Source organism: Trachinotus anak, unplaced genomic scaffold (assembly GCF_046630095.1).
Source record: "Trachinotus anak isolate AG129_WGS33_773 ecotype Australia unplaced genomic scaffold, CSIRO_AGI_Tana_v1 ptg000008l, whole genome shotgun sequence".
Taxonomy (NCBI): domain Eukaryota; kingdom Metazoa; phylum Chordata; class Actinopteri; order Carangiformes; family Carangidae; genus Trachinotus; species Trachinotus anak.
The window spans coordinates 13,994,531-14,065,820 of record NW_027273859.1 but is presented as its reverse complement, the minus strand read 5'-3'; the positions used below and the strand labels follow the sequence as shown (position 1 = coordinate 14,065,820).

Here is a 71,290-nt window from a genome sequence, read left to right as displayed (position 1 = left end):
TCAAAATATCGTGTCAGTGGAAAAAAAGAGAGTTAGAACTAGAACTGGGGGGTATCTTTATGTAAATTATGATCAGCCACTGAATTAGAAATGTAGAAATGAAACAGGAAATTTCAATAAAATAGTCTCAGCAGCACAAAGGTTATACTTGAAGTTTTGCTGAGGTGATAAATAGTGATGGACATAAAATATATTGATAATGATGTTGCATAAAGGTATGGTTTTGTTCATGTATCTGATTTGTATTTTATTTTTATTAATTATGGATCAGACAGAGTAGGATCCGAGACTTTTTGTAATATAAATGAGAAATAAAACAGTATGATTCAGTAGTGTCTGGAGTGTGGGTCCCACTCTTGTGATGTTGTTCTGTTATCATGTTGAAAAACTGTGCTTAAAATTTTCTCCACAACTGGATGAAAGCACAACTTAAGAGAGAGGCAGGGAGGATAATGTGACACTAAATGTGAATGAGACAGAGACAAAGAGACAGAGTGGAGGAGACACCTGTGATTCTACCTCCCCTGCTTCGTTATACTGTTTAGCCCTCTGGTGATTTGACGTGTGTGTGAGTGTGAATATGAGTTAATAAAATGAGGGGAGAGCACACACACACACACACACACACACACACACACACACACACACACACACACACACACAAACACACACACACACACACACACACACACTGCAGCTCCACAGACACCCTCATAAACACGTGCAGACACAATGGTGTCTGAATATTTCTCAACACTCGGGGCCTTGAGGAAAGCAGGATAAATCATGTGTGCAAATATTTGGTTCACAGCCCGAGGTTCCATCTGAATAAGTCATCAGTGGGATTTGTGTGTGATGTGTGAACATGTGTGTGTCTTTCTTTGATTTGTGCGGACATATGAACTGCAGACCTAAGACTGTAGTTTTCCATGAGCTTGTCATAAAACATAAAAAACATCCACCTAAAATCTGGAAGAGACCTGAGGGAGATGAAATGAGGGAGTGTGCAGTGTTAGTTAGCTTGTGTCACTTTTGGAATAAATGATAATGTGAACTGTGAAAAATTATTCAAAAAATATACATATTTTATCTTAAAAAGAAAAAAAAATTAAATAACACTTCCTTTAGCTTCTTTGCTAAGCCCAGCTGTTAAACTCTCATTTGGCCCATATTTCACATCTTGCTATAACATGCATTACAAATCTGTCTCAATTAATTAGACCTACTTATTATCATATTGCTCCAATGCTTCATGCTGATAAATGGTCAGTCATCAATGCTAATTTCGGTGGTCTTTTTTTAAAGAGAGTTAAATGAGAAAATTAGACGTGAAAATTATCCCTGATGGATGATGTCTTTTGAACTTTGATCATGGAGCCATGTGTTACATCCATTCATCTGTGCTGCTTTCATCTCTTGTGCTTGTCCTGTTTTTTTTCCATATTCTTCTACTAAAAATAGTTTTTACTGTATTGCAATTATTTTTTTATTATCATAGAAATGTTGATTTTAATAATTTTGATTTCTTTTTTTTTTTTATCTCAAGAGACAACACTGACCTAAATTATACAGCTAACCACATTTTCACAGTTTTCTCTTTCCAAGATGGTTCTCGCTCCAACAGCCACACTGTTGTTAAATGAGCTCTGGACATTGCACTCCACCCATCACCCGGCCTGGGTGGGCCTGTCTGCAGGGTGCCAAGCAGGGTGTCTGTGGCCAGTGATGTGAATTGACATGCTGTTTAAAAATGGATCTGTCTAAATTATTCAGTCTGTTATTTTAGTGTCAGCATTCGGTGATGATGCCTGGTTGTCACGGAAACATAGTCCTGTGATCCCACTCGGTCCACAGCTGAGTCCCCTTCGGAGAAGGAGGAGAGAAAGAGATGCACTGTACCAGTGTGATCATTTCAACAGAAAATGAGGTGAAAATAAATACTGCCACTCCATGTTAAAATGTGCCTGAGAAAAAATGTCTTTCCTTACAGGGAGAGAGACTTTTTATGTGACCACTAGCAGTAAGACATTATGCAGGATGACAAAAATGACAAAAAGTGTGATGTAGTGTATACTGCTAATAGGGTGTAGAAGAAATACAACACCTCTGTGGAACTGATGAATATCCTCTATACGGGCGGTTCTCTGGTTCTGTCTCTTTCTGCCTAACTAGTTCAAGCACACACACTAACGCAGGATGAGTCCCAGGCGTGATGGTAAGGCTTTATGGATCTCCAGTGAGACATGAACACATGGAACAGTCATCTAGCTTCCAACTGCTGGTGTGGAGTTTCTCTCCATCTCCCAGTGAGCTCCGTTTCTGTGAGGAGAACCTACAACTGGGAGCTGATACTTCACTCACTGGACACTTGTCTGCAAATAAAAAGTCCTATCCATTGTCAGTAAGCTCTCCTTGAGTATTTGTCTGCATGTCTGTGTGTGTGTGTGTCTGTGTGTGTGTGTGTGTGTGTGTGTGTGTGTGTGTAACTCTGTTTGTGTACAGTAAACACTTCTCTGTGAGCGATCAGAAATGGCTCTGAGAACAGCTGGGGAATCAGACAGCGATTCTGTCTTCCACCTAAACACTGGGATTTACACGCTGCCCGAAGCCCAGACACACAGCGCTCCTCTGCCAAGACGAACATGCATATGCATGCAATCATGCGCGCATACACACACACACAAAGGACTCTTGCACTTTCACAGCTTGCATCATACATTTCATGTCATTTCATCATCTGTTAGTCATTTTTCATCCGACGCTTTTCACCTTAAACAAACAACCATAATACACTCATTGATTTAATCAGAGAGAGACAGAGAGAGGAGGAGAAAGAGAGTCTCTTGTGAACAAATTGGTTCCTGTTCAAGCAGCTTACTTGTGATATAACGTGCTACCTACTGTTTCAGTTCATTACGCACTCACTCAGCAGCATTTAAAGCCCTATTTAACCAGACAAATTGACGGAGTCAGCACTGATTCTCTCTGTTGCAGGCAGGAATACAGATACTGTCTCCATTTAAACTAGGAGCTGTCCAGTAAAACCATTGTTCAGCATGCTGAGAATGCCTGTAAGAGCACAAATACATGATGTGTCACCTTAGTTTCTTCAAACTCTCACAGGAAGGATGGTTAGAAAGTATTAGAAAGCCAGGCTTCTGTGTTAACACTCCCTCAAAACCCCCCTGAAAAGTTAAAGTTGAATCGAACAGAGTTCTTTCAGTCACATTTACACAAATAATAATAATATTTCACTCATCACTTGAGATGCTGTGTGCCACAAAGCACAGGACTTAATGCCAGTCAGGATATGTTAATTCCCGCAGCAGCCATTTGGGGACATGCAGCCCGCTGTCTTCACAGTGTGACTCCAAATCCCACCATCCCTATCGCGCTTTCATCCCCACCTGTCAGCAGATGAGAGCTCTATACACCTGCGGCAACCTGTGCTGGTGTGTGTACATTTGTGTACGTTTGTGTGTGCCCACGGAGGAGCTTGCTGTGCAAGCATATTCACAGCCAGAATTTCTGACAAGCCTAATGAATCTCCAGAGAACCGCTACCTGCCAGCTCTCTCTTGTTCTGTCTTGTCTTCATTGTTCTCTCACTCTGTTTTCTGCCGTCTTGTTTTCTCCCCCCCCCCTTGCTGTTTGTCTGCCTAAACCAATGCTGCCTTTCTCACTGTGGTGGGTTCAGCTAACAAGCTTCCTTTATCTGCTCTGGGTACACATCTTACCTGTCCCCATTAAATCCCAAGGAGGTAAATGGTCCGAGGGAGACCTTGATGTTATTCGTGATAGGGATTAGAGAAACTTCTCTCACAGCGATACCGATTGATGCATTGTTACTCAAACTTCTTCTGTGTGTGAGAGGAACCTCCTTCAAGACAGGGGGCTTTAATTATACTTACCCTTGCTGTATTAGTCATGCCTCAGCTCAGCTTGTCTATCCAAAATCCATTACCTATGCCTGAGGAGGCCTTGTTAGTTCACAACTGAGTGCTAATTACACAACATTATGATACATAGACCTCATCTTGCTGTAATCACAGTAATTAGGGAAATAAAGTCACATGAGCAGGGAGGCAGAAGAACCATGAATGTGGAGAACAAAAGATTCAAATCCAGGCTGTCTAGCATCCACCTTAAATGTCCTTCAAAATACACACACACACACACACACACACACACACACATAGATATACTCACATGTCAGTTAGAAAGTTGTGACTGCATCACTGATCTGTTGCCTTGCATGAACTGACGGGGAGCGTGCACACACAGAGCATGAGTAATGAAACGCTTCACACTCATTTGGCTTTTGCACTTCAAATGAGATTGGCACGGCGCAGCGTCTAAAACACAACCATTAGATCTATAATGACTCCACAGCCAACTCCCTGTGGACTGACTACACACACGCACACACACACACACACACACACACACACACACACTGCACCCTCCCAGCCCCCCCAAATAGTCTATGTATTATGCATTCCACCCATCTGCCACTCTGTGAGCACTCTATCCCAGGGGGAAGAGAGGGGAGGAGAGGGGGAGGAGAGGAGAGGGAGGCACTCACAGCTGGATGTTGGAACGAGAGAGGGGTTGGTGAGCTTTTACCCTCTCTCTCTATGTCTCTCACTCTCTTTTCTCTCTCTCTCCATCTGTATATCTGTCAGGTTGCGGGCTGCTGGAATGTGAGGGGCTCACCTGTGTTTGGGCTTCTTCCTCACAGACAGGTATGAGCATATGGCTCTGATGTATGAGTGATTTATAGATGCCCATACCTTCTGTGTGTGTGTGTGTGTGTGTGTGTGTGTGTGTGTGTGTGTGTGTGTGTGCATGTGCTAAGGGGTTTTGTGTTTACCACTGGAGGATGTGGATGGCCCAGCAGGAGACGGAAGCTGACCATCTGTACCACAAGACTCAAAATATCTGTGAAGCTTCAGTGTGTGTGCATGTGTAGAATCCAGCACATCAACAAAGCAACCTGCCTGTGTGTGAGGGACACAGGGAGAAAGAGAAAGATTGATGTTTGTGTGTAACGTGATCAAAGAAGATGCACAGAATGCAGTGGCAAACTTGGTGAACAATGATCACCAGTGCTGCGTTCAAGATCAGAGGTAACAGGCTTGGAAGTCTCCCAGCTCTTGGAAGCAGTGATACACGCAAAATGAACAAGGCTTCTGCTTATTTAACTCCCTGTTCACTGGCAAACTGACTGACAAAACAAGTTTCACTGCAGAGCGAGCTGGAGGCGAGAGTGGATCGGGTTTAATAGTGCGTCTTTGTCTCACAGCTGCCAAACATTCACCCTGACTCAAACCAAACTGCAACCCCATGATCCTCATCTGCCCTATTACATCCTTCAGCTGTTCCCCCCGCACTGCTCTGTGTGGATGTGTGTCCAAGAGTGTCTGTGTGTGTGTCTGTGTTTGCCCGGAGAAAACAGAGGCTTCGTTGTCACTGACTGTGCTGTCTGATGCAGCTGTGTGCGCTTGAGATGTTTTTACACAAAGGATGAAATGATAGATGAGGGAAATGTAGAGGCTAAAAACAAAGAGGATGAATGTTTATTTCAGATTCATTCCGGCTCGGTTTGCTGCACATTTGTGGCAAATAGTTCACTTTGTAATTACCGGCACGTTTGTTTTTTTCATGGAATGACACACTGTCAAGCTAAAACAGGACCAGTGACACCTGAGATGTAACTTTCTGTGGTTATTCTATATATTGTCTGTCAGCTTTTGATTTAAAACTAGCAAGTGCAGCTAAAAAATCTTTTCATGAAAAGAAAATCAAGCTATCTTGGTTTGTATGTTGATGAACACACTATATATGGAAACTTATTCTGTGCAATTAAATACGTTAGTGGAAGAAGTCATGAGATCCTTTACTTAAATTAAAGTAAAACCAACAAAAAATACTTAAATAAAAGCACTGGGGCATTACCAGTAAAATATACTTGAAGTATTAAAACTTAATGGATAATTTTTTACAACACATTAACATGTAAGTAGCATTTTTATGCTGTAGCTGATTAATATGAAACTGTTTTATATAATGTATTGTTTCAGGGTTTAACCGATAACAATGCTTCATGTTTTATAAGCTGATCATAGGTTTTGTGAGTAAAGTCTTCATGTATTACGTAACAAGTCATTATGGCTGTCAAATAAATAGAGAGGAGTAAGAATATTGAGGCATTTGCCTCTGAAATATGGCAGAATGGAAGTATAAAAAAATCTTGAGTACTTAAATACAGCATTTGAGTAAATGTACTGAGATACTTTACACTAATGTATACATAGAGAAACAACAGTGGTAACAAGGGGATGAGGAGGAGCACGATAAGAGAGAGGAAAGAGAAGTAAAATGGTAGAAATGTGTTTGGAGACCCAGAACAGAAAGCACTATCATGATTATTTGCTCTATTTACTTTCCTCCATTTCTATTTTAAACTCTAGAGTCATGATAATATTTTGGTTTTGCGTCAGCACCAGTCAATCAATGCACATCAACGGGCTGGTCAGGGAAAAAGAGACGGGGGCTGAGAGTGTAAGAAGAGAAGGATCAATGTGATAATCTCCCTCTCTGGCCTGCGTTAAAGGAATCCTCTCCCACTGATCTGAGTGCTCTGATGACGCTACATTTCTCCTCAGCGTTTTAAAAGATAAACTCACCCCAAGATAAGTGCTCTCGCTTTTCCCACTCTGACACATTTTGCATGGAGGCACCTGAAACCAGCCTCGGTCTCTTTCCTTCTCTTTGTAACAATGGAGTGAACAGGCAGACAAAGGACGGTCTGATAAGGCCAACTCAGGTAAAACACAACATGAGTTTGTCCTGGCAGAGAAACAGCTAGAAAACAGGCTATTATAGGATTGGGTTTCCTCTTGCATTACGAGAGGCTGTGATACCTGGTTTTTATCTTTTATGTTATCGTCTCAAATCAGGAACATAAACACACACACACCTGCAGCCCCCCCTTTACCTTTACCACCCATCTGAGACAGAAATTGGATGTGTGTGTGCTGTGGTGACTGGCACTGAGTCAGAATAGAGGATGACTGAATATAGTATACAGTGTAGAGAGAAGTAGTGGAACATAAAAAAAGTACACTTACATGTTTAGGTACAACTTTTAGGTACTTACTTTTATATCTCTGCTCACTACATTTCAAAACAAAACATTGTACTTTTTACTTTGCAACATTTATTTAAGAGCATTAGTTACTTATGTTACTAATTAAGATTTTAAATACAAAACATATGATCCCCTTTTCAATTATAATGTATTATCATGCATCATTTGAGTTTATAATTGGCTCTTAACCTACAGTCTATGCTCTTAACTCCTTATTTTATCATATTGTGAAAAAAAAAATATTCCAGCCTATTAAATTGTTATGGTTTGAAATATTATCTGAAATTAAGTTAGATTTTTCATAATTCTGTAGCTGCAGTGTACCTTTAACAAGTTTGTTTGAGTATAAATCCTCTTACTACGCTAACAGATTTTTTGAATCCAGAATTGGCTTTAAAAGACCCCAACCAACTGCAACAGTTATATACTACTTATAAATAAATACATCAGTAATAATGATGCAAAAATATAATCAATAAATAAACTATAAAATTTGCTGAAAGTGAGACAGATAGTAAGAGACTTCTTGCAACATCTCCTTTCTCCTAAAGCCTTTGACATGTTTGCAACAATGCAAACCCTCAACATTTTCACACTCCAGCACACACACATTCATACATGCACACACAGGTGTACTATGGAGTTGCAAGAGCCATTTGTTGAATGACGGCCTGTTTGGAGTTGGGTTGGGGTGGGGGGGAGGTGTGGAGAGAAGTGGCGAAGGGAGGCAGAGGTGTGGAGGTGAAGACAAGCTGGACATTCAGAAACAGACTGTCTTTGTGCCCGAGGCGCTGTGTATGAATGCATGTGTAACTAGGCAGAGCAGCTTGTAGAGACGAGTGTGTGTGTGTGTGTGTGTGTGTGTGTGTGCGCGGAGGGGGATTAGTTAGTTTCAAGGCCCTCCGCTTCCAGGGCTCAGCTGTGCTGTAATTGATTAAATGAATTAGTATGAAATATAGAATTAAACTGCATGAATAGGGTCATATGTTATCAAGGTTTCTGTGTGTGTGTGTGTCTATGCAGATGGATGTGTGATGAGAATGAAATATGAAATTAGCCATGATAAATAGCACCATATGCATACATGTAATTGAATTAACCACCCTGTGCTCAGAGTGTTAGTATAAATGAAATGTTCAGTTAGTGGGTTTCATCCTGCAGAGAGGTGCATGGCAGGTTGACAGCTTGGGCAGAGAGGCTGTCAAACGCTGCTCGTTTTAATTCCGGTCCCATTAGTTGGTGTCCAGGATGTAGGGCTGGGTGGCAAAATTAAAGTTAAACAGCAATAAGTGTCTCAGCAGGGTGTTGGACCAGTGGGACTGCTTCAACTGCTTCAAGTGAACTCTGCTAAGGGGGTGAACACTATTCTTCTGAAAGATATTCCCTCATTCTTTGTGTTTTGATGATGGTGGTGGAGAGCGCTGTCAAACATGCTGGACCCAAAGTCTCCCAGAGGTTTTTAACTGGATTAAGGTCAAGGCAAGAAGTGAATATTCTTAAAGAATTTGGGGGAATTTTGTGCCTTTTACTAGATAGTCACCACTATAGAAAAGGAAATGAATTGGTTGCAACAAAGGACTCCATTGGCAAATATGAACACTGTGGTTCATAGTAAATGCCCTTAAGAGACCAAAAAAGAACATTCTCTACTGAAGTAAAAATATACAACAATGTGAAAATACACATACATGATAAAAGAATACTCATATATTACATTGTCAGCAAACATCTTAGAGTATGGAGAGCAAAAGTCCTTATTTTAAAGAATGGTTCTTTTGAATGTTGTTATAGTATTGATACCATTATTACAGTAACGTGTATGCAACATGTAGTCGGTCAAGGTGGAGTTAATTTCAACCACTTTTTATACTGTTGGTTAGATAAATCAAAAACTATCCATCCTAGTTTATGAACTCATCATTTGTTTTGTAAAAAATGTAACAAGTAACTAATTCTGTCAAATAAATGAAAGGGAAGTAAAAAGTGCAACTACTGTCTCTAAAATGTAGCACAGTAGACACGTCAACTGGAAATACTCAAGTAAAATGTAAGTACCTTAAAAACTGTGCTTATGTACAGTACTTAAGTAAATTAGTTACTTTTAACCGCTGCTAATCAAACATCCAGTAGCCTCATTCCCTGTACAGAAACATGTTTCACCACCACCTGTCTGTGTGTTTACCTCTTCCAGGGCTGAAGGCAGGTGCTGTATATGCCTACACATGTATTTACTACAATAAAACATTTGGCAAGGTTTCCTCACTCACAGACACACATGCATCTGGATGTCCTCACTGGTGAGATCAGAGGCTTCTGCCACAAACAGGAAGCCAATATAATCTAATATCAGATCCTGTCTGAGTTGCACACATCATCTCCGCTGGCCACACTTACTGTCAAATCCTCATGAGCTGTATAGTGACTGAATGTGTTTATTTTACTGACACAATCAAGAAGGAACGAGTGGCCATGACCTAACTTATGGCCGGCAGTGATGTGAGTGAGCGTGCATGCTGCAGTTGACTCATATTAGTAGTGAAACTACCCGGCTATGACACAGACAGCACATAAAATATCAGCCACAGAGAAGCTCTGTTTGCCGCACCGGAGACACACTCACATATATACACACACATGTGCGCATACGCCGGCAAACAAGTTAAGACAGGGTGGCACAATCTGGCAGAATGTAGTAGCAGCAACCACCTTCGACACACTCACTCTCCTGGCAGAATACAAAGTATTAAAAGAACAAGCACTGCAGATAGGCACACTAAGTAAAAGATTATCTGGAAGTGTAGACGCCTCAATGCTTGCTTTGAAACCTGTCCAACTCCATAACCTTTACTTGAAAAAGGGGAGTTTGGATCAGGTTCAACTTCTTTGCAAGAGAAAGTTTGAAACTGTATTTTGACAGCCTCCAGAAAGTGGGTGTTAAGTTATTCATTTATGAATTGTAGCTAGCTGTAGGTGGGGTGAACGATAGTGACAGCAAGGTCGAGGCTGTTTTGCATATACAGCTGTGTGTTCAGCGTTCACTGTCTGTCATTATTGCTGGGAGGTGTTTACACTGTCTGCTCACCTTGTGCCTTCTGCTGTTTTGTTCTTTTGACTGTGCATATTTACGACTGTTACAGTCAGAGCCGTTTGGTGTGTCTGTGTGTTGTTATGTCTGCACGGTTTTGTGTCACAGAGGCGCTCCCTTCACACCGTGTTCTGCTCTGTTCTTGTCCTCGGCAGAGATGCAAACTTATCTTGGGCACAGAGGAAGGTTGGTGCACCTCTTCCAACTGCAACATAATTATTTAAAATGTAATATGTCATCCCCAGAGGGTTTCATCACAAACCATAAAACAAGAAATCATACAGAGTTAGGCACTTGATCGTGAATGCCCACTAATTAATAACCTGTCTCTCACAACATATCACAGCACTTATGTTCAGCGGGTCAAATACATCAAAGGCTTGATGCAGCACATTAATGTCATCAGCAGTGAGGAATCACAATTATGTTGCAAGGCAAGATAAATTCTTTCAGATTTTTGTAATCATTTGGTTTTATGTATTTATATTTTATTTTTTGTTGTTGTAATACAAAGCTCTGAATGTGCATTAATGGCATGCCCAAAAAAATTATACAAAGAGGACTTTGTTTCTTCTTTCTGCAGAAAACACATTAAAAAGTAAAGATTGAAAAAAACTATAAAATACCTTTTTAGAATTACATGTAAACCTAAAACCCCAGCTTGCCTTTTGTCAAATATAAATTGTTGTTGTTGCTACCGCAGGAAAACAAACAGGAGAAAAAAAACAGACACTCAAAAGAAATACAGTGATTTCCTATAAGCTCTCTCGACCAGCTTTCACCCTGCCGTATAAAATACCCTGGCAGCACTGCATCGGAAACCCATTATTCTCTTCTTTGTACACTTATTTAATGGCATCTTACCAACGTTTTACAACTTTATCTCAGGCTCTTCATTATTCTGCAGACTGTTCTCTCTCTCTCTCTCTCTCTCTCTCTCTCTCTCTCTCTCTCTGTGAGTCTTTGTAGGCGGGTTTTCCGCCAGCAGGGTTTGGTTGATTCTCTATTGATTTGCCGGTGGGGCAGAGGAGGAGGAGAAGAAAGTGAAAGGGGAGGAGTGGAGGAGAAACCCCGGCCTGGTGAGACAGGGAGAGAGAGAGAGAGAGAGAGAGAGAGAGAGAGAGAGATGTGATTGTGCTTGTTTGGGACGAGAGCACAGACTGATCACAATCAAGGCAAAAGTCCGACCGCGGAGGGAGCGGACTTAAATCACGTGGGGTGTGGATTTGTACAGGGGAAAAAGTAAAAGTGTCGTCGGAGCGACTTCTGGTTGTACTTTGTTCTCCTCCTCTCTTTGCCTTTCCACCCCCCTCCGCCCTGCATTCCGCGGAGCAGCTGTGTTTTAATGCCCCTGCGCACCCGAGGAGGAGAGGAAGGAGAGAAGAGTGAGGAAGAAGAGGCAGAAGAAGAAGAAGAAGAAGAAGAAGAAGAAGAAGAAGTGGTGAGAAGGCCTGGACACCACCCCTCCTCGCCCTTTGGAGGTCTGTCCACTCTCCCCTCCTGGCCCTGCATGGACGGGGATGGGGAGAGCCGGATGCTGTTGCCGCGGGGCTGAGCGCCTCGCCTCCCCGTCTCTGGTGCGCCGCTTCCGGCCAGTGCTGCTGCTGATCATCGCTCTCTGCTGCGGTGCTCACATAGGTAACAACCTACACTTCAACACTGCAACCTCCACACGTCTCTCGGTTATAGTCGCAACTCATCTGTGATTGTACGCACTTTGTTGTCCAGTTTCGCTCTAATTGATGTACGCTGCGGCAACTACAACCTCAGTAACTATATTTTATTTTCAGTCGGCGGCGTTTGACAGTCATCAGAGATACTTTATTAGTTATTAAGCGTTTGTAATCATTGTGTTGCTGATCCTGGTGTTAGGCCCAGCGCTGCCTGACAATGGCTCTCTTTCCAGCGGCAGTGCAGCAGTCTGAGCACGGATCGAGTTTCTCCTCCTCTCTCCTGGGCCGTCATTCTCCTGTCTGCCCCTTAATGGCTCATGGAGGAGGGGAAGAGAGGGTGACCACCTCTCCTCATATCCATACATAACAGATTACAGCTTTACTCAGAGCAATATCCAGAATCCATCTGATCAGAAAAAGTTTAGATAGAGGCTGTAATGTGTTGTAAATCTTACTAAATCTGTTGTGGAGCACAGTTTATGGTTAGTTGCATGATGCAAATAAATAAAATGCATCATAAGAAACAGTATCAAAGTGATTAAAGTCACACAAGATAGACTCTTAAAAAGAAAAAAGCATAGAGTAAATGCATTTCTGAACAGCAGTTTATTTGTATCGGTGGTTGTTTGTCCTCTGATCATCACCAAAAGCGGAAACTCACACATTCCAGTCTGAGTCAAATGCTGGAAAACAAGAAAACAAAGAATTAAACAAAAGAAGAATCTGTTCGCTGAAAGTCAAAGGTTAATAAGGTGTTTGTAAAAATTACTGACACTAAAACATAATTTGACTCCTTCTCTGTTCCTATACTGAAGTCATGATTTACTGACTCCTGACTACTATATTTACCACAGTGCTCGTTGGTGATGCTTATTGAAGACAAAGATGCATTTCTCATTTTGTGCAAAAAGTGGTCAAATGTCTTGCTTTTTTTTTTTTTTTTTTTTTTGGCCAGGTGTGTAGTGTTGCTGTGTGTGCAGGGGGGTTGGCTGTTGTGGCGGCTGTCTGTTGAGCAGTCACACCTCCAGTAATTAGTTTAACACGGCTCAGGCAGCAGGACAAACCACCCCTGCACGCAGCCTGGTGGGAACAGAAAGACCCACTTCCACATTAAAGACCCTCTTGGCACTTTCTGTTACATGTGCGTCACCTGGAAAGAATGTGTATTATTTAGTCTGTTTAGCCAAACAGAATGTTTTGTTTGTTAAAACTTGTACATTTCACGGTATTTATACACATTTCACTGTCACTCCAGCTATCAGCCCCATGAGTCTGTTTAGACTGGAAGGCAGGAATGTATGAATTGTTGACTATTGTTCGCAGTGTCTTGTCGAGAGAGAGAAAGAGTGCAGGCTGTAGTGAGCTCCTGTAAAGCTTTGTATCTCTAAGCTTGGAGGGCTGTTTGTGTGATTTGAGCTCAGTGTGTGAGAGAGTGCACACAACAAGGTGATCAATAAGCACTTCACAAGCCATTCCCTTGGTTGAGAGATGATCCCAGTAGATCCCTTTCTTGATCTCTGGAGATCAGAGAGGTTGGAGGCGGCAGGATAGGGAGACAAAGAATCCCTAAACCTGGGAGATTCAGCTGGTGGAGCTTTTGACCTCTGTCTGATGGTGGAGAAGGTGCCTAAGGATGCAGAGAAGAGAGGCTGAGGGATGACCAGGGGGTGAGGAGACTGGCCAGGGAATCGGGCGGAGAGGGGGCTGACGGCTGAAAGCAGAGTAGTGCTGATGGAGGCAAATGATTCAAGCTGGAGGAAAAAAAAATCTGATCTGAACAGATGAGGCTTGAGAGAAAAGACGAGACCTGTGAGATGATGAAGTCAGCTGGGAAAGGGGGATGGAGTGAAAAAGAGAGGTTGATATTATGGTAGGACATGGTGTGGGCATTGCAGGCAGTTTTATTGTGTCTATATTAGATTCTTGCCCTGGGGGATGAAACAAACCAGGATCTGGGTGTGTTGAACAGCCCTCACATGAGGAGTTATTTATTCTCTTCTTCACACTATTTTCAAGTCAATTCAGTATTCATCACCTCGGCTCGCTTTACCACAAATTTCTCATGTATATGCATAGATGAGATTTTGTTTTGAAAGTACAGCTGTGCATACTTATAGAGAGCACTTAAAGAGGACGGCTTCACAAAAGGGGAATCATGGGAAGCCTTCAAGAACAAAAAAAAAAAAAAAAAAAAATTGTGCTTTTATATTGATCCAGAACATCATATGAAAATCCTCTGTTTGCTTGATGCATTCACAGGAAGAAAAGAGTGCAGGGTGGGCTATGGAGCAGCACAATGGGAGCTGGTGTGAAACTTCATCAGATGCTTGTCATCAGAGAAGTTTTAACCTTTGTATAAGCCAGCGGTTTGAACCCGAGTCTTTCAGTTACAGGGTCAACTTCATTTTCGCTACGTCACCCTGCCAGGGACGATGTCGGTGAATGAGCGCTTTTGTGCATTTTCAGAGCAGCTCATGATTCCGATACCCTCTGACAGAGAATAAACCCAGTCTGATTAGATTGGAAGCAGTATTTAGGTACCGCAGGGCAGATAGGAGGGAAAGAAGGAGGCTGTTGGAGCGCCAGTCAAAGACACAATGTGTCCTCAGTGCTCAGACCGTCTGTACAGTGGTGGTTGGCATGGAAGGCAGCCTGTATGTGTGTGTGTGTGTGTGTGTCTGTGGGTTGTGGTGTCAGTATTTAACAGGCTGGAGAGAGATTCTGAAGCATGGTGTGAGTGGGGGTCCGTACCAGCACCCTGCTTTGTAAAACTCAGAACACTACTGCCCCCAAATGGTGGCGTCCAACTCCATCATGTCCCCGAAATCAAATAAACGTACAAAGAAGAAACTGGAATGTGTTGTTTGTTTGTGCGTGTTTGTGTGTTAGTGGTAACTTATCGTTGTTAAGCGATGGTGTGACATTACAGGAATCTGTTGATTTCACTAAAAAACCATGTACTTTCTGCATTAGCTTTGCCATCAGGAGATCATACCACCATCTGATGATCTTGGACTGTGTGCGTTTAACAAGAGCACATCCAGCATTCTTTCTAAGATAGCTATTTGTGTGTGTGTGTGTGTGTGTGTGTGTGTGTGGCTGCCCATACACTGCAGAGCCTCTCTCTGGCCTAATCTAATAGGAGCACGCTGTGACTGATGCATTAGGTATGGTCTCTAATCTCTCTCTCTCTCTCTCTCGCTCTCTCCCTCTCTCTCTCTCTCTCTGATGATCTATGATATAAAAGGCTGGCTTGACCCTTGTAATGTTCAGAACATTCAGAGGACAGAATAATCAGTCTTTTGGATGCATTTCTGTACTTCAGCCTGCTCCGGTGATCATGATTATAGCTGTAAACAAACATTAATCTTAAAGTCATATATGATAACTGTGCATTATTTTCCATGTTGTCGTTATGCAGGATGCAGAAACACAACTATCTCAAAAATAACTACAGAGTTTAATTAACAAAAAAGTATCAACAAAAATAAGCTTTACAAAGTCACAGGAGTATGTATGCATGCAAAGCACACCATGTATTGTCTGGTTATCTCTGTCTACCATACCTTATGTATTAAGGATTTGTCTGTCTTTTCCCCTGCTCCTTGGCTTGTGGGAAAATGTGCTTTATCTTTCTCTCGGGCTGCTCTTTGGTTTATTACACTTGAGGTTTATTACACTGGCAGAGCGACACTGCTGATTGATCAAGACTTTGAACCAGCGACTGGTTCTTTTTCCAATTTTATTAGGCTGGATTGTAACAGGCAGGTAGCATTGTGTGTTTAAGATCAAAGCCTTCTTCACACAGTAAGTGTAGTTGTCTTCTGTGTGCACATCAACTTTCCATTTCCATTGAGAGCCAGCTCTCAATCTATTCATGCCTGAATTGTCAGACCTGCATGTTTCCTTCGAGCTGTTTTCAGCCACAGTCACTCATCTTTATTACTTTAATAATATTACTCTCTTGCAGTATTTCTGACTATCTGTGTGTCCTCCCCAGGTCAGTGTCAAGTGGCCACCCCTCAGTGTCGTATCCAGAAGTGCACCACCGACTTCGTCTCCCTGACCTCCCATTTGACGCCGGCCGTGGATGGCTTTCACACTGAATTTTGCAAGGCTTTACGTGCATACTCGGCCTGCACCCAGAGGACAGCCAAGTCCTGCCGGGGGAACCTGGTCTTCCACTCGGCTGTGCTGGGCATCTCAGACCTCATGAGCCAGAGGAATTGCTCCAGAGATGGGCCCACTTCGTCCACGCACCCTGAGGTCCACCTAGAACCCTGCAGCTACCACAGCCGCACCCAGCACGCCCACACACACTCCCACGTGCACGCACACACACACTCCCATGCTCACGGCCATGGCCACGGCCACAGCCACTATCAGCCTGGGTACCTTTTCTGCGGGCTGTTTGGGGACCCACACCTGAGGACATTTAAGGACAGCTTCCAGACCTGCAAGGTGGAGGGGGCGTGGCCTCTAATTGATAATGACTATCTGTCGGTGCAGGTCACTAATGTTCCTGTGGTACCTGGCTCCAGTGCCACAGCAACCAATAAGGTGAGAAGAGAGCTGTTGCAATGAGGGGAGCAGAGAAAAGTGGGTTTTCTGGGGGTTAATTTGCTGTCATTAAGGCTAAAAGAGTTTCCTAAGTGAGAGCAGCTGGTGTAATTTAGTTTATTTCTGCGTGTGTGTGTGCGTGTCAGAGAGAAACATTTTCTGTAATGACCTCTAAGTTGCTTTTCTGTGTCTCAGAGAAAGAAATCTTATCAGTGTGAGCCTGGAAAACACCCTCACTCTCCTTGCTCTACTTTCCTCTCTCTTCCTGTCCTGCTCTCTGTGTCTTTCACTCACAGATATGAGGCAAGCAGCCCGATCTTGTGACTGTCTCTTTTGACTGGAGCAGTGTTGGAAACCTAACTTGGTTAATGGCTGCTTATAGCATGACCTCTAATAACATGGAATGAGATGTGTGAAAGGACCTACTGTTAACTTATGTGTGTTTTCGCAAGTGTTTGTGTGTGTGCGTGTGTGTCTTGTAAGTGGCAATCCTTACACAAAGCTTAAAGCACTATGTGTGTTAAAGGTCCTTATCCCTGTAAGACAAAAATGACACACTTGCACCTACAACACACACACACACACACAACCAAATGGATGACGAGCCAAACAAGGTGATCTTTGTGGTGTTAAAGAAGCGATGTTTATGTTTCCCCTGATGATCAACCCTCTCTAGTTTAGTCGATAGCTTTAATTATTAAAGCACATACACACCCATACATACACTTAGTCATACGCTCATTTGCAGAAACACACACACACACACACACACACACACACACACACACACACACACACACACACACACACACACACACACACACACACACACACACACATATTAAGCAAATAGCAGGGTTGCTACACTAAGGTCTAACCTTGTGTCAGAGGTGGGGCAAGTTATTAGTCATGATTATTAGGGACACACACACTCTCTTACACACACACACACACATTAACAGCCCTCCAGGCTTAATGGCCTGCCAGGCCTCATTCCTCACAGCTGTCATGTGAACAAAGCAGCCATTCACCGGAACTATGATGCTAGTGCTAACCGTAATGCTCACACCACACCCTGTATCCACGACTGCTTCCATTCACCACTGGGGCCCTGTGTGTTTTTATGTGTGTGTGTGTGTGTGTGTGTGTGTGTGTGTGTGTGTGTGTGTGTGTGTGTGTGTGTGTGTGCATGTGTCAGCATGTTTGCATAGCTGTGTCAAATTACAACTTGTTAAAAAGTCATTTAGTAATTTCTCAAATGTTGTGTGATGAGAGTCAATAACCTGTGGAGGTGAAGGTTAATATTTGTGTGTGTGTGTGTGTGTGTGTGTGTGTGTGTGTGTGTGTGTGTGTGTGTGTGTGTGTGTGTGTGTGAGAGACCTCTCACCTAGGGCTGTAACCACTGATAATTATCATTATCAATTCATCTGGTGATCTTTTTCTCGATTAACTGATTAATGATAAAATGCTTTACGAAAAAAAAAAAATTTCACCTCAGAATGATTTTTTGCTTATGAAATTGTTTAAATCTAAATGAGTTGCCATTAAATGAAGCATCCACATTACACAATTAATTAAAAAGACCATCACAATTTCCCAGTGCCCCAAATAAAGTCTCCACAGTACATGCTTGTCTGAGCAGCAGGCAGAATCCCAAACATGTAACACTTGAGAAACTGAAACCAGCAAAAATTTGGCATTTTTGCTTAAAAAAAATTACTGAAATTATTAATTAATTATGAAAAAGTGTTGCAGCACTGCAATTAATCAACTAGCTCCACTCATCTCTTTGATGAAAGCTGTGTTTGTCTTGTATCTGCTGAACTGACTTTGTAACGGTGATCTGTTTCTTGCACTTTTAAACTGTCTTTCACTGAACACACTTTAAACTTAAAATGTCTCTACAACTTATCTGGTGCTCCCTCTCTCCTGCTCTGTAGATCACCATCATCTTCAAGCCGTATGAGGGTTGCACAGACCAGAGGGTCTACCAGGCCGTCACAGACAACCTCCCTGCTGCTTTTGATGATGGCACCGTGAGCAGTGGAGACCCCATCCACACTTTTGCTGGTGCAGACGGGGCAGCTGGGAAGGTCCGGGCTCTGTGGATCTCTGAGCGCACCCCGGGGCACCACGTGGAGCTACATGCTGGCTACATTGGTGTGACTGTGATTGTTCGCCAGCTGGGCCGCTACCTGACCCTGGCAGTGCGGATCCCAGAGGAGCTGGCTCAGGCCTACGATGCCACCCAGGACCTGCAGCTCTGTCTGAACGGCTGCCCCAGTGGAGAACGCATTGACCAGGCAGGGCATCTTCCCCTGCCCCTCTCCCCTCCTGCGCTTGGCCTACAGCTTCAGCAACTGCGTCGGCCCAGCTACGCCTCACAGACACAAGTGTACCCCTACGGTACCCCACAGGTTTTCGGCGTGGAGGGGGCAAAGGAACGCTGCAGGGAGAAGCTGGAGGTGCAGGACATTTACTTCCACTCCTGCGTGTTTGATCTCTTGACCACCGGGGATGCTAATTTCACAGTGGCGGCATACAGTGCCCAGAAGGACATGGAGAGTCTCCACCCACACCGGGATAGATGGAGGATCTACCCCCGTGGCTCTGCCACCTCCACCTTAAACTGTGATTGTCAGCCCATTAAACAGCTCACTCTGCTCCTGCTGTGTGCTCTAACTGTGGCGTTGATGTATTAGCAGGGGTAGGAGTCTTTGTGTGTGCCTGCTTGTGTGTGGGCTTATGTATGTGTGTGCACTAGAAAGAGCTTTTGCTGAGCACTGATACTGAGCACTGTTTCCTCTCACCGTGCAGAGAGGGAACAGCAGCCTGGACAGTTACTGGGAAGTAGACATTTTTGTAGAAGAGGTGGCAGATCTCCCAGTGGGCACAGGGGATACTGGTGACACTAACTGCTTCTTTCCTGGCAGAATCAGGCCTCTGGAGGTAGAAAACACAGGGGATGTGATGATGGGTTACGCAGTCTGTCTTCATCTTTGGATAGGACAACATTGACAAATACATAAACATTCCTGTGTGGGTGAATATGTGAGTACGTGGATATACACTCCAGACTGTAAATAGTTCATTTTGTCTTCAGTGCACAGTGTAATGGCGTAGAGTTTGATGTGATTTTTCTTTGATACCTCAGACAGAGGATGTTTGTTTTAACAGAAGCACTTTATTTTGATTTTTTTCTTTTTTTTTTTTTTTTTTTTTTAACAAATCCACATCAGTGTTTCTTCCTCCCCGTTACTCTCCTCCACCAAAATCTCCAGTGGCTCAAGTTTTGGAGACTATATAATTTGGCTTTTGATCCTTTCAAAGTAAAAGTCAGTTGATTACAAGGAAGTGCAATTTTTGTTTAAAATGCATCTTTCTTCCAGTTGCTGATTTGACTCAGCGCCTCATTTTAAGTCAATGTGAGTTGTTCTGTTGAATGTATTATGAATATTGTCACAGCAAATGCCATCAGTGCTATTTTCTTGCTGTATGAATTTGTTGTTTTTCCTCAGTCCTGATTTCAAATATGTGCGTGCGTGTGAGTGCATGCGTCAGTGTTTTTTTTTGTTGTTTTTTTTTTTTTACCAGTTTTGGTGACATGCTTGAATGTGTTTTTATTTCAATCGGAAATTATGGTATTCCACCTTTTTTTTCCAAAAGGCTGTGACGATACTGGCTTATGTTTGTTACTCAGCGTAAAGTTTGTTGTTTTAATTTGAGCCAAAGATTTTTATATATAAAGGAAATCATAACTCACCACCAAACCAGCACCCTTCTCCTCCTCTTCCTCACAGTCCCCCCCCTCCCCGTGTTTTTAAACTTGCTACTGTAGACTATTTTTCTCCTACTGCCAGAATTGACAAGCTGCTCCCTGATGAGATAAGTGTAAGATACTGGAGTGTGGACAAAACACTGCAAATCACTGAGAAAACATCACCACAGAATCTGCTGCGATACATACTTCAGCATTGTGTTGTGGGAAATGAATGCCATTTGATACCTGGTAGAAATGTCAATCCCTACAACTATGAGCTTTTTTAACATGTAACATTCTGTATTATTGTGCCCCTCTTGTTTGGCTGTATAAGCTTAATCTCAATTTTTTTGGCATTGTGATCTCTGACATCATGTGTGAGTGTCAGTTTGGTGAAGAGTGACTGGTCAGTGTTGAAATACTTAACTTATTTATGAACGTAGTGTCCTGTAGAGGAAGTTAAGCTCCATATTCTTGCTGTTGGATAATAATTTAAAAAAATGTCAGATGTGATTGTACTGCCACCTAGTGGTGCTCTGTTGCTATGTCAGTGTGTTACACAAGGCGCTCAAAAAGAAAAAAAAGAAAAAAAAAAGAAAAAGAAAAAAATTGAGGAAACAAACTGTGTGCAAGTGTTTTATTTAAAAAACAATAAAGTCAAAATGATCAAGCTTACTTCCTGTTTATTGATTTTACATTTACAAGAATATAAAAAGTAAAACATGGATACCAAAAATGAAAACTTATATTTATTTGTAAACTTCCAAAAACTTTTGAGTTTTCCATACAAATGTTTTAGTAATTGAAGAAATTCAGAATTAAAGATTAGACTCTACACACAGACACACACATATATATACAGCACGTGCACTAACCCATCTGTCTGAGGTTAGATTTTGAACAGATACCAAGTTTGGCTTCACAAACACAATCTGTTTTCAACTGCCACAGTCAACAACACCTGGGAAGTCAGTGTAGAAGGGCTGAAAATGGCGCGACAAAAGACTTTGAGAGCTGCTTCTCCTGTGATCCTGACAGTGGATACTTTCCCATTCAATGAGACTTTCCAAAAAGCTCAGAAGAAGACCAATGGGAACGTACTTATTATCTTCTAGTGCAGAAATCCTCACCGTGCAGATTTCAGACAAGAAAAAGTTCCCCTCTCCGGGTTAGTTTTTTTTCAAGGTCACACAGTAGATGATTTCCATTTATCTGAAAAGTTAAATACCTCGTTACTGTCATATGAAAAAAGAAAATATGTATAGTAAATAAAACAAGTTCACACACTTTTAAACAATGCCATAATAGTGTATGTTCTTGTATACGGGTGAATGGCACCACAGGTACCTGCATATGAGTTTGCATGTGCTGTATGTTTCTGTGGGTGGATCACATTTTAGTATGATTAAAGCAAACAGACTCTTACCACTTAATAACAGCATGAGTGGTCATCAGAGTGTTAAAGACGACAATCTTCATGAGAAGCAGCCTCATAACCAGTACAATCACCGTGTTTGTCCACACATCAACATCTGGAGACCACACAGACCAACATGAGGAGCAACACCTGTGCAGTCTTAAGAAAAAAATTATTATTATTTTTTAACTGGAAGCTGAAAACAATTCAAATATACCTTCTGTCTCTTCATCTTCATAGCAAATCTTGTCTCGATCGTCTGAAAATGATAAAAATGTGTTAAAAGCTTAGTAAAAATAACCATGAGAGTGATGTGTTCACATCTGATCCGCTTTAGTCCAACCTGATGAGGTGGTGTGGGGTCTCCTGGTGACTTTTGGGTGTCGTCTGTGACTCACAGAGCACCTATATGAAGGCCAGTCGTTGGTCACCACTGTAATTATCGCCACGGCGCTGTGGCTGCGATGCTTCCTGCTTAAAGTAATGCTGTTTGGTGCAGTGGATATGTGGCCCTCTGATGGTGAACTCCAGCTGACCTCTAAGTGCCCCCTCCTGAAGTCACTAACCACACAAATCAGCAGGGTCCAGCCAAGCCTTTCCCCTGACAGGTGGACTGGAGGGGCCAGAGATGCCAGGACATCACCTTCTACCCCACCTGATCCAGGTGGAGGAAAGAGATCACATAAAGAGGAACACAACATTAGGATAAAAATAATAAAATGATAATCATATTCAAGATAGATTTAGCATTATTACTTGACAGCTATAAACACAAACTGTGAAATTCCCACTGAAAAGGTAAGCAATATTTTAGATGTATAAGGCTTTTACTGGACAGTGCTGCAGCACTTTCTTGCTCACTGATCCAAACAGACATCAGGATCATGTATTAGAGATTAAAAAAACTCTTACCTGTCCATAAATAGATGATTGGAAGATAAAATAGACCCCTGGATGGCTCAGTCATGTCTGCTTTAGTCAGAGTGGCTTCTATGATAGTGTGTGAGTGTGAGTGTGAGTGTGTGTGTTTGTGCACCTACCTATGTGTGTGAAATGGGGGCATGCCGTTTGGATTTGCCAGGAGCATTGCATTATGGGGGATCGACATGTCTCATTGTTATGACCTTATACTAACAATGCTATTCCCCCCTCTAGGCCCCCATTCACCCCAACACACAAACTGAAACACACACTCTGAGAGGGAGAGAGAGGGACAGTGTGTGTGAGACAGTGTGAGCCCCCACACATGTGAAGGGCTATCTGTATTTTTAAAGCCAGGAGAAAACTGAGCACAGGACATTAATGTGGACACTTGAAAGTCAGTAAGGAACCATTTTCAACAACTGGAGACACACCTGCCCACGGCTGTTAGATCTGAGGTGAGAAACTGATCATATCAACACACCCAGAGCAGTAGACAACACTGTTGTAGGGTACACCTGCACACACACACACACACACACACACACACACACACACACACTGAGGAGAAAAACTGTTATGAGTACAGCTGTTTTTTCAGTGTGTGATATTCTGTGTTTGATATTAACCACCTGACCATCTCAACCATCCAAGTTACACATTTTACTAACATCAGCTGTGTCCTCTAACATTAGCTACATAAGACAGTATTTAACAAAAATAACATGTGAAGCTAGAGCTCACACACACACACACACACACACACACACACACACACACACACACACACACACATACACACATACACACACAAACACACACACACACATACAGAGGCAGAGACAGTGGGAGGGAACTTAAAAGAGAAAGTGAAACTCGCCAGCAGGGACATGAAGGAAGGATAATGAGGCTGAAATAACTGAGGTAAAGCTTTCCGACATTTCTCTTAAACAATCACAATACAACCAATGCAATCACATGATAAACATTATTTTACTAACTGTAACCTTTTAACACTCCTCCACAGTTAGTTAAATTTCTGAACTCATAGGTTGTTGTAACTAATAACTTCCTCTTTAGTATGATAGAGCAGGAGCTGCTTCATGTGCGGCCTGATTTGAACTGCAGTTATGCTCCTGCAGCTGTTGTCACCTCACAGTTATAGCTGTGTCCTCACCTTGTTCTATCCACATGGAAAATCATGTGGTTCGTCTCTGGCATGCTTGAGTCTCCTTTAGCATGAGGCGTGCTGTGGCATGACACTTTAACAAAGCTCATTTTGCCCGAATAAACGGAGCATGTTGTCCAGAACAGTCCACTTCCTCTAAGCATCAAAGGATCCATTGAAACACGAAACAGTTAGCTATGCTGTATGACCAAAGGCCAGTAAATGAGAGATTGATTTGGGGAAATTAGTGAATAGTCATTTGAGATAGAAATAAACAGTAAGTGTCATATTCATCCATTAAGTTTTGCTGTAGTTCTAAAGTGAAGTTTGTGACCATGAGACAAACCTGGCTGGATAAAGCAAAGCATTATCATATCTCTACTAGATCGAAGAAAGAGTAACGGTGTTGTCTGAATGAATACTTCGACTTTTAAGAGACTGTGTGTCCTTGATTCTCCACTAATCTCTTACAGGTTAAAGAAGAAGTCCTGAGAACTTGACCAACGTTTCTCCTCCAGCCATATCAGTGTCCAGTGCTCACATCAGGTGGTGCTTAGTTGCTCCCTGTGTTTGGGATGTGACTGAGTGATATAGCTTCCATACTAACTGTAAACCTGTCACACCGTTTGGCCTTTTTTTAAATCTGTGGTTGACGGACATTTCCACCACAATGGTCTTCTTGGTAAGGCTGTTAGCGCTGTCTCTATTTCATGTGTGTCTGGTTGGGTGTCAGTCCAACAGTTCACAACAGGCCTCAAGCCCTCCAGGAGAACAATCTCCTTTGGGTGCTGATAATCTGTCCTTCCCCTGGAGTCGTCTTCGCCTGCCAAGGTAAACTTCACGCTACAGGAAATTGATGACAAAAATTGGAGGTCCTCTGTCTTTGAGTCACTGCATAAAAAAGCAACACACATTTCTTTATTGTAGGTACATCGTTCCCCTTCACTACCGCCTCCTCCTGCACCCCAACCTCACAACTCTCAGTTTCACTGGCTCAGTGCAGATTCAGATTGATGTCCAGAACAACACAAACTGGGTTGTGTTACACAGCAAGGGTCTACAGATCTCCAAAGCCACCATATTGAACCAGAACCTCGCTCATCTGTCTGACCAGGTAGCTGTAAATGCAGAGCCACTGGTTATTTATTCTTTATACTGAGATTGCACCCAACTTCTTTCCATTTCTTATTCATTTAGCAATTAATGACAAGAAAACAGAATGAGAAATTTCTGATTTTCTCTTCATAGGTTCTTCCAGTTCTTCATCACCCTTCGCATGAGCAGATTGGCATTTTCTCTCCCAGGGTGCTCAGCAGTGGGCAAAAGTACTTTCTGTATATTGAGTTTGGTGCAGAATTAGCAGAAGGCTTCTACGGCTTCTATAAGAGCACCTACAAAACCAGCACAGGGGAGACCAGGTAAGACCTGATAGATTCTTACACATACACATACAGATGTGTTACAATCACAATAAAATACAAAAGAAATATCTGCTGCTGTCTCCTTTCAGAACCTTAGCTTCAACTCACTTTGAGCCCACAAGCGCTCGCATGGCTTTCCCTTGTTTTGATGAGCCAATCTTCAAAGCCAACTTCTCTCTACGGATCAGGAGGAGCCCAGAGTACATTTCTCTCTCCAACATGCCAGTAGTGAGTGTTGCATATGTGCTATTTTCTATATCAACTATCACACCAATTCAAATGTGTGTGTGAAAAATGGCTCCAATTAAATATTTGTGTAATTCAGGTCAAGACAGTCAAAGTAAACGATGACCTGCTCGAGGACTGGTTTCCTGCGAGTGTGAAGATGAGCACATATCTTGTAGCATTTATCATCTGTGACTTCAAATCAGTCACGGCAACAACATCCTCTGGAGTGCAGGTATGGCCTCTAAGGCAATGTCTGATTTTCTTAATTCTTTGTTTAATATATTACCTTCTTGGTTATATTATTTTAGTTTTTTAATGTATTGTTATGCATCTATAGGTGTCCATCTATGCTGCTCCTGAGAAGTGGTCTCAGACCCACTATGCCCTGGAGGTTGCTGTCAAGATGCTGGACTTTTACGAGGAGTACTTCAACATCCGCTATCCTCTACCCAAACAAGGCAAACCTTTTTTTTAGTTTTAGTAACTACAGCTAAACCAAAGAGGACTTCTTTGTCTCCTCATCTCTGTCATTACTTATGTCACTTTCAGTTTCCTAACCTGTATTTTCCCTCCCTCAGATCTGATTGCCATCCCAGACTTCCAGTCCGGGGCGATGGAGAACTGGGGTCTGACCACCTACCGAGAGACCAGCCTTCTCTATGACCCCCTTACATCCTCTGTTTCTGATAAACTCTGGGTTACTATGGTGATCGGCCATGAGCTCGCCCATCAGGTGGGAGTCTGACAGTGTATCCGTACATAATGACAAATCACTTCATTGCATAACACAAAGCAATAAGATTGTAAATCTTGTCTGCAGTGGTTTGGTAACTTGGTGACCATGGAGTGGTGGAATGATATCTGGCTGAATGAAGGATTTGCCAGATACATGGAGTACATTTCAGTGGAGGCGACCTACCCTGACCTCAAAGTGGTGTGTGTTTTAATCTGAGACCTCACTGATTAATAGATTAATATTAAGACTAGGGGTCAGAATTGATAATGATGTTCTGTGCACAATCTTGCAGGAGGAATATCTACTGCACACCTGCTTTGCAGCAGCTGGTCATGATTCATTGAACTCCTCTCGCCCAATATCCAGTCCAGCAGAGAACCCCACTCAGATCAAGGAGATGTTTGACACAGTCTCCTATGACAAAGTATGCTTTCAGTCTCACAAGTGTGTTGTGCTTTCAGGTCACAAAGAGGGCTACGCAACTGATAATGATGTATCAATAGGAATATATTATTTCAAAATCAGTAACAAATAAAACAAACATATTTCTGATACTCATTTCTGATTGGCCAGGTCATATTTTGAAACAGTACACAGTAAACACATGGTTGTGACTGTACTGAACTATTGTTTGATCTCTATATAAATATAACAGAAAATCTTATCTTTTTCACAAATGGCTTCGAAACCAACATATAGTGTAAGCTGTTGTGGCCTATTGATGAAGCTGACCCTTTCTCTCTCTCCCACCAGGGAGCATGTGTTCTGCACATGCTGCGACACTTTCTGACAGATGAGGTGTTTCAGAGTGGGATAGTGCGATATCTCCGCAAATACAGCTACAAAAATGCGCACAACCAGGACCTGTGGGACAGTCTGGCCAATGTATGAACACTAATTACATTCAGTTTGTAACACACTGTGTGGTCCTTTGTCTTCTTCATGTAGAGGAAAGGTGAAGGAGCAGAACTGTATTTGAAGTCAAAAACAGATGCAGCAAAGTTTCTTTATGGGGATATGTCTGTTTTGTACTCAAAAGGAGAGATGAGATGTTGAAATATGTTTTTCTGTTTTTACAAATTATCCCCCTGCCTTTTTACAACTGTGGCATAAGACAAATAATGGAAATCATACATTTAATAATTTTTTGTCCTGCTGTTCTTTAATTTTTTTTTTTGTTGTTTTAGCCCATATATTACAAGTCAGGTATATTTCATGTTTCTGCTAACCATGTTTTGATTCGTGCTGCAGTGTTTTAGATTTTTGATTTGTGTTTTCCCTCCTCCCAGACAGCTGCTGTTTTTCATTTATTTCATTATGGTGCAAAAATCAATTTGCTGGGACTGTAAAGTATGTAATTAATCAAAGTGAAGATTATGTCTGTTTTCACTGCAGTTAAAGTTATGTTGTCTGTGCCTGGTAAAGCAGCTGTGAGTGCAGATTGATTTACAGTAAAAGGAACACACTGCCTTGCCAGCCATTGATAACAAAACACTGTTGAAAATCAAAGCAGATATGGTGTTCACTATGATGGATTACAAATATTAAACTTACTGTACTGAACCAAATTGGAATGGAATCCATGAAGGTAGAAAGATGACATTCAAAATCAAAAACACTACAGTGCACTAGTCTATAGCAATAAGGTACACGTAATTTCGATTTAGTGGACAGAACCATGCAAAGAATATCATGCATTTTAACTGAATTTGATGTTGAAAATGTTCAGTTTTATTTTGGTTTGCAGACATGCTCAGAAGAGGACTTCATCTCAGGAAAACACTGTTACAGCAGTGGCCAGGCCGCCAAAAATGCAGTGCGTAAACATTTAAACATACTCTCTGACCCCTCTTTATGAGTTGCCTCTTATAAATGTCACACTATTTACAAGATTACAGCCACATGTGTTGATCTCCTGCTGTCTCCTGCAGTACCTGTTTGCAGGGGAACATCTGGATCTGACAGCCATGATGAACACTTGGACTCTGCAGAAAGGTATTCCTCTGGTAACTGTAACGAGGAAGGGGCCTCGTCTGCTGCTTAGACAGGACAGGTTCCTGAGGACAGTCCTGCCTTCTGACCCTCTGTGGTCCACATTGCAGAAAGGGTGAGCATGCACATGCACATGCACACACAGCTGCATAACCATCACGAGCAAGACTTTGATTTCAAGCACCTCTCAAGTTTTCAATTTTAGGTTGTTCCTTTAAAAGTACTGTCTGCTCTTGTGTAGTTTCCTTTGGCATATCCCTCTGACATACAAGACAGATACCTCCAGCACCGTTCACAGACACCTGATGACAACACACACTGGTAGGAGGGAAAAGAGAGTATGTGAAATACAACTCATATGTATCTTAATTTTTCTTTGCCATTAAATTCTTTTCTTTCGCTATTTATGCCATTTAGACAGTATACACATAGGAGAAGAGGTCAGCTGGGTGAAGGTAAACCCTGACATGACTGGCTATTATGTGGTGCATTACGAGGATGGTGGTTGGGATGAGATGACCAAACTGCTGAGGGAAAACCACACTGCTCTGAGCTACAAAGACAGGACTCACTTGATACACAACGCTTTTCAATTGGTCACGTAAGCATATAAGTGTAAATGTGCTCATGGGCGTGTGTCGTTATGTTGCATGTAAACAAAACAGTTTTTCTTATCTCACCAGAAATAGCACCCCACCTTTTAAATATTCTTGTATTTCTCTAAAGGGCAGGCCACCTGCCAATCAATAAAGCCTTAGAGCTGATTGGTTATCTGCCATTTGAGACACACACAGTGCCTCTCCTCGAAGGACTGGGCTATCTGGAGTACTTTTACCGGTTGATTGAGAAGAGGAATGAGCCTGAGCTAATGCACAACCTGGGGGTAAGAAGACAAGAGTACACAGACTGTATGATATTTATGTCAATGTCAGCATGATACTGAGTTCATGTGAGACGCTGTTTCCCTGTGTGCTTTGGTGCAGATGTACATCCTGCGATTCTTCCGTGCTGTCATTGACCAGCAGACATGGAGTGACAGTGGCTCTGTTTCAGAGCGAAGACTGAGGTCAGAGGTCCTCTCTCTGGCTTGTCACCTGGATGACCCTCCCTGTCTGGAGCGGGCACGTCAGAGCTTCAAAGACTGGCTTCAGTCCAATGGAACACTCAAGTCTGTCTAAATAACATTTGAACAAACAACATTGTTAACAGCTGTTTATATACAAAACATAAACAACAGCATTTCCCTGTACTACACTGGACCATATAATTTGATATTTTATCTGTTTGTGTTCACTCTAGCTTACCCACTGATGTGGCAGAGACAGTGTATTCAGTTGGAGCACAGGATGACCACGGCTGGACCTCACTCTTACACACATACAACATCTCCCTCTCTGCAGCACAAAAGGACAAAATCCTGTTTGCCTTGACCTGCAGCAGAGACACCAGCAAACTGGAGAGGTATATTGTTTTCCTACCCTTTTTTTCTACACAGTTAATGTTGCCATCTTGTGGCAGACATGGGGTATGGTATTACAGTGCTGCTGCTAACATATTCTACTTATTTGGTCAGTATAGCAGCTATACTAAACAACAAAGTAAAAGCTATTCAAGTGATAAATAATGTGTCATGAATGCAGCATTTTAGTCCTTTAGTCAGCAGCATGTGTTTGTGTTGCAGACTGCTGGAGCTGGGTCTGGAGGGGACGGTGATTCGATCACAGGACCTGTCTAGTCTCATCCTGATGGTGGCTAGGAACCCACGGGGACATCACCTTGCCTGGAGCTTTGTCAAAAAGAACTGGGACACACTGGTTAAAAAGTTAGTAGAACATCATGGGGTCACTGTGAATTAAATTGTATTGTACCAGTCAAACCACGTTATGCTATGAACATGCAGAATTCCATTGTATTACTATACCTATTAGCCACAACATTAAAACCAGTGATTATCGTCAATTATCTTATCACAATGGCACCTGTGAAAGGGTGGTATATATATTATATAGCAGGTGCAAGAACAGTTCTTGAAGTCGGCGTGTTGGAGGCAGGAAAAATGGGCGTGGAAGAGACAGGGGCCAAATTGTGATTACTAGATGACTCGGTCAGAGAATCTCCATTCCATCCAATCTTGTGGGCTGTTTTCGGTATGCAGTGATCACTACAAAGTTAGCCACAGACCAGTCAGAGTGCTCGTGCTGACCCTGCCAAACGCTGAAAGTGCCCACAATGGGAACGTGAGTGCCACAACTGGACCATGGAGCAATAGAAGAAGGTGTCTGGTGGATGAATCACCTTTTCTTTTAGATCATGTGAACAGCCAAGCGCTGCGTTTACCTGGGGAAAGATTTTTACCAGGATGCACTATGAGAAGAGGGCAAGCTGGTGGAGGCAGAGTGATGCTCTGTGCAATGCTCTGCTGCTCTGTTGCTGAGCTGTGTGTATACTTGGTACAGTTTTTTATTCCACAAGCTGGTCTGTGAGTTGGATACAAATACTGTCTGTAAACCAGGAACCATGCCTTTTTAGTGGCTTCTGTGCAGTCCAATAACAAGTTGAACAGGTTTGATGAGAACATGAGTAAAACAATGGGTGGTTGATGCCACAACTACAAATTCCCCAAATAATGAGATGTATTTGTTTGTGACTGTCCTCTCTGTTGTCTTTCTGCTGCAGGTTCCAGTTGGGCTCATTTTGTATTAGAAACATCCTCATCGGCACCACAGGCCAGTTTTCTTCTCCAGAGGAACTCACTGAAGTAAATATACTTTTACATTTTAAACTACAAGGTGACTTAGATATCTACCAGTATTGGCATTATCAGACATATCTTTTGTATTCACAGTATTTTCCAAACATTGATTGGTATGATTTGATCTAATAAACTACTAAATTACTAAATTAGTGCTAAAATCAAAATACTGTAGTCTGAAATAATTACTTTAAAACTGCATTGTTTGCACCTCCATTTGTTCTTAGACACAGAGGGGACTAATTATAATTGTTTTCAGTCGTAAAAAATATTTTAGTACTGACCTAAAAAGATATATCCAAAAACCCTAAGCAAGTCATTTTTCAGTTTTGTCCTTGTTTGCATTTGTGTAAATGCATGTATATTTGACTCCCAGGTGCAGTTGTTCTTTGAGTCCATCAAAGAACAGTCATCTCAGCTAAGAGCTACTCAGGTTGCCCTAGACAACCTAGTGAAGAATGTTCGCTGGATTCAGAGGAACCTAGAGACTCTGAGAAACTGGGTGAATGAGCAAATGAAGTGAAAAAGAGGTAGTGGCTGACACATGCCACAGAAGGGACATTTGGAGAAGTTTTAGAATTTGTATGTGTGTGTTTATTTGGAAATTGTAACATGCTTGACATCACTGGATAATTGACAGATTTGTGTATAAATAATCATTTTGTAAATTTTGAGGGGACTAATTTGTTAGAACAAATGTAATCAGTAAAACTGGCAGCTGAGCAGTGGCAGTGTGTGTGTGTGTGTGAGGAGCAGTGTGTGTACTATGAATATTGTGTGTTGTGTGTGTGTGTGTGAGTGTGAGAGATCCATTCCAAAGTAACACACAAATTCTCTGTATATTCATTCTTCATTCATCATTCATCACCAAATACACAATAAAATTGTTCTCTGTAAAAACCTTTGTGTGTTGACTGTAACACATCCTTGTGTTTGTGTACATGTATTAGGTCCAACCACTGTGTGCTGTATGTGTGTGTGTCTGTGTTTATGTGCTCAATATTCATCATATTAACTATTTAATTTAGGGTTAAGACCTGCTGTCAAGGTATGGTAAGAACATCATGGATCCAGGGAAATTAATTTGAAACTATGGAGTATCCTCACCATTACAGTGAAAGCGTGTGACTGTGTGTTTGTCAGTCTTCGTGTTAACCGTGTGTTTGTGGGTTCACACCCACAGACTGTTTTTATTATACAGTCTATGGTTCAGACTTGGTTTTATGGTTGAGGTAAGACTCGTAAGTAGGTTGAGGTCAGGGTGAGAGCTGAGGTTACACATGTAACGGCTCGGGTGGACATAATAAACTTTATCTAGCACGATTGAATGTTAAGCAATAGGATGTGCTTATTAGTATAGCAAAAAATAAAAATAAAAATAAATAAATAAAGTGTGTGTCGTCCTTGTGGCGCCCTGGCCCCGCCCCCAGAAGAATCGTCCAATAGGGTGCTAGTATTGTAATTTGATGGGAGGTTGTCAACAACTGGTTGGGGAGGAAGGAAAGTGTCATTCGCTCGCTCGTTAGTTTGCCGAGCGTTTTATAGTAAGATTTGTTTACATACTTTTATCGTAAGGTTTGACATTTTGGACAACCTCGCCGTATTCATGTATTAGTTAAGTAAACAGCTATGGACGATAAAGTTGTGGAGGCCAGCTAACGTTAGCTGAACGGATGTCTTTCAGTCAGTTAAAATTGTTGGAAGTTGGCTCCTTCCAAGCTAGCTACTACGTAGCTAACGTTAGTGCAGTGACAGCGGGCTGCTATTTGTTGTGAGCGTCTGATAGCCTGCGGTGGGTCGTGGCTAGCCATAGAAACATCACGTCTGTCGAGCTGCTGTAAACGTGTAGAGGTCCCTTGTTTTGGACGCCAGAGGCTCTTGGAGATATTCTACCATGGATCCATTTGACAGTAACAGTACAGGTAAGGAAGGGAGATGGTAGGTAGTGTAACAGCAAGCTAACATCAGCGGGCCAGCTAATAACTAACGGGACATTAGCTGCAAGCTGTCTGGGAGTGACATTCACCCGAGGACACATGTTGAGAGGGGTGGATTTGACTTGTGACAAACCCAACGAAAACTCCCTTTGTGTTTTCTGTGTAATTTGTTTCTTTGTTCTTTCTGTCTGTTTCTTTTTTATACACTTGATGGATTCTCAGAAGCTAACTTAATCGCATTGTCAGTCTGTTGACAGTGCTGCAGAGGCGTGATAACATTTCTGTTCCCATCAAAGCACAAAGCAGAATTTGTAAATGTTGTAGTTTATGTATCGTTTCGATTTTGTTTGAACTGAACAAAGCCAGTAACACAGTACTAAGAGCTCAAGCCATGGCTGTCTTGAGACTCCTGACGGAAACATGGTACACCACTGTTAAGTTGTCTGCTAAAATACAGCAGCCCTGCTTGCCCAGTTTAAGCCTGTTGGTTTGGTAATAACCATGTTTTGTCTTGGTGTGGAGAGCTGATAAGTCATGCTCCGTTCAGCACAGGCTACCAGCAGCCAGCTGCTATATAACCTCTGTTAGGATCCCAGGGCGTCCAGGGCTTTATTAAAACAAACAAAAAGGCCAGTGCACACACTATAACAGCTCTCAGGGATGTCTTCTGGTTGGATGTTATTTCATTTTAGGTTTCTCTCGACCTGGAAGGAGCAATGACCAAATCACAGCGGTTTGACGTGCTGTTTTTTGTGGGTTCTCTTTTTTTGACGCAGTGATTTTTAGTAGAAGACCAAGTTCATATTTCAAAATCACATTTTGACTAGATAATAATGAGAAAGCCTTAGCAGAAACTTCCCTCCCGTATGTTTTTCATGACCATCCAACCAACAGATAACAGTGTTGTAACCCTCAGTGTCTACATTATGTTGTCTTTGTTCTTACTAGGTCTGAATCACTGAACATACCTGTCAGACTCGTATATATATAACTATAGTTATGTAACTCTAAGTTAGGCTTGATAAATGTTTTCAGCAAACAGGAAGAGCACAGTCAGCAGATAACATGCCTCACTACTGCATTTATATACAAACTTGAAGAAAGTGCAGGAGTTGTTGGTTATTCACAGTCTGGTTTCTAATTGTAGTTTGACAGTAACCATTTCATCAACTGCCTCTCCATTGTCGTCTTGGTTGTATGAAATAACTATCAACATAACAATATCCCTCAGCTGTTAGAAATAGATATGACAATCATTTAAGTTGAATGTGTTTTTTGGGGGGAGGGGGGGCTTATTTTTGTCATATCCTCTTCTGGACATTACACATTACCTACTACTTAGCTCCAAGCCTATTTTTAGACAGTCTTACCACAGCAATGTGGTACAGACAGAGACAGAGTGACAGTCCATACAGTCATATAAGAAACACTGTACAGGACAGACAAAGAGCTAAATTCACCTCTCACATTTCTAGGCTCTTGTCTTCCTTTTGAGTTAAAGTCCACTTTTGTATGGTGTCATTGTGTTTGTGTGAACAACATGCATTCAGTAGATGTTTACTGTCTCTTGGTGCTTTCCACTCAAATCCATCTCCAACTGAGACTGAAAAAGTATTGTCTTTAGCCTGTGAAAGCATGAATGCAACGTAAGGCAAAATGGGAAACATGCACTGCGTAGCATTTTGCTACTTTTGTTATTATCAAATTAGGAAGTTGAACATGCTTTTCATTGTTTCAAAATTACTACGGCATCCTGAAAACCACATGGATTTTGTAAGAGGTTGGTCTTTGTATAATGCTGAAGATGCAATGCATGCTTTAAACTGCAGTGGCACATGGCAATATTCATTATATTTGCTTTTACCTAGTTTTAAAGCCATTTTCTCTGTTGTTTATTATCACTTCTGTTAAATGAATGCACCATGAAAGAATTAGGGGGAGTTCTGTGTTAAGAGACTTCATAATACCAGTGCCTCAGAGTAGCTGCCTCACCAGCATCAGCTGCATCAACCTATGTAGGTCAAAGTACAAGGAAATACTGCAGGAGGTTTACTAACAGGAAACTGAAGAAACCCAGTGCTTTTTTAAATGTGGCTTCATGTTAGCTGCACATTCAGTGACATTAACAAACCTTTGTGTTGAATAGTGGCTTGCTGCCACTGCTCTCTTTTGAAAATTCCCAAAACACAGCACATACAGTATGCTTTTACTTACCATTTGTGTATTAATGTGAATAATAATTTGGAAACTGCACGTTCTTTCTCACAACTCTCTCACTTCCCCTTTTCACAGTCCTTTGTCTGATTTCTCTTCCTCTGTGTGTTCTAGAGCGAGCCAACCTACCGAGAAACATGATTGAGAACAGCATGTTTGAAGAAGAGCCTGATGTCGTAGATTTGGCCAAAGACTCCACTGCATTTCCGGTATGTCCATGTCATCTTATGCCATACAAGCCAAGCATTCCTTCACTTCAGTGAAGACTCAGTAAATTGCATGTCTGAAAATAGATATTTGCACCAGTCCACCCACAAGTGCTTTCACCTATAAATCTGTTAATGTTAACAGATTAGCTATTGGCAATACGGATCAGTTAATTTGAGGATGACTGACACTTGTGGGAAGCCAGTGATGCTTATTTGCACAGTTTCAGTTCAACACATACATTGTGTTCTTTTACTTGTCTACATATGTTTTTTAGATCTGTCAGCTACAACTATCTGTTATCAAGATTGTGTGAATTGCTTCTAGCAAAAAACAACTTTATTTAAGTGCGATGAAGATGCTGTGTCTTCGCAATGTTCACAGTATCTATATCCCTCTCTGTGGAGCTGCAGTGCCCCTTTTCCCCCACAGAAGTAATACAAATTTTATCTTATCTTTATCATAACGCCACCCAACAAACCCTCCTTTAAATTTCACCCCCCTTTGCATCCCTTATTACCAAGATTTTTATTTTGGCATCAACCACATTTCTAATTGTGATTTAACTTGTCATCTGTGGCCTGTTGTTAGAACCTTCTCTGTTCTGATTACTTTCTATTACTCCACTGTCACCCTCAATCTCCTCACCTCCTCCACATTTTACCTAATTAATTTACTTGGGAGAGCAATCCACTTATTAACATTACATGGGAAAAACCGCGCAGTTTAACTGGAGAATAACAGCTTGTACTTTTGCATGCTCTCCGCAGACATTTCCTGCTCTTGACCCAGATGAGGTGGTGTTTGAGCCTCGTAGCTCAAGGTTGCTTGTGCGAGGCCTGGGAGAGAATGACATGGACGAGGATGAAGAGGACTGCGAGTCTTCAGCCCGTCTGCTGGGCATGTCCTTCATGAACCGTAGCTCTGCTCATAGATCCAACTCTTCTCCATACACCAGACAGGCTCCACCCAGGTAATAAAGAGAGCAAGGCCTGATAGCATTTTTGTGCAGACTAAGTTATCCTGCTTTATCATATGTAATAGCATCTATGATTAGTATTTGTTGAGTCTGGTGATATATAAATGTTGAATTTAAGTGAATATATTGTAATTGTTTAACCACTCTAACCAAGTTGCTAAAACTTCCATATGAAATAACTTCTGATGAACTTTTGTTATTTTTGTGAGATATAGCAAATCTTATTGAGCCAGATGGTGAACAACTTGCATTTAAATTTGTGGAGAAACATTTCCTGATACTGCTACTACAAGTCCTACAGTTTCTGAGTAAAGAAGGGAAATCCATGTAAAGTAAGATGCCAAAAATCGCTTTAGTATAGAGGCACAATCTTCATTGATTACTGATCACATTAAGTCAAGTCAGTGCATCTCAATGTAATATCAATGCCATGCAACAGTCATCGCAAAATTCATTATAAACTTGTGAAGACAAAAACATCTGTAACAATAATACTGTTCAGGCTAAGTTTTAATTGTATTTTCAGACCAACAAAAGTAACAATTAAAGGTAAGTACAGTATAAGTTAAGATAATTGTTAGACATAATTGTACATTGCCTCATAGTACTGCAACTGTACACACTGTGAATATCAAAAGCTGTGTTCAAATATCAAGCTCCTTTCACACATAGAGCCTGGAACATCACCAGGTCTGCTGCACAGAAAGAAAAACAGCTTGATCTTGTTCTCAGTTTGTACGATCATTTTGAAAAGATCAGGCTGCCTAAGTAATGGAGATTAAAACTTGTGTGCAGTTTAATGACAATTTATCTTGTTGGCTGTTTATGAGACAGTTCACTCCCTGCTCAACCCTTCGAAAATCTATTCAGGCATCAGTTTCCACATGATACAGATGGAGGAAACTGCCAGAGCATGTATAAGTTAATGTGCATCGGTGCTGTAAGTAAGCAATGTTAAACTCCTGCTGGTTTTAGGTCATGTTCACGACCCTCAGCCCGCACCATGGTTGTATGTGTGTTATTCCTGGTGATAGTGGCCTCTATGACCATGGTACTGTACTTCTTACCTGGATGCACCTTTACTAAGGTAAGAAAAATATTCGCTTGTTCTGTTTAGGTAGGTTTTGCAGTAACATGAATCACTGTTTCTATGCATTAAGCCAATATCTCTGTCATGCTCAATCACACGCCTGTTTCCATGGCTGAACCCAACCCTCCATCCTTCTGCAGACAGGTTGCCGTAAGCCAAACAAGACCACTCCAGTAGAGACAGTCTACCCTGTGTCCACAAATGGCGAACTGTTTCCATGGGCTCAGCTCCGGCTGCCTCGCAGCATACGTCCTCTCAGCTACAACCTCACCCTGGTCCCTGACCTTGACAACATGACCTTCACTGGCCGCAGTGTCATTTACATGTCTGTGCTTCACAACACCAACCGGATTGTCCTGCACGGGGCTAATCTCAACATTACCAAAGCTACCTTTAAGGTGGGATTGGAAGAGGCAGTTTGTGTGCAGATAACAATGATGGAGTGTAGATGATTTTGATGTTATTCTGCAATGTGCAAAGTCTGCCTGACTAGTTGCACATTAACTAGTTGTTAACTGTTAATTTCTCTCTAGCAGCTGGGTGATGGAGAGGCCAGTGATTTGACTGTACTGGAGTACAAACCCAGACAGCAGATTGCGGTTAAATTCTCTGAGGACCTGAAGACAGGCCAGAACTGTGTTTTGACCCTGGATTACTCTGCCAAACTCTCTCACACCTATGATGGTTTCTACAACAGCTCATACACTGATAAAGATGGAAACAAAAGGTACACTTCACTAATTAGCTGTGCTAAGATTTTCACAACAACAGCAGAGTAAGAATTAATGAACAAATAAATTAAATTGGAAGTTGTTTTTTTCTTTTTACTGCATTTATCTAAATTTTGTTTTCAGCATAATCATGCTCATCTTCCTGTTGTCCACAGAGTCTTAGCTGCCACCCAGTTTGAACCACTGTCGGCCAGAAAGGCCTTTCCTTGCTTTGATGAACCAGCTTTCAAAGCCACCTTCCTGATTAAAATCAACAGAAAACCAAACTATATGACTCTTTCCAACATGCCTAAGGTACTGTAACATTGCTTAAGATCTGCTCATTTTTACAGTATGGAACCAAGTTTTAAAAAATCGCTAAATGTCTTCTTCAATGTATTTTTTTGGTTGACTTTTTTTTTTCCACTCTACCATTGACAGAATATTTGGTATAAGGTCTGGTAGTATTTGACAGTTGAATTTCAAAGTTAAAACACCAACATAAAACTGACCCCAATTTCAATTACATTTGGTTTCAATAGTGGGACACATTTAATTCTATAAGTTAAACTGTGAAAGAATCTTGCTGAACATACCATTTTTTAAGAATACTATTTTTGATAATATAGAAATAGGGTGTACCAGTGTCTGTGCTCAGCATCACTAGGTTAGCACAGATGTTTAGTGTTTACAGGTTTGCGTTACTAGCATTTACCTTGTAACACATTGTCAGCTGCATTTCACAGTGTCCTGTTTGTCACATAGATGACCATAATTTACAGGACAACATTATGTTAAGTCACTCACTTTCTATATTATGTCCCTTCCTGTATTTAGGGACACGTGAGTCATTCCTAAGCATAACAGACTGGATTGGTATTTGGTATTAGTATTTGGTAGCAGTGCTGTATTCTAGTCGTCTGACATCATGCCAAATTTAATTTTGGAGTATACTTCCAACATTAGTTGGTTGTAATCTTGTACTTATGCTGTGTTTTTCAGGCTAAATCTATACAACTTCCTGGTGGCCTCATGCAAGATGAGTTTGAAAAAACCAGTGTCAACATGAGCACCTACCTGGTGGCTTTCATTGTTGCTAATTTCATCCCGATTAGCAAAAATGTCTCAAAAACTCAGGTAGGTCTGACACAGATACTGTATAACTCATTCAGTGAGGTTCTGTAGTTGCAGATGAACTGTCTGGATGTATGTGATATCTATATCTGTTTGTTTTTAGGTGTCTGTGTACTCTGTGCCAGAGAAGAAGGAGCACACTGACTACGCTCTGGAGACAGCATCAAAACTACTGGAGTTCTACAATAGCTTCTTTGAAATAGACTACCCCCTCCAAAAACTAGGTGGGTACACACACACTTGCGCATTTCATACAATGTGTACAGTTACATGCTATTTATCTCCCTCTGATTGCTATTACTTTTCTCCATTCTTCACACACCCCAATGTGCTCCCTTTTCGTTTGTCAGACTTGGTAGCCATCCCAGACTTCCTGGCAGGAGCCATGGAGAACTGGGGGCTCATTACTTTCAGAGAGACCAGCCTGCTGGTGGGCAAACAGTCCTCTCCTCTTGAGAAACAAGTAGTGGCCTCCGTCATAGCACATGAGCTCGCTCATCAGGTAGTTTTGTCTCCCTTTGTGTTGTGAAAGAAGCAGAGACCATGACAACGATCCAGGTTGTAATCTTTCTCTGATGTTGTTTTGCAGTGGTTTGGAAACCTGGTAACTATGAGCTGGTGGAATGACCTGTGGCTCAATGAAGGCTTTGCCACTTACATGCAGTACATGTCACTGCAGACAGTGTTGCCCCAGCTGGACATTGTAAGCACTCGTAAATTAATTCTCACATACTCTGAAGCAGATTAAGTTGTGTGCTTCACTGTGTGCCTGTGCAATAAGTCCTGTGTTTGTTTGCAGGGTAATTTGTTCCTGGCAGTGCGGTTCAGAGCTTTGGACAAAGATGCACTAAACTCCTCCCACGCAGTGTCGACAGAGGTTAATACGGCGGAACAGGTGGAAGAGATGTTTGACTCGGTCTCCTATGAGAAGGTACACTTTTATATATAATATGTAAGCAGAAAAATAGACACAGTTTTCATTAATTCACTGAACTTCCATTTCCAGCTAAGAGATTTCTCTGCTGGACCTCACACTTGGTTATAACTGTAGTTGGCACTCTATCTGCTTTGTGCCTCTCTGTCTACCAGGGTGCATCCATTCTTCTGATGCTAAATGCATCCCTGCCAGGAGATCAACAATTCAGAAAGGGTATTATTCAATACCTAAAACAGTTCAGTGGAATTAACACGGACACCAACGACCTCTGGAACAGCCTGACACAGGTGTGTGTGTGTGTGTGCGTGCGTGCGTGTGTGCGTGCGTCTCCTTTTGTGTCCTTTTGTGTTTTGGTGCCATTTTCACTGATTATATTGGATTCTGCACATCAGTCTGTCAGCCATCAGCCAACCATCTGGCTAAAGTTTATTCTCCCTGATGTCACCTGCATTTTGCATTGTGTTATTGTCATCACATAATTAGGGATCACAGAGAAGTGTCCCAGGAGCTACATTATTAACATGAAAGGCAGAAAATGACGTGTGATAATAGTTGATAATTTTATAATGTTATGTTGAAGTCAGAGGACAGGATACTTTAGGTGCAGACATTAGATTGGATAATTACTGTCAAAAGGGCTTGCACCAAGTGCCCTCATTTTAATGGCAGTCTGCCAACTCATTACTTGCCCCCGCTGCTTCTGTTGATGCTTTACTTTCACCTGTTTAGTCTTGCATGAGTCATTAGGAGGTATGCAACAATACTACCATTCCTAAATGTCTGTTAGTATTAAAAAGTTAATTAAATGGCAAAACAAGAAAGGTGGATTTTGTAGTTATCAAAGGCGAATTCATGGAGAGTGCTGAGGCCTGGCTCATTTATTTAAAGACATGGTTTAGATGAAATCTCTGATTTCTATAAAGTTTTTGTGCCTTTGCTAATATTGTGAAGAGACCACAAATCTTTAGAAAATAACTGCAGAGTCTCAGATTGCTCCCACATTTACCTTCATGCCTTACCTTTATATACAGAAAAGACAAGGATCATGGGATTTGCCTGCACAGACTCTAGAGTTCTCTTCTTGTCCACAGGTTGAGGTCTCAACACAGCACCAGAATGTGTCAGAGATGATGAACTCATGGACATCACAGAAAGGCTTCCCATTGGTCACTGTGAGCCGCATGGGAGGGCAGGTGACCCTCACACAGGAGCACTTCCTCCTCACATCTGACAGTGTCACGCATACTTCCAGGTGGGTTACATTACCACACACACACACACACACACACACACACACACACACACACACACACACACAAGCATGGATTACATAAAACACCACAATAACCATAACTGCATTGTGCACTCTCTTTAGCCTGTGGAATATTCCAGTGACGTATGTAAACGACAGCTGTAGTTTGGCCCCTGAGTGCAGACAGGTGTTCACTCTGAAGACCAAGACAGGTAAAACACAAAGTATTAATCTTCTGTCATAAAGGTAGCGTAAGCGATTGTGAACTAATACGCACAATACAAATTGAGATAATATTTCCTCATGGTCTACTAGCTGTCTGTTCTGTGTGTGCTGGAAAAAAAATAATGTTTCTATCCAACCCTGGCTCTGTAAAGGGGAAATAAAAAAAGTGACTTGCGTCTATCAACACAGCACTAGTCCTGCCAATCAGCAACAGGGGGCTTTCATACTCGTGCACAGGAGAATGGAAAGAAACAGAAGAGAGGAGATGGGTGAAAGGGTGCAGGAGAGACGTGGAGATTGAAATGTGGCTGATGGTATGCCAGTAGTGGTGGAGTGGCTTATGGCGATCCCCTCAGTGGCATGTGCCGATCTCTAGCGGTGTGCTGCTCCTGTTCCACGGGCGCATACAAAGTAGTCAGCCACTGTCAGAAATGTTGAAGTTTCTCTCGTGTGTTCTGCTCTTGGGATACGTGCAATGCTTTTGAAATTACAGTAAAGTAATTTTTATGCCACTGCGCCAGCGACTGCCAGGGCAAGAGGCCTTATGTTTTTGGGTTGTCTGTCCGCCATTTGTGTGAACGTGATATCTCAGTAACGCCTTGAGGGAATTTGGCACAAGCATTCATTTAGACTCACATATGAACTGATTATCATTGGTGGTCAAAACACGGTTTTGGCCACGATGGCATTACATTAACCATGCTTATGAATGGCAGCTTATTATTTATTCATCATAAATATTTTATTTTTTTAAGTAGCAAGAAGATGCTATCGGTTGCTATCATCATAGCATAAAACTTTGTTTGCGCTGTATCATATTTATAACCACATAAACCACCTAACCACCTAAAAACAAGCACAGTGGATTTATTTGGCTAATGCATGATTCAAAATGATATGCCAGGTAAAGTTACCTTCCTTGTTACCTTATCTAAAAACCCTTTGTCCTCTCTTCTGTCAGTGTTGTTTTGTAAAAACAATCTAAACAAATTCTCTCTAGTTTTTAGTCTGCTGTGTTTTTGTATCATTTGTTTGACGACATTTTCCATTATAAGATTTGTTTTGGTTCAGCTATGAGAAAGAGTACACACTTCCACACTGTGCAAGACACTCTGGATTCCACCACTGTGTCAGTGCTGTGGTAGTGGGCACTGGAGAGAGAGGTGTATTTGCTTTGCTGTTCAGTTCAAATATCAAAACTCTTTCTCCTGCATGGCTTACTCTACCTTTAAGTCTCAGAATCTTGGGTGCAGTGTTAGAAGATACATTTTTGTGTGTATGTTTTTTTTGTGTGTGTTTTCAGGTACTCTAAAGCTGCCAGAAAGTGTAAAGTGGCTGAAGTTGAACTACAGAAACACAGGTTTCTACATCGTTGACTATGGAGATGAAGGCTGGAATGCTCTTATAGAAGCTTTGTCCAAAAATGTCAGTGTTCTTACACATGAGGATCGTGCCTCGCTAATACACAACATCTTTGCTCTCTCCAGGTATGAGAGACAATCTAAGTCTTTTTATGCCTCCACACTACTGACAGCTGTGGCCAGACACATTATGTTTTTGGGTTATCTGCCCATCTGTCCCATTCTCGTGAACACAATAACTCAGAAGTGCCTTTAGGGGGTTTTTGAAGTATGGCACATATATCCACTTACACTCAAGGATGTCCTGATAAAAATTTGGTGATGAAAAGTCAAGGTTGCTGTGACCTCATAAAACCACAACATTTCACACACATCTATTGGGATAAAATCACTTCACTTTGACCTTATAATCTTCAGCAAAACCACGTTTCTGGCCATTATTCAGTGTAGTTTTCCAATTGCTTTCAGTGATTGCTTTTAGAAATACAAGTGGAGGAGTATTTTCTAATTCTTGCACTTCACTTTCCCTTTACACATCCCCTCTCGTTCACTTTCCTGCATTGTCAACAGACTGGGACGTGTATCCTTCTATAGAGTCCTCAGCCTGTTGAACTACATGTCCAATGAAACAGAGACTTCTCCAGTGACAGAGGCCTTGTTACAGCTCAATCGTATCTACGGGCTGCTTGACAAAAGACAGGAGCATGGTCTTGTGGCGCGCATGAAGGTAACACACACACACACACACAGAGTCATGTCTCCATGACTTCAGAGGACATTACATTGACTTAAGTTCATTTCCCAGAAACTTACTCTAATCTTAACCAGTATTAGAATTTCACTAACCTTAACTAATTCTTACTGTTGCCTTAACCTAAATCTACCCTAACCTTAAAACATGTCTTCACCTTACAGTTTTTAGTGATTTACCTAATGCGGACTAGCTTTTTGTCCCCAACAAAGAAAGTCCTGTAATGTAACTGTGTTAACAGATTTAGGTCCGCACGTGAGTAATACCTGGACCACACACACATAACAATTTTCACGTTTCAATTTTCAAGTTTGTATATTTGATCAAATTAAAATACATTTTTGAAAATGAATGCATGGTCAATGAAGTGCTCAAAGTAAAATGTTGGAATTTGTCATGACAGTTTAAATGATGTTGAAGAGTTGGTAAAATAACATAAAAGCAGTAAAGTTTAAGCAGTAAGAATTAAGCCTTAACAATATAATTTCTTGAGTTCTTGAATTTTACCAAATGTGACCAGAAAGCAAACTCAAAAGTCCTTGAATTTAAATCAGAAGTAATTCTTTTCACATTACCCATAACTGATGTCTTTCTTACTAACATTAAATCAACTTCATTAGTGTAATACAAATCTCACTGGCTTAATACCACAAAATGCACATGAAACGTTATCATATCTTCAACTTAAACACTTCAAATTACACATTTTTTTCAGTGTAAATATCTGATTAATTCTAAACTCTTTCTAAACACATTTTCATATCTGATTTGATTTCATTTAAGAATTTAAGATTTTAGTTACAGGTATTGTAAGTCAAAAAAATTAATGTCTGTCAGTTTGTAAGATTAAGTCTTCTTGAAATTGTTTTAGCCCTCTTTTCATGAACCTGTCAATGCAGTGCCAGGTTTGTGGTGCACCTGCTGCACACTTGTAAATATTAGAGGTTGAGACAGTCATGGCTAATCTCATTCACTACTTTCTTCCCCTTTAAACACAAGACTCTCCCCATCTCTCACAGTTTGAGAACCCCATAGAGAGCTTTTCTCTTATCTTGAAGAAATTACCATCATCCTGTGCCTACTTGTGCACCAGTTTATCTCACAATGATCCACAACCTACCACCATAGTGCCATATGTACAATGAAAGTAGAATTTAAAATGTGGTCTAGTTTTGTCATATTGTATTTCTTTCTTTATTGTAGTTTTTTATTTTTGTTTTGGATTGAGGCACTGGGGAAGGAGAAAGGAACAGAGACAACATTTTTCACAGAACTGTATGAACTGTTTTCAATGTGTCACTCTCCAGCACATCTGCTGCAGTAGAAACTGTAGGATAATTAATCAAAACTACAAGTTTAGTGTTCACAGAAGCACTGAGGTTTCTGTGGTTATTTTAAAAATGTCTGGTGCTGGTTGCACAAAATTTAACCAGTGGATCTGCCGTTTGTAATTGTGGCTTGACAGTGACAACATTACTCCTGTTAGAGACTGCTGCTGGAGCAGATTACCTACTTTCAGATGGCTGTCAAGAGACTCACCACAGTAGAGGCCATTAGTAACGACTACCTACTTATGTCAGTGATTACAGACCTCATCACTCATTCTCTATTCTGTCTAGGTGCCATTATTGATTATTGCCTGACAAATAAAAAACATTTTTTGTCCGCATGATCATATGTCACCTGGTTGGAAAATGGAAAATAAAAGTGGAAATATGAGCAAAGCGTAAATAAAAAGGGTTGTGTGATTTTAAGAAGGTTTGTATGTGTGTGATTTCAGTGAATTAAGTGAAAGTGTGTTGAGCTGTTGACCTGCTCTGAGCAGATGGGCAATGGACAGTGCAAAACACACTAATTCTTGGCACCAAGATTGCTGTGCACTGCTGGATATGTGTCACCACACCCTCTTCTGCACCCCTCCTCCCTCCTCCCGCAGCGGCACATGGGGAGTCACCAAAGTTGGGCAGTTGAGGGAATGACCTCAGTGCTCCGCAGGAAAACACCAGTTCACTTTTGCAGCACTGCATTTTGTGCCAATTGGCAACATGAAATGAGCCCGTTACCTGTGTTTAGTGTTTGTGTACTAATGTTAGTTAATAATCTGTGATTTTTTTTTTTTTTTTTTTACATACAGAATTATATTCTGCATCAATTTGGTTCTCTAATGGACAGTCAGACATGGGGAGAGGAGGAGAGTGTGTCTAAACAGGAGTTGCGCTCAGCCCTGCTGGAGATGGCCTGTAGTCTGAATGTAGAAAACTGCACTCAACAAGCCAAAGCCCTGTTCAAACAGTATGTTGAGTCCAATGGCACTTCACGGTACGTAAAGCACAAGAAACTTTTATTTTTCTTATCCTGGTCTGAGTCATTGTAACAACAGGGTGAGCAGTATAGGGCACATATCTTTTTAGGGAGAAATTATCTTTAATAGGGGTGCAGGGGGCTGTAACTTCATTTAATTGGTACCTGGCATTTGAGCTGTGCGAGTAAAACTGACATTTGGAGCAGTTGTAAAATATGTCATGCATATTTATTCCTTCCATATCTATTTCTGTAGGATACCAGGCGATCTGCAGCGAGTTGTATTCACTGTGGCTGCTCAGTCAGGAGATGATTGGGACTCTTTGCTCACCATGTACGGACATGCCACCTATGATGCAGAGAAGCGAAAAATGCTACAGGGCCTAGCATCCACTCAGAACGCACGTCGTTTAGTATGGTAAGTGTTTGTGTATGTGTGTGTGTTAGTGTGTGTGTGTGTCTGGCCAGATCAAGCAGCAACATCCTTTCTTCCTCATTCATGATTTGATTAACATACATATATTGTAGTCTTAACAAGTCAGTTTCATTTGGACCCAGCAGAACAGCAGTGTTTTTAATGTTAATGCGTGTTCACTGTCAGTTCAGTACAAGTCCAGTCCACCTGCACTATGCTTTGGTTTGTACATAGAGTGGACGAAGCAGGCTGCTTACTAATGCAAGTTCACAAAACAGTGCGTCTACATCAGAAGCAAAATCCTACCAACACTTCCCAAACAAAATTTCATGGTAAATTAAATGTCAAAAAAACCCAAACTTGACCACAACATACCTCGAGATTTCCACCTCGTCCAATGTTTGACACACACAAAGTTTCCCATACTTCAGTGTCACCCTCATCATCATATTTCTATATTATACATTACCCAGATGATACTGGATTTTTTGAGGCAGATCTTGGAAAGGACCCCTTCGATTTTGATTTAGGGTTGTTTTTTAATTGTGTCTGTGATACTTGATGAATGGGACATTTTACTATAGAAAGTTCAACTTGTCATTGCTCTCTGTTGGACAAACTACATCGTGGACACATTGTTTTTAAGTAACCTAAAACCTACCTTTTTTTTTTTGTTCTGTAATTACTTGTAAGTTATTTGCTGACTTAAACACTGATACATATAAACCAATCAGCCATAACATTATGACCACCTGCCTAATATTGAGTAGGCCGCCAAAACAGCCCTGACCTGTTGAGGCATGGACTCCACTATACCTCTGAAGGTATGCTGTGGTGTCTGGCACCAAGTTGTCAGTAACAGATCCTTTAAGTCCTGCAAGTTGCGAGGTGAGGCCTCCATGGATCGGACAGCACATCCCACAGATGCACGATTGGATTGAGATCTGGAGAATTTGGAGGCCAAGTCAACACCTCGAACTTGTTGTTCCTCAAACCATTCTCGTTCCCCGCATGCATCAATGAGCCTTGGCTGCCCGTTCACTGGTTTTCCTTCCTAGGACCACTTTTGGTAGGTCCTGACCACTGCAGTCCGGTAACATCCCATAAGAGCTGCAGTTTTGGAGATGCTCTGACCCAGTCGTCTAGCCATCACAATTTGGCCCTTGCTCAAATCCTTCCACTTGCCCATTTTTTCTGCTTCCAACACATCAACTGTTCGCTTGCTGACTAAAATATCCCACCCACTGCCAGGTGCCATTCTAATGAGATAATCAGTGTTATTCATAATGTTATGGCTGATCTGTGTATATCAGCTGATATATTTGAATGGCCAGTTTATTGATCTAGTCTGAGTTAGTATCCAGTTTTACACATTTGATGACATTCTCATCCAGAGTGACTTTCAGTGAGTGCCAAGAATGACATTTACTAAATTACAGATAGGTAAGTCAAGTCATGAAAAAGTTTTCCTCATGCTGACTCTAAATTGGAATTTGGATATTTTAATCTACTGTTCTCTAAGGGCTCTATTTTAACAGTCCAAAGTACATGGCACAAGTGCATTTAGGGTGTGTCCAAATCCACTTTTGCTATTTTAACAGTGTAAAAAATGTTCGTTGTGCGAGGTGCATGGTTCAGAAGGGTTGTACTCAGTCTCTAAATTATTCATGAGGATCTTTTTGGGTATCTCCCATTCCCTTTAAAAGTCAGATGTGCTTGCACTTTGGCAGATTGCTAATACAGCGGTGCAGTGTTTTACTCAGAATTATTTAATATTTGTGGTGAGTTGATTACATATTTTGACTGGGCAGTGAACCCAGACCTGGCACATGCATGTAGCACGCTCTGTGCGCCCCGAGGGGCAAGGAAGGGCTGAGCGAATCAATGCGCTGTGCACAGCTCTACAAAGAACCAACGGCAGAAATCCCAACATTAGACATCTTTTATGTTATATTATAAGAAGTGTAAATACATTTTCTGTTTATTTGAAACTGGTGGGACAAATTTAGTCTAGGTGATGAATGAAAAATACTGTGGTGGATTTACCAGGTAGTAAAAAAGAACGCTTCTCTGCAGAGCTTTGTTTATGTCCAAGACACATCCATGACGTATGGCAATATTATACGACACAAAATGCCACACAGAATGCTTCTACCGTCTGAAGAACATTTTCAGGACACTCTGCTTGTGCACGTGTATGCATGTTGTGCACCCATCAGCCTATCTAGGCACATGTGACTGTATTAATAATGTACCCTTACAATAATAGTGAAATATATAGCTCCATTGACTTGAGACCAGGTTTTTGCTGGTCAGTCATGCAATTACTTTCCACTGCCTCAAGATGTGCCAACAATGCCCCTGACCACACCTAATTTTAAAACAATTATGCCCAGTGTATTTGCTATTTGCTAAATGACAACGTTTTGCTATGTGCTAGATGTAAGATAGGACCCAGATTGTGTTTTTCTGAAAACTTTTTGTATTATAACAGTGAGTGATTGAAGGGTTTGGCAAATCATTTATTCACATTCTATATGGAAGTAATGGTAATGAAGTGAGGGTAGTTTCAGTGTTGTTTAGGCACTGAAGAACATTTAAACACAGCTCTTATTTTGGTCTGTCTAGGATTCTCAAGTCAGGTCTAAACGGGGATATCGTTCAGACACAGGAGCTGCCTTTGGTCATCACCACTGTGTGTAACGGCTTTGCCGGCTACTTGTTTGCCTGGGATTTTGTGCAAGAGAACTGGGACCGACTCATAGAGAAGTAAGTGTTTTCTGTCAGCTTCATACACGTTATCACTGCAATTATACATTGGGATTATTTCACATAAAAATGAAAAGATGAAATGACATCAGTATTGTTGTGTTCTTTTTACAATAGGTTCCCTGTGGGCTCCTTTGCCATCCAGACAATCATCAAATCTGCCACCTCCCAGTTCTCCACACAGGCACACCTTGATCAAGTATGTTTTTTCTTCTGCTGATATAATACATTAATGCTGCAGTGTATTTGAGGTGCTGTACAATCGTTTCTGGGGAGACAGTAACTGTTTGCAGAATGCTCTTTATTGTTTTACTGTACTTCAACTCTGATCTGGCAAACATCTCAATGTGTGTTTTTGTGTGTTGTGCAGGTACAGGGTTTCTTCTCCAGTCTGAAGGAGCGTGGCTCTCAGATGAGGAGCGTGCAGGAAGCTTTCGAAACCATCAGGCTGAATCAGCGCTGGATGGAGAAGAACCTGCCTACACTCCGAAAATGGCTCTAATACAGGAACTCCATCTGGTCTCTGCCCCGCTAACAGGCAACTGGGGCATGTTGTCAAGACAACAGCAGTGTTTGCACTATTGTAGGACTGTGTTTCCTAACTCCCTTTATTCAGTCCAGAGTATTAAACAAAGCCAGAGGTTGTCCTCTACCTAGGTGGACAAGGTGTTTGATTTTCTGAGATTGGTCCCGTAAGTTGTATTTGCTAGCTCAGGGTGGCTCTGATTGTGTATCTGACAGGGAGTTGTCAGATGCAAACACACACTCCTCACACTTTATGCTGTCGACCAAACCTCTCCTCTGCAGCTCTCATATGAACCTCATGCCTGAGCAGACAATCATGCTTCACCTACATTTCTTTCACTCAGCTTGCTCTCAGGCACTTAATTGTATGAGCTGTATAATGGCCACTTCAAAAAGAGTAAGTATGAAGAATGTCACTGTTACTGTTTGTGTATGTACGTTCAGTCAGTCCTGGACTTTTTGTCAAATAAATGTAGATACAGTTGTCAGGGATTCCTCAGCAATGAGAAGTTGACATTACAGTACTTGAGCGATGTTAGTATTCTTCGAAATAAACTAACCTTGTATCGCTGTGTCATGTATAGAAATGGTAGCTGCGTTTCAATCTTTACTCTAATTATTCATGCAACCCGGAGCATTTACTACATTAGTCATGGTTTGACTAGTAGATTGGTCGATTGTTTGATAGCTTGAAGTACCAATCTTGTGTCAGCATCACTTGAATGTACTGAAAAACCTTCCCACTGTGTACAGTAGATGGCGTACTGCACAGCAGTGCAGGTTTAAATCAACCAATGTGTCTTAGGTGAGAGCAGGCAGTGCACACTGGAGCCAAATGTTCATTCTTTCTTTCTTTTTCTTTCTTTCTTTCTTTCTTTCTTTCTTTCTTTCTTTCACAGTCATCACCCCAGTTTAGCTCTGATCAACAACTTTTTTTTGCTTTTGTGCGTGCAGTGTAGTCACTGTACAGACTCATTCTTTAACCCTGTCTGATTGTAAACTTGTAATTATAATGTAAATATGCTCAGCCCTACAACTTTTTTCCCTGTGATTTTGGATGTACTGTTTCAAACATCATGACTTTTAACATTTAAGGATTTGCTTTCGGTTGTGTGTGTATATAGTGTAAAGGGGAAATGTATACATAGAATTGATCAAGACTCTTGGTCAAATACTTTTTACTGTATTTCCTGATTTAGACCACCACGAGGAGGTCCCTAGCTGATGAATGTTTGTGTTTTAAGGGCTAATGTGCATATTGACGATACAAAGTGTATAGAACATCTATATTGGGCATGATTAATCTGTCCAGCAAGCTGTTACTCATCATCCAAATAAAAATGCAGAAGGTTTAAAGTTACTCCAATGTTAGCCAGCGGCGTAGCCAAGCTATTTATTGAGAGAGTGTCTTTACATAGTTCCCCAACTGCAAGATGTTATTTAAGCACAGCTATACACCCAAACTGAGCTATATCTAAAGTGGTAGTAATTAACCTCATCTCTGATATCTAAATTAACCGACCTCCAACAGAAGAGTTGATTTTGCTTTAGACATCCTCGTTATCTTCATCATGCTTGTATCTCTTGATTTTGGTTGTCATATTATTGTTTGAAGTCTCTTTGTGTCATTTATGTAAAAACTGTGCTTGCAGGAATTTTCAAGTTCATGAAAAGAATACAAACACCAGTAACGGTACCTCCCTGTGCATAGATGCGAAGTGGGTGTGAGATGATGTGCTTATCTCTGCACTAGTGACTCCTATTGGTCAGTCAGGTTGTCTGCACAGTATCAGAGTCTACTAAGTGAACCTCAGCACAGAGAATTGAAAAACTACTGACGAATATTGTGGGTTAGACCTGTCTACAGATTCTCTGCAGTATTTCCATTGACTTACTCCATGCAGTTCATCATAGTTTCACAGATGGTGATAATGTGTTTAACTGACATTGAAGAATACGCTTCTAAATGCACATCTGATACTTTTATAGTCTGGCTTATGGAACAGTATTATCAGCTGAGACATTTTCCTGCTGCCAGGAATCACTTCAGTTCAGCTTTATCAGGAGGGTGACGCTGTTTTCCCACCATATGGTTAGAAAATAACAGGTCCATGATAAGTTAGTTGTAGTAAATTCTCAGATACAGGTGTTTTTAAGGGTCCAGTCAAAGGTGTTGAATCAGTGATAAGAGAATTATATTGGGTACCACATGTGCAGTAAAGCCCATCAGATTGTGTTTGTTCTTGCACTGGGGTGAAATGCTGCGATCGCTTTTTAAAAACTGAGTTGCTCTTCATGTGAACAAAATATAAATAAAGTTGTTTTCTGAAAATATTTGATTTTCTCTTTTATGGCTCTACATATACTCAGTCTACCAGACCTCCCCACGTTGTCGACCTTAATTCAAAATAGACGTGTTGGTTTTCTGTCACTGATCGACACAAAATTAAGTCCCTATTGGCTTTTCAAATAATTTTGAAATGTTTGCTAAAACAAAACTTTGTTAAATGGAGTTGGTTCAAATGAAGGTAAGCTGCATCCAAATTCTGTTTAGATACACTATTTTTTGAAAAGGTCGATTCGTTTGGTTGGTAGTTCGGAGTCAGTGACAAGGACTGATTTGAGGAAGGATTTAAAACAACTATTGGGAGTTTAGCTAAAGCAGGTAAGCTCACTTACTAGAAAGTGGAAAATACATGTTGCTGCTCAGACAGTTCTAAAAGCTAAGCAACCTAATAAAATGTCACGAGAAACAGTCCCAGGACAAACACGAAGAAACAAAAGCAGGAACAGCCTTGAACTTAGACAAGAACAAAATGCTGTGTGGTAGAAACTGGATGCTGCTGTATCAGTAAAATGTGGCAAATGCAGCGCAATTATTTAGATCAATGTGCTTACAAGAGTCTGTAAGACCACAAGAGTGGGACATAGATTTCCCACTGAGCCAACCCATGTACCCATCAAAATAAAAACCTTAAAAGGACAAGATACAACAAAAACATAACTTGAACCAAACAGACTGATAACTGATTCTCCCTCAACCAACATGATCAATGCTTGTCATATCTGATAGCAGAAATTAAGTAAGACACCAAGATCACAATACTGAGAGGACACTGTCTGAAAATAATGTTGATATTTTGCATGCAGTTATAGTTAAATGGCTGTTACCCAATTCTCAGTCGAAGCACTAGAGGTCTTTCTAGCTCTTCTGGAAACATTGCATTTTGGCTCTTATTCATGTTCTTGAAGTTTGAGGTATTACTTGGATGTAAATGACTTTAAATGATTCATTTATACTTTAGGGATGTTCTGGGGAATGATATTATAAAAGGAGTTGAAGACACTATTTTATGTCAAGTCTGCAAAACAAAATGAGGCCTTAAGTCCAGCTATTAAAGTGATTTTTCATGTTAAACAGCTGCAGGTTTTTGTGCATTTTAATCCAGTCCACTTTGGCAAAGTGTTCCCTCTGTGTGTGTGTATTGTGTGTGTGTGTTTTAGACAGTCTGTCTGTTTTGTGCCTTGAAGAATTGTTTTGGCCGAGTGCCAGACAGCTGGAACACATCACACAGGCAGTATTTTCACCCTCATGCTTTCTTTCTTGGCCAAACATCCCAAGCGTATAAGGTATAAAGACAACTGAGGACTTTGTATTGAAATAAAATAAGTAATCCAAACTCAGTGTAATTAATGAAGATGGTGTGTGAGACCAGACACAGATACCACATGGGCCTTAAACAATTTGTGATAAAGGTGTGTAAAGGTGTGATCCCATGGTCCAACAGTGTCATTTACTGCAATTAATGATGACCATGTAGTGGAATTTTTGTGGTCTTCTGTCATTGTTTTTAACATTAATTTCATTTTTTTAGGATTTACATCACATTACAGCTGAGGTACAGAGTTGAAGCAGCTGATGAGACACGGCCACGATGAGACAGTCAGATCATATTATTCATGTTATTTAGAACTTCGCAACCACTGTCTTTGATTTTTCAGCATTTGTTATTGTGGGTTTTTTTATTACTTGTATTAAAATATATTAATACAAGATATATAATAATATATATCTTGTATATAATATATTATGTAATAATATATTGTGATATGTGCAAATATTTTTATCATATCACACATTAGATACATACATCCTATAATCACCTGTTAATTTGAGTGTTCAGATCACATCATAAAGACAGGTTGAGCCCTTGTAGTGTATATTTACTTATAGAAAGCTTTTAAAGATAACTTGTGATTGTTAAAATGTCTGCCACAGCTCCCATGTTTGTCTCGTGTAATGTTAGTGTACATCCTTTTAAAACTGAACCTTTGAATAATTTATTACAGCTCTGCTCATCTGGAGGTGATGAACTTTTTTGTACCTTGCCAGAGGCACAGATGTCATGACAGCTCATTGGCTTGTTGGTCCACTCCTTCAATTCAGTCAGTGGGAATGCAAGGCCTGAGGGTTTACACCATTCATTACAGACGTACCTTTCAACTCTCACACATCTTAATAATCACATTAAAAGAGGAAAGTCATAAATAGTTTCTCTCTGGCATTTTCAACTCAGTTAACACGGACATTTCTCCTAAGTCAACTCATGAATCTGAATGACAAAAAGATGACACCTGTTCCATCCACTCCAGTTATTACATATCTTTTTGCAGCAACACATGAAACAACATGTCTCCCACTATGAACTGAAATTACAAATACTATTGGATTAAATTTTGTATTGGCATTCATGGTCTCCAGAGGATGAATCGTACTGACTTTGGTGATCACCTGACTGTACCGCCATCACAAGGTTAACATTCGTGGTTTTAAGTGCAATGTGTCAATAGCTATGAATGGCCAAGACGACAGACATTCATCTTCCCCTCAGGATTAACTGTAATGACTTTGATGATGTGACTTTTTGTCCAGCTCCAACATCTGGTCAAAATTTTATTTGGTCTTGCAAATTAATGACACATTTTTTGTTTTGTGCTAATTAGCAAACCTTAGCATGCTCACATACTAAACTAGGATAATGAACATGCTGAACATTAATTGCTTCACATCAGCATAGTAGCGTGTTATTGTGTTGGCATCTTACTGAAAGCACTGTTGCGCCTAAACCGCCAACATGCCTGTAGACTCAGCATGTGTGCAGCAGCATGTGAGGCAGAAAACATACAATTTCAACAGATTAGCAGGTACAAAACAAAAACATATAATTATGCTTTGTCGGTCACGTATGGTTTCTACAAGGCGGTTATACTCACCGGTAATGACATGTGCATATATGTGTTTTTGCATTCGTGGGTGCAGTTGTTGCTGAGAGATGTGAACGTGGATAAACACTCTTGATGTCACAGTGTGGCTCGAAAGAGGAGACGACAACTGCAGCTTGTCCTCATTCCACAAGCGCTCAGGTGTAACTTTCTAGAAGTTTCCTTGCACTGCTTAAGATATTAATCATGTCACATGGCTCAAAAATCTACATAAGTTTGCTTCTGTGTGCTGAACCTCCACATGTTTTCAGTATGTTCTCAATATAGGAGTATTAGTGGGTCCCACTACCACAGATGGAAAAAGTGCTTAAGTCTTTTACTTAAGTAAAATTATCAATGCTGCAATGGAATAATACTTCATTAAAAAGTAAGTCATGCATTCAAAATTTTATTTGAGTAAAAGTGTTGAAGTATTCAACATGTACTGAAGTGTCAAAAGTAAGTGTTGTGTTTTTGCATTATTGTATTAATTTATGATGGCACGTTAAGCATTCCCTTTCAGAATTACACTTATTTTATACGTTTTCTTTTGACAGGGACAATCTTCATTGATCAAAATGGAAAGATAACTGTAAATTAGCCACAATTAATCTAGTAGGCCAGTTTTGATCAAGCGAGATGTCAAAAAGGCACCCTAAATATCCAGTAAAATGACATATCTCATAGAATAAATCTATTTGGTATGATAAATACAAGATCTTACAGTACACCCCCACCAATACTATATATACCTCACCTGTAAGCAGCAATTTAATGTTGTAGCTGAACAAAAATACTCGGTAAACTGATGGCCAGTTTAACTTTAATTAGGCATTATTATTTTTGAGCTCATGAAATGTTCTGCACATAAAATCCAAAGAAACCAGCAACTGTGGCTTTCAGATCAATATCATGTACTAAAACATGCAATATGCCAATTTATTTCAGTATTATTGTCCCCATAAAACATTAATTGTCCCATCTGGCAAGTCTCAACAACAAATAAGCTTATTTACAATAAGGCTACACCTCTAGTGTATGCTCAACATTTTTTCATCTTTGCAGCTGCAGATTTAAGTCCTCTTTGCTTGCTTGTGTAGAATGTAGCTATGCAGGATGTCTTAAAGTCATAAGAGTATAAGGGCAGGAGACTGAAAAGCAGAAATGGTAAGAAAGCAGATAAGATCACTGCATCAGGCCACATCACATGACTTTAGCTTTCACGTGTTACAAAGAGCCCTGGGCACGTACACAGAGGCTGAATGAGGGTCATTATCAGGTCACATGACCATATACACTATAAAGAATTAAAATGCTAGCAGGTCTTGGATCACCACTCCTATGCTATGAAGATGCTAAATTCACATTGACCCCACTGTTGTGTGACACAAACCCAGTCCACCAATCTATCATCAGTCAGACTCGTGCTTGACCCCATTGAGTCACAACCTTTGCTGGAAGCACAACAACCATTTCAGCTATGCAGCCCTGCGAAACGGAGGGGTCAGATCGACACTATCAGCAGAGCGTTTTTACAGTCACAGCCACCAGCATCAGCAGCTTTACCTCAGCGGGAATCAGATCGAAATAACCCGTTTTTGATTTAGTGAGATTACACATTGCGTAAAATGATCAGTGAAACTGATATGCAAAGAATTGTGGGTGAAGTCTTCAAATGAGGAAATGTAAGCAGCAGGTGAGCAGTGAGATAAGATGATGACGATGATGATGATGATGAAAAGGACTGAAAGGCTTCCTGGAACTTGTTGAAGGCTACATGCAGACATAAATGACATGGGTTAGGGTTAGAGTTAGTGCTGGAGGACACACTGGTGATTGGAGGTGCAGGTACCTTCATCCTTACAAGTTAACCCACAATGATATAGTCACCATTTTGGGTGTCACAGTCAAGAATTCTGCTCAGAAACATTTTTTGTTGTTTAAAATACACTTGATATAGGACTTTAGTTGTGAAGTTATTTTTATCTGGAAAATAATTGAATTTTGCATTTTTGGCCATTTTAAAGTTGCTGTTTAGGTAATTACACATAATCTAATCTAAAATGGCCAAGTTTTAATCTTTCTGACCTATCAGTTTTAGTATTAGCATTTTTACAAAAGTAGCCTTTAGATAATCAGTGTGATAAGGTGTGTCAGATTGTGTGTTAACCTGCACGCTACAGAGATGTTAGGATGGGAACACTGTATAAAGACACCATCAAAGCCGTTTAGACGGCAGTTACTTCAGGTCATATCTGCATGGGCAATGAAGATTTTCACGGGGATGAAGATTTTTTTGTAAAGCTGCATGAGGTAGTTTGAATGATGTGTTGCAAAGGTGTCGCATCATTATAAAAGGGGTGTAAGACTGTCTCAGCTCAAACAATTATGGTGTTTGGTGTAAGGCTGAATGGGGTCAAAAATGTGCCACACTGCTATGTAGGAACATACACATTCAACAGAAAACTGATTGCGCTTGTCTGATAAACGTAATATATTCAGTTCCTCAAAGTCAGAGCTGGAAGACAGTTTTGTAATTTAGTTCTCTAAGCAAACCCGCAAATTGTTGTGTCTGGCAAATTGTTGTGTCTGGCTTGATGTGGGTACAATTATCTGATCTTCTCTACAACTTATCTTCATACTGTATCTCACACACTTGCAATCTTCTAGAAAGGTTAGGGTTAATTAACCTCATATTTCCAACCTGTTACATTTTCTAGAACTGTGAAAACCATGTGCTTTTGAGTTTGTTTTGTGATCACATGAAGAGCTTGTAATGATTAGGTTTTTGATAGCATATTGTCAGAGTTAGAACAGGTTTCTATGATTTACCATAAATGCAAAAGGGGAGGTTTCCATGCTGAAGGACACCAGCTTGACTTGCTTACATCTGTGAGATGGCAGGTGCAGAATAGTGTATGTGCTCTAGTTGTCCATGCATGCAAATAAACTAAAAGCTAAAATAAAATATGAGTCTGTTATTGTTAATGATTGCAGGGAATGGATACCCTCAGCGAAATGTGTGTACACAAAAACAAAATCTTAACCTGAAACTAGTTGGTGAAGGCTTGGGGGAAAATATAATGGACTGATATTAATGGAAAAGCCATTTAATGAGCTTGAGGCCCAAGCTATTAGTGTGTAGAACATTTACTGACATCTTTTCCCAGCTGCTTGGTGGCCTCTGAATCAGCCATACACTCCCTTAAAAGCTTGAAAGACGTCTACCCAGAAAACATTTCATGTCAAACCGTCAGCATTTTTGTGCTGTACATTTAAAGTACATTTAAATGTAAATGTAAGGAAACTGTAAGGAAAGTACTCGTAATAAGTACTTCAGACATCTGGTCAGTAAAATTGCAGTTCTAATCTGTGTTAAGATCACTGGTGGGGACACATCTGACCCTATGTCTGCATCAAAATTCTGCAGAGCCTGCAATAGTTCATCAATCAGCAGAGCAGTTGCTGCTAAGGCATGGCAGGTATCTTATTTCATAATTTTCAAATGCATTTTAACATATGTATGACCCAATATAATGGCCTGAGACCTTTCAATGCAAAGTGACAATAACCCACAGCGATAATTAGGAAAAACATTATCCCATTTTTAGAAGTGTCCGAAAATTAATAATTTATCTTTATTCTTTATTACTTTGCCTTGCTCAACCGAACTTAGGAGACTGTAAAAAACGACTCCACAGGTCGTCTGTGCAAGCAGTTTATTAAAATGTTTAGTCTTAGGTGCTATTTATAGTAATTATGACAAGAGCAAAGGAGGAAGTCAGGTGATATCGTGCATAGATTGACAATGTCTGCGTTAGGAGGAGACTACACAGCAAAATTGCTTCTTGTCTGCATGATCATTCCACAATGTGTCACCTTTGATCAGAACCCAGAGGTAACAAAGGTTGTGAGGCTATTTATTTAAATCAAGTTAAAGCCAAAGGGGAACTTGTGTTGATCCTAGCAAGGTAAGCGCACTTTTTTTTTTTTTTTTTTTTTTTTTAAATTGATTTTAGACTAGCCTATTGGCTTGGATTTCTAGTTTCATTTTATGTTTTAGCTTTGCCATGAGGGACATGCCAAAAGGCTTCAGTGGGTCAGTCTTACCTTTTGTTAAAGCTTTATTAAGGCACACCCAGAATAATTGTGTCATACAGATTGAGAAAGATTGAGAAAGTATCCATGGGCCACCTTCCACTGTACGGGCCTGAGGGCACACACCAGCTTGGCCCTTGGCCAAACAGAATTGCAAAAGGCATCTCACAGTTCCAATTCTTTCATGTTCCTATCTAATTTAATACTTACTAATTATGTGTGATACAAGCCAAAGATGTTATACAATGTTTGGCAGGACCAGGGTTGTTGATGTGTTGTTACACACAATCTACAAGGTGCGGCTATTCAATAATGAGACTTTTTTGTGTATTTCAAATGAGCATTAATTCTAATTATTTAGTCTAATTAATTATCCAGTCTAATAATTTACTGAATTTTTGTATATATATCCCAAACTGGATATATACAAAAATAAAAGTGTTGTGTAACTATGGCTTTGGCAAACTGTAATTCTGACAGATTCATCGACAGCTGCTCATGGTTCTGTCACTTAAAACTTTAATCTGTTGAACATACCAGGCTCTTGGATCACTGTAGGTCATATCATACAAGCAACCAGCATCCAGCACACGCTCCATTAAGCGCTGGAATGTTGGAGGCTCATTGAACAATCGAAATAGCGTCACCAGACCAGGGAGACTGACAAATGCACGGATCTCATTTTGAAGGTGACGTTTACTGATCTATTTTTGAAGGTCACATGTTACTGAGTGGATTTTTTTAAGTCTACAAAACACAGTACAAAGTCTAAGTATTGTTTGGTTTTCTTACCATGAGACAAGGTGGAGAGCAGCTCAAACCGAAAGGTAGAGCAATGTTGTTGCATACACAGTGCCATCTGAATTTAACTGTTTTCATCACAACATACAGTAAAGTTGCACAAAACACCTTCAGTTTTCTATTTAAGTATGACACTAAAGGATAGATAGATAGATCTCCTTAGCTGAGGGTGTTACTTGTTGTCGCACAGAACCTCTGAAAAGGTTTCTTTAATTAAAGGTGCAATGTGTAAGATTTGGCCAGAAAATTTTCAAAAAATGAACAAACAGTTTGTAAAGGAGCCACAGTGATGATGTCATGACCAAGACCTCCATCTACTGTATTTTAGGGATATTTACTGAAATTAGATAACCAGCTAGCTCTGGCCCGTCCCATCTTGCAATACCACTTTGTGACACTAGATGCTCTGTGAGTAAAAATGATGCGGTTTTGATGCCAAGCTTGCAACTTTTCATGAATACTCCTTTTACCACCAAAATTAGTGGGTACAAATGGGTTTTTTGAACATGGGTAAACTCGCTAATGAAAGTCGATTGACCCGTTTTCCACTGCTAGTCTGTGTGCTCTGAGAGACAATACAGCAGGAGAAGGGGCAAAAATTTGTTGGTTTGTGTTGTGTTTACATCAATGCCAATCAGAGCTCGAGCAGAATATTGCCTATTCCTGCTCAGCTGTTGCCCAGCTAGTTACGTCATTCACTTATTTTATAACTAATGACTGTACATTGAGATTGTATGCATCCAGTAGACTGAGTGAATACACGTCGATCTGTTCACCATATTGTAACCACTTTACATTACTGTTACAAGATTAGGCAGGATTGAGCAGGGGAGGAGGGGGTGAGGAGGTGGAATGCTGCCACCTATGGATGTGGAGCAAGTATCAAGATCACATTTTACCTTTAAGGAAAGACTTTAAGGCATTTACAGCAATGACAGGGATTTCACTGTGGTAAAACTCTCCAGTTTTCATGGACACCAGCCACAACTGGCCCCTGATCCTTAGCAGATGTGATGGAAATCATATGAGCGGGATGAAGGAGTTTTCAAGAGACACCCAATGTCCAAAGCAGAAGTATTTTTTGTTGCTCCAGACACAGAGGACACCAGCAATGGGCCATTACAGACGTTAACTAATGTGGTGCCATCCCAAATCTAAACCTGTCCCCTGAAAGGAATGTATTTAAATCCACAGGTTTTCACATACTGTAGCTCAAGCTCACCTGTTACTATATTCCCAAATAAAGCTATTCTATATCTCCCACATACATGTGTGAAACTCCTATTGGATACTTAAAATCTAAACATAATGTCATGTCTTATCCAACTCTTGTTGAGGATCTTCCTTGACTTTTGTCCTAATGAGGATGATGCATATTATCTGTCCCTGCTTCTGTAAGGCACTTCATGCTCTCACTCAAATTTACATTATATTTACTTTTACATTAACATATACTAATTTGGCAGAAGCCATATTAAAGCTTTGTTAAAGCACACCCAGAGTAACTGTGTCATACAGATGGAGAGTAGGTGAGATGGGCCACCTTCCACTGCACAGGCCTGAGGGTACATAACAGGTTGGCCCCTGCTCCAAACATAGACAAAAGGCTCACAGTTCCAGTTCTTTTGAGTTCATCATACATTAATTATGTCTCAAACAAACCAAAGATGTTATACAGTGTTTGGCATGACCAGAGTTGGTGGTGTGTTGTCAGAGACAATCTACAGGGTCTGGCTATTAAATAATGAGACTGGCCTTATGTAAGTTGCAGGACCTGTTAGTCTCATTATTTGCTAGCCACACGATGGTCATGATAAGATAGGTGGAGCCAAGAAAAGTTCTGGAAATCAGTTTCATTCCATATAAGAAAGACAATAATCAATGCTAACAATGTAATATTTCAGTCACTTTGTTAATTGGGTTAGAGTTAGGGTTAATTAATGAAAATATCGATGCTGAGTTTTAGCAGTGTACATTTACAATAAATTGAAGATAGATGTGCCAGATTTCTATCTCATTTTTACATAAATTATTACATTACTACATTATTGACTTAGAGTCCAAACTGGACACAGGACCATGTTAGTCTTTTTGACAGACTCATAGTCAGCTGCACATGCTTCTGTCAATTAAAGCTTAGACATGTTAACCATGCTAGACTCTTGGATTGCTGTAGATTATATTATACAGGTAAACTACATCACCATTCAAACTATCTGTAATTTAAAATGCTTTGTCAACCCCCCAATCTCAGGTTGACGATGTGCAACTGGCAGGCAACCTGTCCTCTGTAATGGATTTTCAGGCAGAACGTGGCAACAGCACAACTGCATTCTGAAACCCATTATTTGTAATGGCTTGCGCTGTGCCACGATGGTTTCTTGCTGTGCTACGCAAATCACTGTACGATTGCTACACGCTGTGACAACACCCGGGTGGCCAATAGAAATGAGGCATCCAGCACAGAAAGTACCTGAGGGCACCCACAGCCTCTTCTTTGCTGCTCCCTTCTGCTTATTATTAGCATGGCTAGTACTAACACTGCTTTCTTAGTCCTTGAAAGATACATCTTTGTTGCTGGCAATGATAGACTCTAAACACAACGGGAGCTTCCTGCTCTGTAGTGACCTGTCCTGCTAGAAGTTTGGAAAACTCTGCCTATTTTTGCTCTGTCCTCTTTAGCCCCCGCAAACAGTGCGCTGGCCTGAGTGGCAACAAAGCACAAATCGCATTCTGCCTTAAATCCCCATAAAAATGTTAGAACAAGAACATTCACAATCAGGAAGCCAATAAGAAATAATGGGACCCATTCGTTCAAAAATTCAAAAAGTCCTTCACTGAAAGCTGACTGCATTCACTATGTTCTGGGACTGGGCTCACTTCACGGACCACAGCACAAAGGAATATTAAAGGACTTCAACAGCTAATCAAATGTGTTTGCACATCTGAAAACCCTGCCTACAGTGAACCACATTATCCTGCTATCTGTACACTCCAAAATGGGTATCTTGGGCAAAGCCCTTTCTTGGTTTGAATCCTATCTTACTGGGTGCTCCTTAACTGTGTCATGGCAAGGGAACGTGTCCTTAGCCCATCCCCTCCCAACTGGAGTGCCCCAAGGATCAGTTCTGGGACCCCTCCTCTTTGCTATATACGCCACTTCCTTGGGTCCAATTTACTGCTCACATGATTTCTTATATCACTGCTACACTGACAACACCCACCTATACCTGTCATTCCCAACAGATGACCCCACAGTATTTGTGCAGATCTCAGCTTGTTTCTCTGACATATATGCATGGGTGAAGGAACGCCACCTTCGACTAAATCTCTTAATGACTTAACTCCTAGTCATCCTGGCCAATCAGTCTCTTCATTATTGATATTGATATCAAAATAGCCTCTCCATCCCTTACCCCATCTTTGGTGCCTATTGAACCATAAACATTTTACAAATTTCTCACCAAACAAGTATCATTGTATCTTACCAAACAGGCTTTATTCTAGACATGAAATCTTTCTATGATATATGTAGACTGTTTAATGTGCTCTACTCCTTTCATTCTGCCCAGCAAGCAGAAGTCCTACTCTCCCTGGATGCTGAGAAAGCCTTCGATTGGATTGAATTGAAGAACCTTCTTGCTGTTCTGGAAAGATTTGGATTCAACCCATCATTCATTTCATGGATCAAATTACTCTATGCACCCCAAAGGTATCAGTGCTAACAATTCATTGTGTTCAAATTACTTTCTCCTCCACTGTGGCATGATATAAGGCTTCTGCCTATCTCCATATTTATTCAGTACTACTACTGAACCTTTGATTAAGCCCTCAGAGCAGAAGAAAGTTGGTGTCCCACAAAGTTTCTCTTTATGTGGACGACATCCTTCCTTACATATCTAACCCAGTAGAATCCTTACCGTAGCTTTTAGACATTTTGGCTTTTTGCCACCATTTTGGAAGACTCTTGCGTTGTAGCTTAAGCTTTTCCCAAAAAAAATTTTCCTATTGACTAAATAGCATTAGATCTTAACTGCAATAACTTTCCATTTAAGATGGAATGTCATTCAATTACTTAAGGTGATTTCATAAGGAATTATGTGGCCATAATTTAAAAAATTTATGAGACCATATCAAACTGGATCTTGAGAAATGGGTATTACTGCCAATTTCCTTGGAAGGAAGGAGACCTTGGGAATGCCCATCTTTGACTAGACTTTGGGGTTGTATCTTTGATGGCCTAGAGACCTGTTCTCTTTAAATAGAAGACTGACAAGCCCCCCATCATTCACAAATTGGATCAAGAAGAGCTATCCTTAATTCCATCAGAAAAATGTAGGTACAAGTCCCATCAGGATTTTAAAGAAACCTGCCCCCCCCCCCCTTCTTTTCCATAGATAGATAAATAGATCTCCTCTCAAGTAACTATCCTAGTATCAGGGCTAGGGATGGGCGATGCTGTAATAACTCAGAATAATTTGGCAGGAATAAAGGCCTTATCCTTGTGTCAGTGTCGATGAACCTGTCTTTGTTTACTTTAAGAAGTTTGTATGTCTACACCTCAACATGTGTCCTGAGATGTGAGTTTTTTGTATGTGTCTCATTGAAGTGTCTGACCGTTGAGTGGTTCCAGTTGTAACAAACAAAGTCCATTTGCTTACATGTTTAATTATTATTTTTATTAATTTATTTAATTTATTCTCATTTTTAATTTGTTCTTATTTTTATAATTACTATTGGCAGTATTTTTTTTTCCTAAATTTCCTAAATTTCTTTTTTTTTTTGGCTTTCTGGGGAGGAAGGGAATATGTGTTTGTTCAGTGTTTATGTGTATATTTTCTGCAAAACCTATAACTAAATAAATTAAGTTAAAAAAAAAATTAAAAAGTTATTCCTCCTGAAATCCACACATACACAACTTCAGCACTATATAGTTAAGGTTTATTATCTGTCCTGTTTCTCAGACAAGAATAACTTATCATACCATAGATTATCATAGATTTCACAGATTTGTAAACATTTCACATTTGACTTTAGCCTTTAGACAACATTGAATAAACCAACATGTATAAGACTAATTATGAACAATAATTTATTTAAAAAAATAAACTTTTAATATTGTTTTACAGAAGATATTAGCACTACATGTCAACAAATCCTCCACTAAAACATCAACTGGTTGGAAAGAACTGCATATAGAAAAATATACTGAATGAATATATACAGATACATTCATTTACACTCTTCATACATTATGTGCTATTGCCAAATTATTGTTGCTTTCTCTCTCTCTGCAGAAATGTATTACTAGACATAATCAGAAAGAACGACCTCAGTTAGATCACTGTGTCTGATTTCTTCCTCATCAGTACCTTGTTGTTCTGCCTCAGGTGTCTTATCATTTTCACCCTCTGATGCCTCACTTTCTACTCTCCCTTCTTCCATTCTTTCAAGCTCAAGCCTCAGTTGCTCTTTCTCATTTAGTATGAGTTCTTTGTTGATGGATTTCTGCTGCTCCTCCTTCTCTTCCTTCTCTTTCTCAGCCTTCTCCATTTTCTCCTGCTTCTTCATCTTCCAGTAGAAGCCCAGGTTTTTCTCAGGATAAGTGACTTTGGCCAGTGGGAGTTTGAAGATCTTATTGGTCCCCGTGGTTAAGAGGAGGAAAGTGAGAGCGGAGAGACAGAAAGGCCAAGTGCAGGCTGGCAGACCAAACTGTAGATGAAAATTACACCGTGGTGCAATTAGTAATTTGTGTTTATCATGGGCTGATATATAAATTTGGTGAGAGAAAATGTGTACTCACCCTGGACATGATATTGGCAATAGCTGAGCCGAGGTATGCACAGAAAAAAGCTGCAGATGAGAAGAAGCAAGATACTGTGAGATGACGTTCATGTTTAAAGTGTGATAATAGATTACAAATATCTGGAGGCTCTCTGCCAGTGTTGCACATGGTTACATGTGATATGGTCATCCTGTCCAGAGTAGATGCATTTTCAGATAGTGTGTTTATCTTCCAGGTGTCTACTCACCACACGTAATGGCAAGCAGGTGCACCTGCCAGGTGAGAGCGTAGAACATTCCTCCAATGGCGATGCAGGCTAACACACAGTTATATCCCCAGAGGCCAAAGTAAATGTCTCCAAATGGAGCTGCCAGAGCCAGACCTGCAAAACAAACACACAAATGCTATCAGAGAAGTACCAATCTCAGTTTAAGTTTAGATTATCTTAATAAATAATAACCCTCCTGTTTATTTTGCACCTTTATTTTTGGGGTCATCTTGGAGTTGGAACATATTGAGGCTTGAATTCATTCTTTAAGCATGTAAGGAAGCAAAAATAAGATGCGTAGTTTATTGAGGATAGACAGAATCACTTTTATAGTTCTTCATTATTTCGAACCTCTCACCTGAAACCATGCCCACTGCAGATCCCAGGACAGCATGAGCGCAGGTGATGGGGGAGGAGATGAAGAGTGAGATGATGAAGATTCCTCCTGTCCAGGGGTTGTCACAGCCATAGACTTGGCCTATTCCCACAGGCACTGACATGAACAGCTAAAGAGGTACAGACAGAAAAGTTATATAATTGTAGATGCACAACAAAGCATGATGTGCACAGTAGCAACTTAAAACACAAGACAAACCCTGGCCTTTCACTGACCTTGGATAAATCAATTTCAGCCCAGGTGATGTTGGGCAGCTCTGAGCGAGGCTGAATGAGGACTTGTGGGAAGTGGTGGTTGTAGTGGCCAGTGGCAACCATGTGGAGACACACCAGGATGTTGAAGGGCAGGGTAAACACGGGTAGATCCCAGCGACTGTTGATAGATGCCAGGGCGCTGGACACGACTGGGCTGAAACACAATGGTACAGAATTATTAAAAATTTCAAAAATTTGTTTGTATCTCAGTCACCTTCACAGTTAATTCTGCACATTTCTTACTCTTATTAGTAATGTAACTTTGCAAGAGATGGCAGGTTGGGGCATCACTGTGCTGCTGTCAAACCTGTTGCAAACTTGCTTCTAGAAGCACTAGTCATATTAGTCACAGGTCATATTACAATAAACTGATCCGATAGTTTTGAAACTTTCTGTGTTGTGGTATGGTTTATTTATGTGTGTACATATACCTTTCATTTCTTATGCTATGAATGCTGCACCATTTTGCCATAACTCAGTCTATTTGCTTACCACATCATGGACATGAAGATGTTGGGCAGCAGAAGCCACCAGTACCAGTCTCCTGCCTTGGAGAAAACAGCCATCAGCAGCCCCACCAGGATGCCATTGTAACCATACAGCCCTGCAGCAACTGCACCCCTGAGTAAAGTAAAGTAAATTTGAATGAGTAAATTTATATTTTCCTGTTGTATGACACAGTGTATGTTGCTCATGCTACATAAGCATTTAGCAATCTACAGCTGCCAAAAGGAAATTATCCACTTATGTTTACATTTTTGTATCATGTGTCATGCCAGCACACACAGCACTTATCTAACATGTTATTAATAGTGAGTTCAAAAATGTTTTTCATCACTCTTTCTCATTTAACATTTAATGATGTCGTGATTTATTATTATGTGATATGTTTATTATTCAAAAAAGAATAATTTGGTTTTTCAAACCTGTTCTGTTGCAGAATAAGGGCAGAAATGGTAGCAAAAAGTGTCCCCACAAAGCCATTGAGGGCCCACCAGTAGTTCTGCAGGATGAGGCCGGCAAAAATGATGAGGCCACTCAGAGGGTTGTTGACAAACATCACTTGGGCAGCTCCACGTAAAACCCAGTCCAGCAGCTGCAGCAAGAAGAACTGTTCTGGATAATGGAAAGAGAGAACAGAGAGGGCGCTGACATTTTCACGGAGCTGCTTAATAGGCTTCCCACGTTGAATACTGGGTAAGTTTTAGTCTTTTCAGGCTTACTGTTGTGCAGCCAGGGGCAAGATAAAACAATCCTTGATCAAAACAATCAATGTGTCTCTCACTACTAACTGTGTAATAAGATGCATGGCGGAGTAAATCACGATCCTCTGTTCACCAGAAAGTGCAAAGGTGAAAGGGATTCAGTTTATACTGCCCATAATGTCCTGTAATTTTAAAGTAAGGAGTGATCTTACTTTCCATCCATTTTCCAAAAACCCTCATGTCTCCAGAGAAGTAGGAGACTCCCTTGAGGAAGCGGGCCCTGGCCCTCTGCAGGGTTGTGGGTCCTGCAGGCTGCACTGGGTCCTTCTCTTTTGTGTCCTGCTGGGAGTCATTGTGCTCAGACTGCAGATCAGCGTGAGCCATCAGTGGCTGGAGTTCCTGGAGCCATCATTGAGGTTAGACAATTAATTTGAGAGGTATCGCTAGAAATATACTGTATGTCCGAACTGTGAGCTCTGACTTACCGTATAGGTGGGGGCAGGAGAGCTGGTGGACAGTGCAGCAGTAGTGGAACACTTGATATTCCTGTGAATATCCTGAGAAGGGAGAAGCAAAGATGTCAATCAGCAGCAAATCTTTTTATTATAAATGATCTACATGTGTATATTACACTTCACTGAATTTTAATCAATCATTAATCATCAAAATCAATACTCTTAGACAAAGGAATCATTTACCCAACTTAGCATTATACTATAATCTTCAAATATTCTCTCATTTCGACCAAATAGGCACATATTAACTAAAGTTTGATCTTAGTTTACTGTCCTGCTGGACTTTGACAAACATTTACAAGTGCTCCTACCTTTGCGCAGTGTGATCCAGTCATACGTCCCAGAATAGGCACAGGCTGCATGAGTTGGCAGCTTCTCTTGAGCTGTACTGCAGAGATTTACACTGAAGGCTTTTATAGTAACAGACCAAAGACTAAACCCCTCCTCTTCCCTCCTCTCCATCTCTCCATCTCATACACCTCTTCATTTCCTCTACTCATTCACAGCAATCACTGATACGCAGCAGTGATAATCTCTCCCACACCCAAGTCTCTAGACACACACTCAGGCACACTTTCCTCCTTCTTGACAATCACAAATGATGTGAAGATGAGGTCAGATAAATTTAAGATGTAGGTGTTTGTTGTATGAAATGATCTAAAACATGTACATGTCAAACTGGATTCAGGACTTGAGACATGCACTCCTGATTTCAGTGTCAGTGCCAGACCCTGGGGTTGAATGCCTTATCTTCAATTTCACTGACGTTATGGGGAACTCCATTGATTTTACATATCAAAAGTCTGTTTACAGGTCGTGGGGAATACTACTATATAAGTGCAAAAAGTTGTCTTTTGTGCCTCCATAGGGAGCTACCTGAAATCAGATACATTTCACTTGTGTCACCATCACTTGGGGCTGAAGACTAAACATTTGAAAAAGAAAAAAATGTTACTGTGTGGAGTTGGAAAGAGGTGAGTTTACCAAACCACTGTAGCCTGTGGGTTTCCGCAAAAGAGGAAGAATGCATAGAATAAAAAAATATATATCTCTGGTTCCACAGCTTTGATTTTAGCACTTTTTAAAAAAAATCTTGAGTCTGACAACATTGTTGGGGAGTGCAATGAAATAAATCATTGAAATTCTTCTCATTTAAAACATGCGGCTGAGATGCAAATGCCAAACCTTCCCTAGCTTTAGCTTGTCAGTTTTGAAGAGTTGTCTTTTCTCTGTTTTATATCACAGTTAACTGCTGTTGGTTGGCAAAACAAGCAATTAGAAGACATCACTTTGAGCTTAAGTAAACTGTCAAAAAATCAATTAAATGCAAATAATCTGTAGATTCAGGACTCATCATGGGGGAAATGACCCAAGGTTGAAATGCTTGCGACTTCTAACCATCCAGCAGAGCTGAGGAAGCCTTTGGTTACCTATCAGGATTCACAATAGGTGTATTTAAATGCAACAGGAACAAGAACTACATTTCGGCAAAAAATTAGAGGTGCAGTGCATCTCTCCTACATAAACAGCTAAAAGCTTGTGAAAAGAGCTACAGTGTCAGTGCTTGGTATGTGTGAAACTGTAGGATCTCACAATACACCACAGATAGAAGTACAACAGCCAACTCATGATTAAGTCGAGGAGTCCTGACCCTCCAGAGGATCAGATGCAGCCCGGGAAATTGACAGTATATTGAGTGAATATTTGGAGTGAATTTTGGTTTTAGGGTCCTGCTATTGTGCATGATAGATTCAGGATATTAGTAATATTTTTTTTTGCTTTTTGTCAAATTGTCTTCCGTGAAATGTGCCTATTTCTCTGTATTTATATATAAATATATCTGTTGCAATTTCTTCATTTATTGAGTAAGTGCCATCATAACAATTTTCATCTCATACAAGGTCTACAATGCTGTTATAAATATGCTCTCACTCACACCCTTTTTCACTGGAGAACACATCCTGCTTTTGTTCTTCTGTACGAGTCAGTACATGCTGTATCATCACTGTTTTAGCATTCACATAGAAACACCAAGAAGCAACTGTTTGTCTCCTCACCTTTGTTTGAACAACAGGTTCTCAACTGGTTCTAAATATTATTTTTAAAAAATGTACTTCAATTATCAAAAGTAAAAGTCCTTGTTATGCAGAATAAACGTTTATCTATTTCTGGATTTTTCATACATTTTGGTAAAACAATATGTCATTTTACCTTTTGGGGCCTCACCCAGTTATTTAAATTAATTCCCCTAAAAATTTGACATTTTTAGGAGAAATATCTGTTTTGTGGAACTGCTAATGACACTGAAATACGACAAACAGCACTGATGCATTTTTGTAAGCGGTCACAAGTCAAAAATGTTGAGAATATAGAGGAGTGGAAAACTAAAGTAACTTAAAATTGAAAGACTTAAGTAATATACAAGCACTTCAAAAATGTACTTAAATCCAGTAGCTACTACTTAAGATGCTTTCCAACGCTGCATTTCAGTTTTTCTTGGTGGCAGTGGAATCTGAACAAATTGTTCATATTGTTGTACCAAATCATCATCATCATCATCATCATCATCATCACAGTCATAATAGTGTTTATTTACTCATTAAACATATTTACTGTATACTTACAGAGCAGAACTGATTGCTACTTACTGATGGAGGAAGAAATAGCCTGAAATAGAAAATGGTGAGGAGCAGAAAGATGTGTTGAACAGGTATGGTGAAATATTTGTGCCCAGCCAGACAGACTGTACTAGACCTTTCCAGGAATGTTTTTTTTTAGACTTGTTCCTGGTGATCTGATTACTATATGGGTATGATTTATCCGATAATTATAGCTTTTGCAGTTGTTTATTTAATCATGTAGTTGTGAAGGTCGTAAAATGACTCAAGACTGATTTCTTCTCTGGAAAGGTGTCACCAATGTGCTTCTCATATTTATATGTAATTATTATTATTATTATTATTACCATAATGATCCCCATCAAGCATAGAAGTTAAATTATTGGCTATGTAGCACTAGACAGAAGTGTTTGAG

General features: G+C 40.6%; 4 protein-coding genes across 7 annotated transcripts; 3 read left to right on the top strand and 1 right to left on the bottom strand.

Annotated features, from left to right (window-relative positions):
* The first annotated feature begins 11,316 nt into the window (after positions 1 to 11,316).
* rgmb (repulsive guidance molecule BMP co-receptor b) lies at positions 11,317 to 20,905 on the top strand. The gene is made up of 3 exons (XM_071482788.1): positions 11,317 to 11,875; positions 15,911 to 16,470; positions 18,411 to 20,905. The coding sequence occupies exons 1-3, from the start codon at positions 11,758 to 11,760 to the stop codon at positions 19,170 to 19,172; spliced, it is 1,440 nt and encodes a 479-aa protein (XP_071338889.1). The 5' UTR covers positions 11,317 to 11,757; the 3' UTR covers positions 19,173 to 20,905.
* A 2,532-nt stretch (positions 20,906 to 23,437) lies between these two features.
* On the top strand, positions 23,438 to 31,765 carry erap2 (endoplasmic reticulum aminopeptidase 2). Its single transcript, XM_071482787.1, has 21 exons — positions 23,438 to 23,492; positions 24,210 to 24,567; positions 24,664 to 24,850; positions 24,985 to 25,154; positions 25,247 to 25,385; positions 25,483 to 25,617; positions 25,723 to 25,843; positions 25,964 to 26,118; positions 26,206 to 26,319; positions 26,414 to 26,545; positions 26,875 to 27,006; positions 27,869 to 27,937; positions 28,053 to 28,228; positions 28,355 to 28,434; positions 28,531 to 28,714; positions 28,840 to 28,996; positions 29,097 to 29,281; positions 29,413 to 29,574; positions 29,795 to 29,935; positions 30,790 to 30,871; positions 31,242 to 31,765. Exons 2-21 carry the CDS (start codon positions 24,407 to 24,409, stop codon positions 31,386 to 31,388), a joined length of 2,829 nt encoding a protein of 942 aa, XP_071338888.1. The 5' UTR covers positions 23,438 to 23,492; positions 24,210 to 24,406; the 3' UTR covers positions 31,389 to 31,765.
* Positions 31,766 to 32,358: 593 nt separating this feature from the next.
* lnpep (leucyl/cystinyl aminopeptidase) lies at positions 32,359 to 52,006 on the top strand. Of its 4 annotated transcripts, none has more exons than XM_071482785.1 (22): positions 32,359 to 32,787; positions 35,131 to 35,225; positions 35,994 to 36,196; positions 37,178 to 37,289; positions 37,433 to 37,690; positions 37,826 to 38,019; positions 38,179 to 38,317; positions 39,005 to 39,139; positions 39,240 to 39,360; positions 39,487 to 39,638; positions 39,726 to 39,839; positions 39,936 to 40,067; positions 40,226 to 40,360; positions 41,165 to 41,325; positions 41,449 to 41,537; positions 42,854 to 43,037; positions 43,482 to 43,638; positions 45,797 to 45,981; positions 46,220 to 46,381; positions 49,007 to 49,147; positions 49,265 to 49,346; positions 49,518 to 52,006. In XM_071482785.1, exons 1-22 carry the CDS (start codon positions 32,760 to 32,762, stop codon positions 49,647 to 49,649), a joined length of 3,111 nt encoding a protein of 1,036 aa, XP_071338886.1. In that variant the 5' UTR covers positions 32,359 to 32,759; the 3' UTR covers positions 49,650 to 52,006. The 4 variants fall into 4 exon arrangements, with proteins under 4 accessions (XP_071338886.1, XP_071338887.1, XP_071338885.1 ...); XM_071482786.1 differs by having other exon boundaries at positions 32,369 to 32,787; positions 37,829 to 38,019; XM_071482784.1 differs by having other exon boundaries at positions 32,620 to 32,787; positions 37,829 to 38,019; positions 39,240 to 39,638.
* Positions 52,007 to 64,752: 12,746 nt separating this feature from the next.
* Positions 64,753 to 68,679, bottom strand: slc14a2 (solute carrier family 14 member 2). Its single transcript, XM_071482782.1, has 10 exons — positions 68,569 to 68,679; positions 68,228 to 68,299; positions 67,955 to 68,141; positions 67,464 to 67,653; positions 67,030 to 67,158; positions 66,499 to 66,691; positions 66,245 to 66,392; positions 65,866 to 66,000; positions 65,637 to 65,686; positions 64,753 to 65,545 (listed from the first exon to the last, which is right to left on the bottom strand). Exons 1-10 carry the CDS (start codon positions 68,617 to 68,619, stop codon positions 65,141 to 65,143), a joined length of 1,560 nt encoding a protein of 519 aa, XP_071338883.1. The 5' UTR covers positions 68,620 to 68,679; the 3' UTR covers positions 64,753 to 65,140.
* Positions 68,680 to 71,290: the final 2,611 nt, after the last annotated feature.

Bases quoted from the DNA above. Each gene is read 5' to 3' on its own strand.
- slc14a2 (XM_071482782.1), bottom strand. From the start codon at position 68,619: ATGCAGCCTGTGCCTATTCTGGGACGTATGACTGGATCACACTGCGCA. The intron at 68,300-68,568 runs GTAGGAGCACTT...CTCCCTTCTCAG, and splicing joins CTGGATCACACTGCGCAAAG to GATATTCACAGGAATATCAA. The intron at 66,692-67,029 runs GTAAGCAAATAG...ATTGTGTTTCAG, and splicing joins ATCTTCATGTCCATGATGTG to CCCAGTCGTGTCCAGCGCCC.
- erap2 (XM_071482787.1), top strand. From the start codon at position 24,407: ATGGTCTTCTTGGTAAGGCTGTTAGCGCTGTCTCTATTTCATGTGTGT. The intron at 24,851-24,984 runs GTAGCTGTAAAT...TTCTCTTCATAG, and splicing joins TCGCTCATCTGTCTGACCAG to GTTCTTCCAGTTCTTCATCA. The intron at 28,229-28,354 runs GTGAGCATGCAC...GCTCTTGTGTAG, and splicing joins TGGTCCACATTGCAGAAAGG to TTTCCTTTGGCATATCCCTC.
- rgmb (XM_071482788.1), top strand. From the start codon at position 11,758: ATGGGGAGAGCCGGATGCTGTTGCCGCGGGGCTGAGCGCCTCGCCTCC. The intron at 11,876-15,910 runs GTAACAACCTAC...TGTCCTCCCCAG, and splicing joins CTGCTGCGGTGCTCACATAG to GTCAGTGTCAAGTGGCCACC. The intron at 16,471-18,410 runs GTGAGAAGAGAG...CCTGCTCTGTAG, and splicing joins GTGCCACAGCAACCAATAAG to ATCACCATCATCTTCAAGCC.
- lnpep (XM_071482783.1), top strand. From the start codon at position 32,760: ATGGATCCATTTGACAGTAACAGTACAG. The intron at 36,197-37,177 runs GTAATAAAGAGA...TGCTGGTTTTAG, and splicing joins ACCAGACAGGCTCCACCCAG to GTCATGTTCACGACCCTCAG. The intron at 40,361-41,164 runs GTGTGTGTGTGT...TCTTGTCCACAG, and splicing joins TCTGGAACAGCCTGACACAG to GTTGAGGTCTCAACACAGCA.